Genomic DNA, 72,089 nt, shown 5'->3' with positions numbered 1-72,089 from the left:
AAATTAAAAAATTATATAAAAAAGTTCAGATTATATACGCCTTGTATGGTTTTAAGTCTAAAACGCTCAGTAGCAAAAAAGTGGGTTCCTATTAGTTTGTGAAATTTTAACAAATAAAATATAAGTTTGAATTAATAATTTTAGACCGAGACATATTTTGGATAGTGTTTATTCTCCACAATTACATTTAGAGACATTAAGTAATCATATGGTTATTATCCATTTAGTTATTAGATTACATCAACAATATTTATATATGATTTTTAATAACTCGTAAACAAATTGATGCTAGTAGACATAGCTTTGGAGGGGCTAGTCATTCGCCCTAATTGTGTACACCTGAATACTGATTTCTGAATTTTTATGTGAATTCCGAAGGTTACTGAACGAATTCCTTGATTTTTGTGATTACGATTATTTTAGGAGATTTTAATAATCGTTACACTGATTTCCCGTTATTGCCGCGGATTACTTGTGATTCTTGTTTGAGTTCCAATGAGTTCCGGTGATTTTTTGGTGAATGCCGTGATTACCACTGGATTCTTCGTGATTTACAATGAATGCACTGATTACGATTTAATTTTGGATTTTCGAAGGCCTCGATTGATTATGCGTGATTATTTCACGAAAGGTGTGATTTCCGAGGTGATTATAAAAGATTACTTAGTAAATCACGTGATTATTTCTGATTTTCTCAAGATTTCACGTGATTTCCAGTGATTATCGGAGATTTCTGATTACTGATGATTTTCAAAGAATTCTAGAAATGAAGTAATCGATTTCTGCGGTTTTGTACACCTGATTATTCAAGTGACTAACCCCTCGGACGAAATAGAGAGTCACGGCGAGTTAGAGAAAATATTTGTATTTCCAATATTATGAAGGTTTTCAATTGTTTTATTCCCTTCATGATACTCAGTTATTTTTTGCTATATTTTTAAATATACTTTAGTTTCTGGCAGCGACCTCTACTATATTATTTCGTTTACACTTGTTCCGGCACATAGTATTGTTAATTCTTAGTCAAGCTGATTGCTTTAGTAATGTCCCCTTTGTTTAGTTTTATAGTAATTCTCTAATTCGATGACCAATGCTTTGAAGGCGTGAAATCATGGTAGTGACATCACTTTTAACTTCACCATGCACTGTGAAACATGTCAGACGAACACTTATTTTGAGTAACCCAGTGTTACTCGTGAAACCAAATACGTCACTCACTCACTCTGATTTTGAACGCTGTGTCGTAGCACTGACATTTAACGCTCTATTTGAAGATCGGGTATAATTTAAAGAGAATTTCCCTAAGGCATTCAGTCATAACATTACAGATAGTAACAGGGATATATTTAATTTTAGAAGTAGGAATGGAGATAGAGTAATCTTGGCGCGCGTCAAAGTTCCGGACCCCCCTCCACGGGACGGAAGGATATGAAAGAAGAGGCTGGCCATATCGACAGAAATAAAAAGGAATTACGTCTTTTTCGTCGTCCCCATCAGTAGCGTCATCAAAACGTAGTTTAAGTGAGCCAATAAGATTATTTAAACTTTTCGTTACATGTTGGAGTGAGGGGCTCTATACTGGGCTACGAGTCGGACTGAAGTAAATAATAACCGTTTTTCATTCCTACTTCTAAAATTAAATCTATCCCTGTAGTAATAAAAATATACGATGCGCAACAAGAAGTTGTTTACGGTTATAATTGTGTAATATAAATATCAGAATCTCTTAATACTGATTTTACGCGTGTGTTCCACTTTAAAGCATCTGCTATATTTAATATTGTATCAGTGCTTTCCAGACGCTGGGTCGCTATACATTTTTAACATTTCGCGTCAAAAATACTTCTTAGGATTCGTGGTCAAAATGGAAATTAAAGGTGTAAGTCACGAGGATACTTTATGTCATCAGTGACCACAAATAATTTCACGATCTAGTTTCCACGTTTAACACAGGCCATAAAATGATTTTTTACAATACATTTTTATCAATAATACAAATTGTTCAAATATCTTCTATAAAGTGTAAGAATGCAAAATAGATTTGCTGAAGGACCAGATTTTAAAATTTTCAGTTTAAAGTCACGATTTTAAAATATCAAATATTTTTAAAAAATACTTATCGTAGTATAATAAAAAAATATCTTAGTTGATAAAGATAGAAAGAGTATAAGATAAGAGAACCAAATGGAAGGACTGAAGTACCAGATATTGAGACGTGATTATAAAAAAGGAAATAATTGAAAAAAATTCCTTATCTTCGTTTCGTCACTATAATTCCATTTGCCCAAAATATTTTACCATGAACTTTAACTTCGACATTGCACGTGAGAGCAGAGAGTTTTAATTTCACTTTCAAATTTTGGCAAGAAAATTGTTAGTATAAAAATATTACATCATAAAACCTTTGTGCAAGGTAAGACAGCGAGGCTTCCATTGTCGTTTTTTATGTCTCTGATTTTTCCTTTTTTAAGTCTCAATAGTTTAGGAAGCTGTTTTCCGGCGCTTTAAGAAACCATGTTTTAAAAGAAAGTGATTATTTTCCTTATAACTGCGCTATTTATTTTAAATTTTTAACTTGCGAACCACAATATTGCGCCATAAATTCAAGGAGGTCAGCTTCGTGTCTATATATATTTTTAGGTATTAATTACAATTTTCCTTATTAAGTTGAACATGAATTTTGGAGATCACAAAAATCTGAGAATTGTATTCTCATAGTAAGGTATAAACAGGAGCAGATGACAAAGGAGTCTCGGACGCTAGCTTCCATAATATAGAGGGCAATGGCACCCGCGTACCTCACAGCTGTAGCGATATTGTTTGCCATAGACGCTCTATCAGACATTATAGCAGACGATGCTTTTGGTGGATTATATCTGGCACCAAAGTCTACTGGGAATTTTTTTTTGTAATAACGGACTAACGGTGGCTACTGAGGTTCGTCTTATCCGATCGCGACATAAATATACACAATATAATTACTTTATTCAAACTGCTGTAACCGTTGGTATTTAGATAAAAGATAAAACTACATTTTGTGACTTTAAACCTACTAAATAGTAAATTAAGTCCAAACTAGCTGAGAAATCCAGGTAAGCCAAGGCTTAATTAACAATTTGTGCCCACTGGAATGATTGGGCTCGGGTTTTCAAATTATAAAAGCAAGGTTTTAAAAGATGCCGAAACACAATGTTATATATGTGTTTTAGGGCCAAAATATTCCGTATTTTTTTGAATTAATTGACTGCTACAAGAGGTTGGAAACGAAATCACTGTCTCTTACTTTTTTGGTATTAAAAGATCGTGAGTGATTTCTTTTCCCAACCTCTTGTAGCTGTCATTTAATTCAAGACGAAATTAAGAAAAGATTGGCACTGAAACACATTTTAGTTTTTTAATAGTGTACATACGTTACTCGCTGGGCTTTTCATTATCAATTTTAGTCTAAAAAAAGATTAAAAAGCCGTTGAAATCCATTTTTAAGTCTAATACTCGTTAAGCCTAGGCTAGTTATAAGCAGACGATACGTATTTTTAAAGATAGGCTCCAGACGCGATTTCCCAGATCTCCTTTCGAAACTTTGCAGCCTCGCTATTGGTTGGAAAGTAAAGCTCAAATTTTCTACGAGAGGTGGCACTGGCGTAATGATTTTGGTTATTAACCGTGACGTTCGCGGATCCCATTGCCCTCTACCTTATGGAAGCTAGCGTCCGAGACTCCTTTGTCATCTGCTCCTGGTATAAATATTCGCGAATACAATTTTTATCTCTAGTACTTTATCTACAGAAAGTTACTATAGGTTACTATTTTATACAACTATAACGATAACCTTACTTTATTAAGCAAAACAGACATATGCTTAAAATTTTACGAAATTTTGAATAAATATCGCTCGAGGGGTCGGACGTTTGTCAAACTCCCGTACAGTTTGTTTGAAGTCATCTATTTGGACTAGATTTCAAGATTCCAAAAATCTCAGTCAGAATCTCGAAATCCCGTACACTAAAATGGCAAACGTCCTACCCCTCGACATTGTCAATCATTAGCATCATACGCGTGACATTTTTTTGACATTATTAAATTCCGAATTTTCTACTGTGCTCATTACAGTGTATCTTTACGGAAAGGTTGCTATTTCACAAGATTTGAATTTAAAACTGCAATTAACCAAGTTAACTTGTTAGCACTGCGAAGGCTAGGCCCGTTTCTTTTTCAACCAGCACGACAATTCGAAAAAATAGCTTTGTTGTATTAGTAATAGTTGTAATAATGATGTAAGAGTTTTGTATTGAAAGTCTATTCTCTTATAAAAAACACTTAATCAACATAACCTGTTACTAAGGAAAACGTTCGACCACCTTGTTTTTCAACAAGCTTGAAAATGCCATCAAATAGCTTTGAACTTGCTAACGTTTTAAACTTACTTGTACAGTGTGAAATGTCACACTTTGAATAGAAACTTGTTAATTTAAAATTTTTCCGAATGGTAACTTCGCGGTAGATTTAAGAAATAGAATGGATTGGACCACCAACAACCCCATGCTTTTTCCAGGGGAAATCAAGCGGAAAGACCATTTCTTTTCGTTTAAAATTACTGGTCCTGAAGAATAGCCAAAAACATTAAACCCAGCATTAGCAAGCGCCACTAGCAAAATGCGATACCGATACTTCTTGTTAGTTAGGAGTTTTTTATACAAATAAGCTAAAATGAGAAGGAACATGGCGCTCGTATGCATTTTAACTCTGTTTTAGATTTTATCGTCAATGCCTAGAAATAGCTAAATAGTTATGACTAAACTTCGAATACCTAGCTGTTTTAGAAATCTTTTTGGATTTTAAAACCCTTTATTAACTGGTTACATTCTTATATTGTTCGCATCACCCTAAATACGCTCAGTGTTTAATGATACATGATCATTGCTAGTATCTCTATGGTGAAGACGAAAGAAGCGACTCCAAGCATTGCCGCCCACATTCCCAACTTGGCTTCGATCTCCTTGAACCTGAGGACATGTACTTCATTCTCAGCCGTTGAATGTTCGAATTCGATGTGGTAGTCTCTCTTGAGGGAGCGTAGCCACGGTGTTATTTGGCCAGTTTCCAAAAAAGCCCGCAATCTGTAATAATGAAAGGATCATAATTACAATTTTTTAATCAGTGGCGTAAATTTCATCTCTAGGTTTTTACATTAAGTACGACTTCATTAACACTCAAGGTAGCTCAACGGTGTCCTCCCATTGGATCGAATCTCATTCGACCGATTTCCCAATCGACCGATTTTATCTGAAATATGATTTTAAATCCCGCCGTTTGTGCGGTTTCTGCCTATTGGGATTTTTTATTAGGAATGTTATTTTTACTTATAAGGCCATAGAAGTTAATTTAGAGATAGGAACTTTCATCTCAACGTGGCGCAGTGGAAGAGTATCGGACTACCGTGTGACAGTCCTTGGATCGATTCCCCAAAATAAAAAAGTAAACTACGTAATAATAGTTTCATGCGATTGATTATAAATTTCACTTGAACTTAATTGCAGTTACGTTAGACAGTGTGGGAAACTATAAAGTAATAAAAAATACTATTGCAATAATGGCCTTTGAGTATTTGAAATATTTTACGTAAATTTTATTAAAATTACGGTAATATTTTAGAGGGTCAAGTTAGGTTTGGAAGTGGTAGGATAACCGATTTTCCAAAATATTTTTATTTTTATTGAGGTCCTTGCATAATAAAAGCGGGCCTTTTCCAACTAATTATTTTTATAAAGATTCTGGAACAATTAACGCTTGAACAATAAATATATGCCTTTTCCAAAATATTGATTGTTTTACGGGTAATTTCAGGTTGGCTTTGATTCAGCTCGGTAACAATAGAGGCATCCTTTTAAACTTGGGATTTGTCCATCACAGTATCATTATTTATGTAGGAAAGTGTATTGATAGACGCAAGCTTAAGGACAAGGGTATTTTCTTTAAAACAAAAGAGGTATTTTTTAATTCGGTTTTAAAATACGGCGTTAAAAATATATCGTTTAATAGCAATGAAAATTTTAAGATAATAAACCCGCATATTTTGGCTATATGCGGTGCAACGGGATTCGGTTCAATGGGACATGCGGTCTAATGGGATTCGGCCCAATGGGCCAGCAGCATTTCGACTGTCTTTACGACGAGCTTATGTGAATTCACTGGCCTCTAATATATTTTTTAAAGTAGTTTAAGTTAACTCGTATGTAATGTTAAGTTACTTGAGAGTTAATGTTAGCAGGAGCAGATGAAAAAGGAGTCTCGGACGCTAGCTTCCATAAGGTAGAGGGCAATGGGATCCGCGAACGTCACGGTTAATAACCAAAATCATTACGCCAGTGCCACCTCTCGTTGAAAATTTGAGATTTTCTTTCCAACCAATAGCGAGGCTGCAAAGTTTCGAAAGGAGATCTGGGAAATCGCGTCTGGAGCCTATCTTTAAAAATACGTATCGTCTGCTTATAACTAGCCTAGGCTTAACGAGTATTAGACTTAAAAATGGATTTCAACGGCTTTTTAATCTTTTTTTAGACTAAAATTGATAATGAAAAGCCCAGCGAGTAACGTATGTACACTATTAAAAAACTAAAATGTGTTTCAGTGCCAATCTTTTCTTAATTTCGTCTTGAATTAAATGACAGCTACAAGAGGTTGGGAAAAGAAATCACTCACGATCTTTTAAAACCAAAAAAGTAAGAGACAGTGATTTCGTTTCCAACCTCTTGTAGCAGTCAATTAATTCAAAAAAATACGGAATAATTTGGCCCTAAAACACATATATAACATTGTGTTTCGGCATCTTTTAAAACCTTGCTTTTATAATTTGAAAACCCGAGCCCAATCATTCCAGTGGGCTCAAATTGTTAATTAAGCCTTGGCTTACCTGGATTTCTCAGCTAGTTTGAACTTAATTTACTATTTAGTAGGTTTAAAGTCACAAAATGTAGTTTTATCTTTTATCTAAATACCAACGGTTACAGCAGTTTGAATAAAGTAATTATATTGTGTATATTTATGTCGCGATCGGATAAGACGAACCTCAGTAGCCACCGTTAGTCCGTTATTACAAAAAAAAATTCCCAGTAGACTTTGGTGCCAGATATAATCCACCAAAAGCATCGTCTGCTATAATGTCTGATAGAGCGTCTATGGCAAACGATATCGCTACAGCTGTGAGGTACGCGGGTGCCATTGCCCTCTATATTGTGGAAGCTAGCGTCCGAGACACCTTTGTCATCTGCTCCTGATGTTAGGTTTCTTCACGGGCAAAGATAGGGTTGGTTGTTTTGATAGGCAAAGTTGGATTTCTTTGTACTTGATAGATTATGATTTTTTATACTTAATAGTGTTGGAATTGAACTGAACTGAACAGTTATCTTCGCTATAATCACATGATAGAGATAAAGAACCTTTGCACCTAACCCGAGTTTAGGATTAGACTGAATTAGTGATAATGCAATACTTCCTCAATCGGTTCTCTACCAGTGAGTTTCCTTCAGGATGTGCCTCTCGTGTTTAACGCTAGGTAGACCTAGTATTGTAGTAGGACGTATTCAACTATTTGTAATTATAACCAGTATGTAATAACAGTAAGAGTGCTTTCCCGAAATGAAGAACTATGACTAACTTAACTTAAACTGAATAATAATAAACTAATATGGTTTTATATAATCCGGCGTCATTACTTGAATATTAATTTAACATGGTAGCAGAGCGTGGTTCGCGGTATTTAACGGTATTCAACAAATATTTCACGTGATTAATGGTAATGACGCGGTAATAAACGCGGACGGAGTCAACGTATATAGCCGAGGCTTAGCGACGAACGGGGCAATCAAAATCAGTAAGGTAATCCGGTACAACGTGGAAGTTAGGGTTAGAAAACCCAGACCAAGTGTGTCAACTAATCGAGGAATGGAACTGTCTTGGACAAGTTAAAACATGCTCACAACAAGCAACCAAGGAAGAGCGACTTAAGAAACAAGAAGCCATACAACAGAGGACAAGAACAGTACAAACAACGGCGGTGAGTTACACATAATAAGAAGAAACCTAAGACTGAACAGTACGCTATAATAATTATAATTTAAGTATAATAGTAATGGTGATCTAAGTATGAACTGATGAACATTTAATGGAACATTTTAACCATAATTTAATAATAATAATAAGACCATTAAGTAAGAATTATAGCTTGTAAACAGAAATAAGCCAATCATAAAACCATTTGAGGAGTTAAGGAGTACTAGGGAAGTTAAATAAGAAGGGAGTTAATAAGCATTTAAAGATTATTATTAGCGTATTATATGACATCATAAGCTGGCAAATTAAGTAAAGTAAAGTAGAGAATATTTATAATTACAATGGCCGATTACGTAGAGACTAACAACGCGGGCAATGCTCTATCATTTCGAAAATTAAATGATTGCAATTATGAGACCTGGAAGCGCGATATGCGAATGGCATTATAAGACTATGGTTTATGGGGATTCCTGGATGGAAAAGAAAAAGAACCAGATGCATCAGCTTCAGAAGACGCTAAAACAGCATATCTTAGAAGATCGCAGAAAGCGTTATCAAAATTATCATTAGCCTGTGATGACCCCCACAAGAGTATTATAGAGAAGTGCGATACAGCAAAGGAAGCGTGGGATATTTTAGCAGGAATATATGAACCCAAATCAAAAGCGCGTATGGCAGACTTACGATCAGAATTTATAAGCTGTCGATATAAGGGTGGCTCAATGGCAACACACTTAGCAAGTTTAATAGTGATAGCAGATAATTTGAAAGCAGCGGGATTACAAATATCGGACATGGAAATAGCCTTCCAAATGTTACATAAACTACCAGAAGCCTATAGGCAAATCAAGACTTTAGCGTATCATTGGCCTGATAAAGATTTTACTCCGAAGAACGTGAAACAGTTGCTAATATCAGAATATGATAGGCAAAGGAGAGAAGATTGTGAAGATGATTATGAACAAGCCGGTTATTCATCTCACTTGCAACAAAGAGGTAGAGTTAGGACCCCGAATAACTTTAATCAGCCTAGGCCCAATAGAAGTAATAGTCGAAAAAGAAGTCAATCAAGGAATAGGATTAATAAAACTATGATAATATGTTTTAATTGTGGTAAAGAAGGTCATTATGCAAGAGATTGTTGGTCAAATAAAACAAATAAACAGAAACATAAGCAGTCAAGCGACAATGAAAGTAGACGAGCTCATTTCGCATCAGCCTTACTAGCGATAAAGGATAAGGAAGCCTGGATATTTGACACAGGAGCTTCGCATCATTTTTGCCATAAGAGGGAATGGTTCTCAAACTATAAACCAATAGAATCATCAGTAGAAATAGCTGAAGGTGGAGCTAAAGCTGTAGGCATAGGGAATGTCGCTTTATCAATTAGAAATGGACAGGAAATAATTGATTTGATAGATGTCATACATGTACCAGGGTATAATAGAAATTTATTATCAGTGAGAAAATTCGATATGAACGGATACAAGACTATCGTGGAAAATGGAAAAGCAAAGGTATACGATGAGAAGAGGAAATTCTTCCTGAGCGCCAGGTTAACGGAGGAAAATTTATACGTCGCAGATGTCAAAGTACATATTGATGAGCCAGAACAAGATAGTATGCAGCACATAAGCACATTAACAAGTCAAACGCATGATATAATGAGATGGCACCAACGATTAGGGCACCCTAACGAAAGAAAATTGAAGGAATTACACGACAAGCATTTAGTCGAAGGCATACCTAAATTGGATGGGGAGTTAGGCGTTTGTCAACCTTGCCGATTATCAAAAGCTGCGAAATATCCGTCTCGAACAAGTGATAAAATTAAAACCACACAACCATTAGAGATAATACATAGTGATGAATGGGGACCCTCACCTATAACGTCAAAATGTGGTGGCAGATATTTTATTTCGTTTATCGATGACTATACAAGAAGAGCTACGATTTATATTATGCAAACGAAAGATCAAGCGTACGACAAATTTCAAGAGTTTAAACGCTTCGTAGAAAGGCAAACAGGCAAGGACATCAAGGTCTTACGAACAGACAATGGCTTAGAATACTGTAATAGGCAATTTGAGAATAATAGTAAGAAATTGGGAATAAAACTCGAAAGAACCAATACATACACTCCAGAAATGAATGGCATCGCGGAAAGATTCAATAGGACAATAACAGAAGGCATTCGTACGATGTTAGAAGATGCAAAATTACCTTTGAAATTATGGGGCGAAGCTGCAATGGCGTTTACATACCTGTACAATAGATAACCTCATGACAAACTTAAAAATCAAGTTCCTTTAGAACGATGGATGGGAAAGAAACCTAGTGTTCGACACCTTAAACGATATGGATGTACGGCATTTGCATTGATACCCAAACCAAGAAGAAACAAACTACAAAACAGATCAAGAATTGGTGTTTTCATTGGGTATGCAATTAAAACTAAAGGATATAGAATATGGTTTCCAGATCAAGACAAGATAATTGAACTGAAACATGTATCATTTGACGAAGATAAATTGGGGATACAGGAAGTTAACGCGAAGGTTGAAATAGTAGAACACTATGATGAAGAGTGTTTGGAACCAGCAAAGACCAAGAAAACAGTACGATTTGCTGATGAAGCCGAAGAAACATCTGATGATGAATTCGAGGACAGTATGGAACAATCTGTAGAAGACAATATGGAAGAAACTAGCCATGAATCTGATGATGATGAAGAAAGGGTCACATTCTGAAGACCCACACGTACCAACAAAGAACACGTGAAGCCCAAGGAGAAAGACGACATGGTCACATTTCATTTCCCAGACCATAAAGATAACATGGAACCTCAGAAGAAAGAAGATAGATTCCCAGATAAAGAGGAAGATTTAGAATTACCAAGAGGATGGCGAAGAAAAGAAGTACCGAGAACATTTGGGCCAAGAATAGATGTCTACTACATCACGGATGAAGAGGAAAGGTTGAGATCATATAATGAAGTGAAAGCTTGTTTACGCCAAAGAGGAATCCAGCATGACATGAGTAAATTTTCATTTAAGCCTAAGGCAAAACAGCAGGCAAGATATGCCAGAGATATGTTAGGAAATATTGAATTCCATTGTATGACGATTCCAAAGACGTATGAAGAAGCCATAAAGAGTGAAGACAAAGATAAATGGGAAGACGCCATGGATATGGAATTACAAACAATTGCAAAACGAAACGTATATGATCTAGTGAAGAAACCAGAAAACCAACATATTATTGGAACGAAATGGGTTTACGCCTTGAAACAGAATGCAAACGGCGAAACTATACGGCATAAAGCGCGACTAGTAGCCCAAGGATTTTCACAAGAATTTGGATCAGATTATACGACGACGTATGCGCCAGTTATCAATTTTGCTCTTGTAAGAATTTGCGTAATCATATTTATCCTATGTTTGGGATGGACTCATACACAACTAGATGTAAAGAATGCATACTTATATGGCGATTTAAAAGAAGATATATACTTAAGGCAACCAAAGGGTTTTGTTCAATCAGGAAAAGAACGGTATGTTTGGAAATTAAACAAGGCGTTATACGGGTTAAAACAAAGCGGTAGGCAGTGGTATGAACAGTTAGACAAAACATTACATGATTTGAACTTTAAGAAGTTACAAGGTTGTAATTGTATTTACCATTATGAAGATAAGGGGATACTACTAGTATACGTAGATGATATCATAATAATTGCTAAAAATAACCAAGTAATGAAGGAAATAACGACAAGACTTGAATCCGAATTCGAAATAAACAACCTTGGACCATTGCACTATTTTCTTGGGATAGAATTTGAATTTCACACGTATGGCACAGCATATATACATCAAAAGGGATATATTGCTAAAATAAAAGAAGCATGGGATATGGAACTAACCAGAATCTATGAAATACCGGTACCAGTTGGCGTTGTATTCTCAAAACGACAATGTCCACCTGATGGGCAAAGAGTAGACTTTCCATACCGACAACTAATAGGAATATTGCTATAACTAGCACAACGTACAAGACCAGATATAATGCATGCGGTAATTAGCTTATCAAGATACTCGGAAAATCCAGCCACAATACATTGTGATCATTTAACAAGAGTATTGAAATATGTATTTGATACTAATGCTTATGGATTGAATTATAACGCATTAAGCTATTTAACGGTCGACGCTTATACCGACGCATCCTATGGGATGGATTTAGATGATGGTAAATCAACCACAGGGTTCATACTAAATGTTGGCAATAATCCAGTTCAATGGAGAACTGTTAAACAAGACATAGTCGCATTATCAAGCACCGAAGCTGAATATATTGCATTAGCAGAGACAACGAAAGAAGTAATTTGGATATCAAGAATTATAAACGAATTAGTAGATATTTTTAGATTACGAACTAATGAATTAAAGCCAACCATATATTGTGATAATCAGGCAACCATAGCTTTATCTAAAAATAGTATAGAGAATAATAGAACGAAACATATAGATATCCGATATCATTTTATAAGAGATTGTATTAATAAAGGTCTTGTTAATGTTGAATTCATAAGAACAAATGATAATATTGCTGATATGTTTACCAAGGCAATACCAACTAGAAAATTTAAAGAATTTTGCAACACACTAAGGTTGCAGTATTAACAAACCAAAGTGATACTATAAATAGAAAATGTGATAAATAATTAATAGATTAATGTGATAATAAGACTAACGTGATATATAAATGGTAATAATAGACTAAAGTGCTATAATGTGACAAAAGAACATAACAATGTATTAATGAAGTAACATAATAATGTATGAAAAAATCAGAAACAAAACAAAGATGTATAAAGCATAATAGCTCAGACAACGAAAAAAAGAGGGGAGCATGTTGGAACTGAACTGAACTGAACAGTTATCTTCGCTATAATCACATGATAGAGATAAAGAACCTTTGCACCTAACCCGAGTTTAGGATTAGACTGAATTAGTGATAATGAAACACTCTCTCACTCTCTCTCTCGATCGGTTCTCTACCAGTGAGTCTCCCTCAGGATGTGCCTCTCGTGTTTTACGCTAAGTAGACCTAGTATTGTAGTAGGACGTATTCAACTATTTGTAATTATAACCAGTATGTAATAACAGTAAGAGTGCTTTACCGAAATGAAGAACGATGACTAACTTAACTTAAACAGATTAATAATAAACTAATATGGTTTTATATACTTACTTGAATATTAATTTAACAGAGTGATACTGAGGATGAAGATTTCATACCACACGCATCATTTCACGAATAGGACGAAGAAATTGAAAAGGTAAGGGAGACTATAGTAATGTTAAAAATTGTGTTAATTCTGAATTGTAACGGAAGAAGCTGGAATTACCAACAGAGCAGCCCAAAAAGAAAGCTGTTAGGAAAACGACTACAAAAAGAGGAAAGACAGGGAACAAGATTTTAAAGGAAGCAATGAGCGCCATTGATCTGAAATATATGGAAAATTTAACAACTAGCTTAGAGAGTCATCACGCGCGTTTGCAGGTAATTTAAAAAACATTATTTATTTTTCTTTTGGGAACAAGCAAATACTCATGGTTCTTATTTCTTGATAATGTTAATTCTAGTAGCTTATTGATCGAATGCCTTTATATGCTAAAGAGGCGCTATTGACTAAAGTCAGCAAAATACATCCCGAATTTGAAACATTGGCGAAAGAAGGTATATATGGACGTAATGTTTGCAACTAGGCTTCCTAATGCAGTTGTAAAATTTTATTTCAATGTTTCTAACCCAAAGTTTTAGGCGAAATCAATGCCCCAACTGAACCGGAAATAGAAGCTCAAGAGGAGGAGTAGAAAGAATGGAAGCGGGACAATCCTAATTATGAAAAAATTGATAATTTGGATTTAGAATCGGAAATCATGGAACCATTTGATGTAGTTCCAGAAATTTCTGATACATCAGATGTAGCGTCACCAACGCCAAAATTAAGCCACACTCGTCCTAAAAAATGCATTTGTGGGCAATGCCGGGAAATGCCCACGGTGATCGAAAAGAAGTGCTGCAGGGATCCCATGTGCATTACCACCACTCCTGAATTTAGGATGCTTTGCCTAGAGCCGTTTGTTTTAGTCTTGAACATGAGGATGAGAAATGAACTACTACTAGAGAGAGATATGTTGGACATTGCCAACAACAGACTTAGATTTGCTGCGTACTCAAATCTTTGCCTTTGGTTGTACGGTCACTTAGGCGTGGGAAATAGACTTGTTTTGCCAGCTTGCGCTGTGTTAAGAATTCGTGCTCGATTTCCCAGTGAGAACGGGGAATACAAATGTTTCGGAAGAGGCTATTACCCAGACTAACATATATCACCATTTTTTTTTCCACAATAAATACTGTTTCTAAACTTTGTCGAATAATTTTTGGGGAGATTGTCACTGTGACAAAGATGGGTATATAAAATTGAACGTTTCTACAGAGGGCCGTTTATTTTTGCCCGAGTGGTTGGAAATTGTGCATATTTACACTCCCGAGAATGGACCATTCATCTTAGAGGTTTATAATAGACTTTCCATTGTTGGTACAGTATTTCAGCAAAGGTTTTGGCCTGAAGCTAAATTTAAGAGAATACCTACAAGTAATTAAAAGACAGAAAACCAAAAAATGGCTTGAATAGAGATAGTCGCCCAGCCAGTTATCTCGGTGAACTTTGTTACAAAAACCAAAAACGGACGAGTTTACAATCGACAGGCGGGAAGTAACGGAATCAAAAATTGATACGGGCGAAAAGACTGTTAACCACACCTGAGGATGCCTTCGAAGTAAGGTGAACCTAGTCGTCACGCGTTGATACTAAAATTTTTTTTACTGTGTAATTAAAGTGGTTTTTAGAAGAGCCCACTTCATACATACACTTAGCTCATATTTGCTCGAAGCAATCATGTTTTGATGTACAAAACCAAATCACTGACACTGCTACATTTTTCAAAAAAATTTAAATCCCTGACTTTTTCCCTTATTCTCCATATACGGATTCCTTAGACAGATTCCGTAAGAACCCTGTAAAACCAATAAAAAGTCTTACTTGTTGTTGGTGTCCTTTTTGAAAAAGAGGATTCCAGCCGTTCTCATGAACATCCCTATTTTTCCATACATATTCTCGGATAATGGAATGCTAGCAGCGACAATTAAGTTTCCAGAATATAGTCCATCAATAACTGGCTGCGTTGCCCAATTACCCTAAATAAATAATAAGGTAAAAAATGGAGTAAAAAACTATTATTATAGTTTTGTTGTAGCAAGAGTAAAGATATAGTGAGAAGGAGCAGAGGAAACCTGTTATTACAGTTCCAAATTTTCTACTACACCTCTTTAGACTTACAGCGCCCCTAGTAAAAGGGCGCGTTTTTTTATAATTTGGCTACCAAAAAAAATTTGTGGCTTATAATTCAAACACTATTACACCCAGAGTGGCAATTCATTTTTCCTCGCGTGTAAGAAGGATTGTTCTATGATGTCTGAGTGTAATTAGAAAAAGTAAAACGAAACTTGCTGCTTGTTTGAAAGTCATTTTCAACGTCAATAACAAATAAGCCCTTTGTGCGTTTAAAATTGTACATGAAGATTCTGTAGTTTTAACAAATGCATGTTAGGAAAGGGGCCAATCATCGTGAAAAATAAATTAGCGAATGGCGAATGTTTTCTCAAAGCATCTTTTCGCTTCTGGCATCATGTTTCAAATTAAAAATAAACTAGAATAAAATAGATATCGCCTTTTAGATGCTAGGAAAGCCATTCTTAAAGACAAAACCAGATGAAAATACGATTTCTAGAACACCAGTAATGGACGCTTGAAAATTCTTCAATCTTTCGGGCAAGCAGAAAAACCGACCCTTGTGGTTAGGCAGTAGTAGACGGCGCCAGCGCCGGCATTTGTCTTGGAACCATCCGTGAACCAAATAGTTTCACCCCCAGTGCCAAGAGGTAGCAGGTTAGTCAACTCGGCCCGAATGTGAAAGTGGATGCTGAATGGCTTAGTGAAATCAAATCTGGTAACGGTTTTGTCAGAGCACATCGTTGACGACGGCTCAAGTGCGGCGTACTCCCGAAAGAGCTTCGTATGGCTGAAATCCCAGAGACTTGGAACCCAACAACCATTAATGTTGAGCCTGTAGGCCCCCATGACAGCCTCCTCCTCAATGAAGAGATGAAGAGGAAGTATGTCAAGGAGCACCTCCAGGGAAGCAGTTGGGGTCGATCTCATGGCCCCCGTAACTCCAATGCAGCCAAGCCTTTGAAGCTTGCGCAGGGCAACCTGCACCGTCTTGAGCCGGACCCTTGTCCACCAGACAAGTGCCCCGTAGGATAGTATGGGTCTGATGATCCCAGTATAGAGCCAGTGTACAGCCTTGGGGTTGAGGCCCCAAGTCTGGCAGACAGAGCTCCTGGTCCTCCAAAAAAGCATCTTGGCCTTCTTGATGCACCGATCAAGATGCGGCATCCATGTGAGTCAGCAATCAAAGGTCGCCCCCAGGTATTTCACCTCGGAGGACTTTGTCAGGACCTGGCCAAAGAAAGAGATATCATTAAACAGATCCTTAGTATTCTTCCTCGTAAACGGAACAAGGACAGTTTTATCAGGATTTACAGTGAGGTTAACCTCCTAAAACGTTTGCTCCACGCTAGAGAGAGCAGATCTCATAAGTGCGGTAACAGTATCCGGGAACTTCCCGGTAAAGGCTATCGCTACATCGTCCGCATACCCGAAGCAGCTACAGCCCCCAGCACCCCCGAGCCTCCCCAAGAGTTCGTCCACCACCAGGCACCACAACAGGGGGGAGAGCACTCCACCCTGAGGGCAGCCCCTGCTGGTAGTCACCCCTAGAGAGTCCCCAAGGAGGGACGCCGACACCTCGCGGTTGGTAAGTATGGACTTGATCCAGCGGCCGAGAGTGTCACTGATGCAAAATCTCTTAACTGCTTTAGTAATAACCGAGCTAGAGACCTTATCAAAGGCCCCCTCAATATCGAGGAAGACGGCCAGTGAAATTTCCTGAAACTCGAATGCCCTATCCAGGTTAATACAAAGAGCATGAACTTCGCTTAGCCAAGCTAAGGCTTAGAATTTTGATGCACGCCAACCGCCGCCCGGGTGAAGGGTTCTTCCCGTGACTCGGACTCGCACCGCCTAACTAAACCTCAGGCTCTGTTACCTATCTCTCTGACTGAGTCTGATACTCTGACTCTGACAATGACTCAGTCTCTGTCTCTGATTCTTACACTCCTCAATGCTATACTCAATACTCATTACTCAAACGAAAACAAGTCTACTCAATACTCATGCATTGCTTATACTTATGGTCTGAACTCTGAGTAACGCAAGGCTCGGCGTTAGCCGCCTTTATTTATTATTGTCTACTCGCGGTGGTGGCACTGTCTGGCCGGCCAGGCTGCCAGCCCACTGCCCCAGAGCGACGCTTAACGATAACGACTAAATGGGTAAAAATTACTCGATACCTGGAATATTTCGAAAGTACTCGAGTGTGGTATCCATCTATAATCACCTTGCAAGAAACCTGGTTAACACCAGAAAAGAAAGTTCATGATTTTGGAATGTACCGCGTTTTTAGACAGGATCGTCCTCCCGCTCAAGGAACTGCCCACCACCTTGGTGGGGGGTAGCAATCCTAGCCCGGAATCTCACCCCTAAGCAAACGAACAAGACGCTTCCTCCTTTGGTGGTGGGCATCGCCATAACCATTTCTTGGGATAACCGACAAGTAGAGATAATCTCGTCCTACGTGCCACAAGGACGCACGAGCCTACTAGATTTCCAGGCATTACATAAACAACTACATCCGCCTTTAATCTTATGTGGAGAATTTAATGGACCTCACCCTAGCTGGGGAGACACCACCACGAATACCCAAGGCCCTACCATTGCAAAATGTTTAGACACAACGCCGAATCTCGTACTTCAAAACAAGGGACAATACACTCGCTTCTCATCCTCGGCACCACTTTCGGTGCAGGACCTCTTCTTACCGACGCCACACTCGTAGCAGGTGTGACTTGGACGCCACTACACAAGGGGGCAGTGACCATCTCCCAATCCTTATTACCATCCCACACAACAGTCGTCGGGGGAGGTCACCTCCCATACAACGGCCTCCCTCAACCACATTTATGCCACTTAACTGGGAAAATTTCGTATCAAGGACATTAGACCACGCCACTACCAATGTTCGGGAACAATGGAGATATAAGAGGTCATTGAGGCACTTAAAACCTGCGCCGGTAACAGCACTCTAAAACGACCCAACCCAGGAGGACACAGCACCCCTACACTTCCCCCGTTTTAGTCCATTAAACTTTCCCAACTGCACACGAAGATGAATTGGCAAAGGAACCGCTACAGCAAACAGCATAACATCAATGATCTCATTGCTTACAAGAAATTCCGAGCCCACTTCCGCAAACAACTAAGGAGGCAACGCCGTTCGGGCTGGCAGAAGTACTGCACCCAACTAAATGCCCAAGCCCTGTTGCGCAAGTTTGGAAGGGGTGGAAATGGGCTACGGAGAACGCTGCCACAAGCCAACCGCGTACCCCTAACGCCGAGGACGCACAGATATCAGAAAAACTAGAAGACTACTATCACACTGTCTATTATAAAGCTACTACCATTCGGCAGATGGGCCCAGGAGGCGAGAACGATAGTTATAATGGGCCGATTACCCCACAGGAATACCGAGCAGGAGTAAAGGGCCTCAAGAACACAGCCGCAGGTGGGGACGGGGTGACGAACAAAATGGTTGGGTCCCTCCCCTGGGTGTTTCACCAGAAAATACTTAACCAGTTTAACCACCATTGGACCACGCAACAGTACCCGACCCACTGGAATGAAATGATGCAACCATCGTTCCTTTCCTGAAACCGAACAAAACGAAGGAGGACCCCTCTCATTATCGTCCAACAGCGGTCATATCTACCCTGAAAAAACTGATGGATAAAATTATCAACAGACGCTTGCAACACTTCCTGGAAGAAACCCAACGCCCTATAACCATTTAAAACGGGTTTCAGGAAGGGGCGCACCACTATCGACAACATCATACGCCTGACGGAAGCGACCAGGGACGCTTTGGAGCAGAGGAAGCACATGGGGATAGTCTTCCTAGATATAAAGGACGCATTCGGGAACATACCCCCTGGGAGACTTTTACAACGATTGGCAGAGCTAAACTGCCGCGGTAACTTATGAGCATGAATTAAAGACTTCCTCCTCGAGAGAAAGGTCCAGGTTCGCCTAAATGGGCAGTTTCCACTTCTCGACGGCTAAATTATGGAGTTCTCCAGGGGAGCCCCTAAGCCCTACCCTATTCCTGCTTGCGATCAACGATATTGGACGGGACTTCTCCCCAACTTGCGAATATGGCCTATATGCGGATGATGTTGCAATTTGGGCCTCCTCTTCCACACTGACCACGGTATCCAGGATCTTACAAGAAAATCTCAATATAGTTGCCGAGAAATGCCAATCATTACTGTGCACAAGACGAAAGGGCCCATCCATGGCGCTCCCTCTACACATAGACCGTAACCCCATCAGTGATACGGACAACTACAAATACCTCGGACTATGGCTAGACCGGCGGCTTAATTGGAAATGTCACATCCAATACGTTTTACAGAAATGCCAGAAAAGAATGAATATCCTTAAAGCAGTTATGGGCTTACGGTGGGGAGCGACACGGGCTATAGGAGAAATGATATACACCCAGATGATCAGGTCCACGATGGACTACGGTGCCTCGGTTAACGGGGCGGCAAGCAAGCCCCAACTCCTCAAGCTGGACAAGATACAGAATACTGCCTTTCGGATCATACTCGGTAGACCCAAATCTACCAGCATTTCATAGATGGAAACCGAGCTCGGGCTTCCTCCCCTATCGGAAAGACGACGACTCTTCGATTTACACCACTTAGCAAGGGAACTGGGGGAGGAGAAAAGCCAGGAATGGCTTTATGCCACCAGGACACAGCAGTTTCTCCCTTTGCCAGAAAGACGACCTTTGAAAGAGCGACTAAAATACCATCTTCACAATCTTCCCAAGGACCTCTCAACGCCCAGCCCGTTAACTCAGACGATTCCTCTCATTACCCGACCCCCTGCGCCGTGGCGAACCTTCACGCCAAAAATATTTAACACCACTCCTCAAACCTCAAAAAAAGAACTCCCTTCGGCCCATCTCCTACAGTACTACCGACAGGCTCATTTTCCCGCCATTACAAAAAAGCCACCTTGCAGATTTAAACTAACGCATTGTGCCTGCCCGCCAACAAGACAAGCGGCCTGGGGATAATAATCGAATCTTTCAACCTAACACTAACAATAACGGTCAATGGCCACCAAAACATTACTCAGTGCGAATTAATGGCATTACACCTAGCCATCTCGGAGGCGAGGGACTTCCCACATACGCACTTCCTCATAGCCACGGATTCCCAAGCGGCACTCAAACTCTTACATCAATTATTCCCTGACAACCCTTTGGTGCACACCGTACAGCACCAAATAGAAGAGAGCCCTCCGCATATTTCGTTTATATGGAGCCCTGGGCACATTGGTTTAGACGGCAACGAAAGAGCGGATCGTGCGGCGAAGCTAACGCTAGAAAAGGGACCTGCCAACCCGGATTACTGGCTCCCCTACACCACCCCTACGTTACAACGCCTCACTCAAATTTTTCTAACAGAATGGTGGAGAACCCGAAAAGGGGCAATCCAAAAGGAATGGCGATCAGATCCCTTCAAGGATAAAATTTCAAACTCACACGCACACAAGAAACCTGCATGTTCAGGCTCCATTGTCGAAGGATGATGACGGGAGAAACCCTTCATAAAATGGGAAAACTCGCTAGTCCATGCTGCTCAATTTGCGGGGTACTAGAGGACATAGTACATATCCTTTGTCACTGCCCACTCTTGGACACGCACAGACAACCCCTCCGACACTATTACCCAACCCAGCCGGTTACCCTAAAAAACATATTAACCAGCACCATGAACGGTGACATAAAAACTATAAAGACGGTCACGTGCCTCTGGGCAGAGTACGAGAGAAACGCCCACAGTTGGTGACGTAATCCCCAAAGAGGTATATAGCACCGCTAAAATCTCACTTCTATCACAAAGACGGCACCTATGGCGGATAAAGGTACCTCGGTGCCTCTCCCCTACAAACGTAGGGGAGAGGCACCGAGCAACTCTGCACAGCCCCAGAGAGTGGATACCTTAGCCACGGCGCATTGACCTTCTACAGCGCAGAAACAGTACGGATCGCCCCCATGACAGAGCTGCTGGGGACACAGCGCTAGCCTTTGCCATTCCGGACAACCATGTGGTCATAATAATGGGCCTGCAACATCTTCTGATACAGGGAATACATATCGGCGGTGGCATAATCGACGCTGACTACCGAGGCCCGGTAAAAGTGATCCTGTTCAACATATTAACGACGGAACTCCACATAGCACAAAGAGATGCTATTTCCCATATGGTAAGAACTTCATGCTCCACAGGACCAGTGGGAGAGGACGTCACACTACCGCAAACCGACCGAGAGGAATAGGGCTTTGGCTCCACCGGACGTTGAAATAAGGGACAATATCGGGACAACACTGCGCACGAGACCAATAAATAAAACACGCAAACTAACAAACTCGATGTTACGGAAACCAAAAAAAAATTTAGTTCCTACCTATTTTGTATCCTGTAAAGACGGGCCCGAGGCAGGCGCTTAGCCAAGCCCATCTGGCCTTTACACTTTAAAAAAAAATCCTCTCACTTTGAAAAATACACATAAAAGTAGTTTTCATACTATTTTGCACTTTCGAAAATTTAATAAATCAAATATAAATCAAAGTCCTCATAATCAACGCCCAGCCCAATCGCTTGCAAGCCAGCCTTAAAATGCGGTCGTAAGAAACTGACTATCCAAGTCTATACAAAATGTCCTAAACATCTCTAGATCAGGTCTTCGAATGAATCAATGATCTGAGAAAAATTGGTAAAGGCCTTTTTTTGCTTTGTTGCGTTTTGAGAACTGTTTTTCCGTCTATTGACTGACCTCTAATGCCTAAATGCTTGATTTCTTTTGTCGCCACTATTAAGGAATATCCGCTTTCGTACTTCAGAGTTTCTTGGTCAAAACTCATCATACATTTGAAACATAGTAGTGATAGCTATACAAATACGCATGAATCCAAGATGGCGGCCAGATCCTCATCCACCAGACTCAAACCAAACTTCCACCCAAAGATTAAGCTAAAATCTTACCTGACAAACCCTGCCTTCCACCATGCTATGCCTCTTCAGGGGGTTTTTTACCCATTTTTTCCCCCGGACTTTAAAAAGCTTACCTCTAGCCTTACCTTCCAGCGGCCTATTAATGGGAAATGACCTATTTAATAACCCTCAAACAAACCCGGACTACCAGCCCTACTGGTAAAGGATTCTTTCAACCTGGGCAACCATGACATCATCCTCCCAACTCAAACTAATATGAAATTATTGGCGCCATATTTAAAAAACTTCTCTCCATCCCCGCCTTCTAGCGGACTATTTTAGTAACCATTAGTAGCCGTAACCCGTTCAATGGACATAAACAAGTTCGGACCATCCCTACTAGTAAAGGATGTTTTTTCCCTGGCCAACTATGATGTCATCCTCTCAACTAATATTAAATTATTGGTACCATATTTATTGGCCTTCTAGTGGGCTATTTTAGTAACTATTAAGGTAATTCATCCATAGAATCAGTTAAAACAAGTCCGGACCAGACCAAGTCATAGAGGGTGCTTTCAACCTGGGCGACAATGACGTCATCCTCCATACTATGACTCAAACCAAAACTTAATTATACATGACCTCGAGCCCTGCCTTCTAGCGGGCTTTTTTAGTAACTATTAAGGGAATTTACCCATGGAACAAATCAAAACTAGCCCGGATCAGTCTAGGTTTGTCTATGTAGAGGTTGTTGCCCACGAAAAAAACCAAATTAAACAATCCCTGCCAGCTTGCTATTTTACGCCTTTGACTGTACTTTAATACGTGTCACCCATTGAAGGGTTTCCAAACAAGTCAAAACACGCCCAAACTTGTCCGGGCCAACCAAGTTTTGTCCAAACAAGTTAAAACTAGCCTAAACTAGGCTGGGCCAACCAAGTTTCGTCCAAGTATAGATTTACCCCCCTTTGATTGGTCTAATAATGGGTGGATTACTAATGGTTCTGCTACCGTTTGATTACTTACCCATGTAGATGTTCCAACGATGATGTTTTAACTAGGATGCCCCGTTGGCTTAGCGAAAATAAATGTTGTAAGAGGTTAGTTGGCAAAAAGCAAAGTTTTTTAATGCGATTAACGAAGAGGTAGCGGGTTCGAATCCCGGTGGAACAATAAATAAGGCCGGATTAACCTGGATTCGTATACAGGGTGTTACTGTTTTATTAATTGTACTTAGATTGGATTATTTACCCTGACTACGCCATAAATACGGGTAGCCAATTAACCAGTCTTAACTAACCGGGTTTACCTTGACTTGAACACGTACACAACGTCGCTGTTTAAATTTTCCCGCCATCAATTTAGTGTCTTTTATTTTTGACCGCCAAAAAAACTTGATTTTGAGACAAATCAAACTTTTTCCCTTCAAAGCCAAAAGTTAATGAAAAAACAGACACACATTTTAAAAAAAACAAAAGATATTTACTCTTGCGTCTTGTACAAAAATTAAATACAAAATAAACAAATAAATAGCCAAACAAAGGCGTTATTTATGTTCTTAAAGTGTCCTTATATTTATACAATAGAATTCATTTCTAATTACCTAGATTTTCCATTTAGCCGTTAAAAAATTTAAAGTGGCGCGAGTTTTATTCACCTCAATATAGCCAGGGGCAAAAAAAAGAGATTCTTAAAAAAAGGAGGTCATTCTTCGCGCCTTCAGTAAGAGATATTTCCGGAAGCGTTTTACCAATTTTAACGAGACTAGAATTTTTAAACTAGATACAGAATAAATCTTTATACATTTTTTAGCTTTAACAACGACAAATAAGACGAGGAAAGTAATATTTTCATCCCTTTGTCAGGCGAAAAAAAAACTCAAATATTAGCCAATTAGTACGATCTTTAAGGGAAAATCCTGCTCCACATTCCGAAAACTCAAAACATTTAATCTGCATCAAGAATGCGTAAGGCAGAGCAGGATTCCCCCGTAATTAGTAATTTTAGCATTCCCTAATTATTTTACGAGAGCCACGAAAGAACCCTCATCAGGCCCCTGGTTTATGAATCTCGACAAGTAAACAAGCGAGTTTTTTGTCACATATAAAAAGATTTCCTGTAAAGCTTTTACAGAAAAAACCCCATTATGTGGCAAGAAACTCGCTTCCTTGCCTATTGAAACTCATAGATTAAAGGTAATTCCCGGAGAAAAACTCCGAGCCACATCTCGACAAAATATTAATAATCCTCAAAAAGCGGGCTGCAACAAAAAGAAGAAATTAGCTAAAGTCTGGTACGTACCAAGTGGCTGTACATACCGAGTCACGCTTCGGAACTTAGCCATCAAATAATCCCTGTTTTTTTGAAAACTTTTAATATAGAAAACATTTGGCTGCGAATCCATAATTTTAGAAGTGACGAGCCCCTCTTTATCGCTTTTTACGGGTTAACGATGGCGTTAAAGTACCGCCAACAAGATCGTAATGCTCGGTCGTCGAATTCAACTTAAATATTCAAGAAAATTTTCTCACAAATATATATTGCTAAGCCTAAATATACTTCTTTAACTTACGCGCCCAAAATAAGAGATTCTACCCCGTTACTCACCGATTGTAAAGAGAGACCCATTCAGGGTTTCAAAGAGTTTAAATTGTTAACATTTTAAAAACCAGTATATATATACCGGCAAAAAAATTAGGTCACCCCACCCTTTTTTACGTCTAGTCTTGTACTCGCTTGATTTTCTTTTTTTCCCACTACAGAAAACTAGTTTTTTTCGGAGTAATTTACTTTCTCTCTCTTTAAGCGGCGAAAGACTCACAAATAACCCTGGAGGGAGGAGTGAAATATTTTCGTAAACGTTTACCTTACTACAAAATACCTAGGAATGGTTTAAAGTTACACGTTGGGTGGGTCAAAGAAATGGATAAAATAAGGGAAGGATGTGTCTCGATTTAAAAAAAAATCACCCATAGATTGCTTACCTGTCCAATTTTTTCTATTACAAGGAATCCCAGTTAGATATTATGCTAGAGGCAAACCTCTGAAATTGATGCCAATGATAATTACGTCAATCATAGAGGTGATTAAATTGAATATACTTTAGAGAGTGGAGGGGGGGGTTTAAAAACTGTTACTTAGTAACTCATTTTTTACCTCTCCGAGTGACGTATGTCACGGAGAGGTTCTAATTTCGACGTGTGTGTGTGTCTGTCTGTGTGTTTGTCTGTTGTTACACCCACGTGACCGCGTTCGCAGTTTCCAAATTGGAGCAAACGTGTTCGCCATTTCCGAACTGCTTTCACAGTCACGGAAATGGCTCCTTTACTTGAGTTCTCACACCACCATCTTCTCGTCTTTGTCCATCCCACACGGACACCAGTCTGTACTTACTGGCTTCTAATCACCACCATCTTTTGGTCTTCGTCCATCCCACATGGACACCAGTCTGTATTCATTGGCTTCTAATCACCACCATCTTCGGGTCTTCGTCCATTCCACTTGGACACCAGTCTGTACATACTGGCTTCTAATCTCCACTATCTTTTGGTCTTCGTCCATCCCACATGGACACCAGTCTGTACATACTGGCTTCTAATCACCACCATCTTCTGGTCTTCGTCCATCCCACTTGGACACCAGTCTGTACATACTGGCTTCTAAACACCACCATCTACCGGTCTTCCGTCTATTCCACATAGACACCAATCTGTCTTATTGGCTTCTAACTCCATAGTCATCGTTTGGTTTAAGACATTCGCGGCGATCAGCTAGGGTTACGAGAAACGTCTAGCCTCCCTAGGGTGGGTTGTCCACCAAAGGTTTTCGCAATTGCGGTTGTTCTTGCTTTTAGCTGTAGTTCGACACCCTTATATACTACCTATTTGAGTAAGGTAATGCAACCGGCGTATGCTTCATTTCAAACGCCAAAATTAGTCAAGTCTCTCAAGAATGTCTAATTGTTCTTTATCAATGCGATGTAACGCTCTATAAGGCGAACAACTAACGAAGAAAATATTTAATATTAATTATATTTATTTTAATATTTAAGATAATCTAGTTTCTCAACTCAAAATTAAAACGGAAAGAGTTAAAAAGCAGCCTATGTTTTAGTCTGTGTGTGTCCGTCCGTTAGTGCACCGCGTTAGCAGTTCGCTTTGTTTTGTGGAAAGAAATCCTACAAAACCTTAATATTTGGTTTTCTCATAATATATTATTAATATATGGAAATATTTTTCGTAATTTCGATGCCTTTAGTGGTTTTGTAGCTATAAAGCTCTGTTTCATTCTGATATCCCAAGAATATTTTTTATTATTATTATTTGAAATCGATGTTTATATATTACTTAAGCTATACTACATCTGTTTATAGCATAATTCTTTCTAAAGTGATTTCAAGAAGAACGCAACTATATTGGGCAAATGAACTTTTATTTGTCATTAGGCCTAGTGAACCAAAAAGTAAACGCTTGGGTTTGGTTTTCGTTTCTGTAATACAGAGACATTAACGGTTCAGAGTGAGCCGAAAGTTAAATACACTTTTAAATAATTAGGCTTAGACTTTATAATCATGGTGGAAATCTGGGCCGCGTTCAGCAGAGCTCAGCGCTGTCAGGCGCTGTTAGCAGTGTCATCCAGAACGGGATTTTGTTATTGAATTTTGACGTCACGGTGCTCAGTGAGCCAGCGCGGTCTTCAAGGAAAATAGTCGGGTTTTTGAATAACGTGACGTAAAACGCGTAGTTCTCAGCTTGGCGAAAAAGCATGGAGGAATTAATACAAATAGCTCTTGCTGATTCTGATGGGACTATAGCTATTTAATTGGCGTGAAACAAGTTGATCACGCGAGAGCGGCGAGAAGTTTAAGAGACATGTTAGTTTCTATGTTTAATTATAAAAGTTGTTCTTATCTATCTCCATAAATATGTTATCATACAATTTTTGTTAAGCCTTTGTACCTTGCACGCTTTATTGCGCTAGCTTCATTTTTAAAAGACCGATGACCGGAGAAAAGCTATGACGACAGATCTCACCAGAAAACGTTTTCCAAAATCCGCTGTCTTTTTTGGTGAGCTCTGCTGAACGCAGCCCAGATCAGTGAAAGGTCTGATCGTAATCGGATTATAGCTTCGTGTGCTCATGCTTTTTATGGTGCGCATTTACCTTCAGTGTGTGTAGCCACAAATTAGCTTTGGTGTTATGTAACTTTAATCGTCATGTTGACAAACTAAGAAAATTGTTGAGGTGAAAGGAGAGGATAGTGTTTACATGGCAACCCTGTTGTGAATATGGCTTTGAACATAGAGGGTATACAGTTGAGGAGTAGCAAATTGGGCCTTTACAAATACGTAAAGGTAATATCCCTCCAAAGTTTTATCTCTTCATTTCCCGTTTTTCCCCCATCGGATGATTTTAATGTGTACAAGTATATCCTTATTGGATGTAAAATGTCGTCTGATTTACAGTATATTTTCTATGCTTTGTATACTGCTTTAATATTTCATAAATTTTAACTTCAGTATTTGTTCATAAAAAAAAGAAACATTTCCATAACTGGGTAAATAAGTTTGTAGGTAGTCCTTCTCTTGACTCGGAGAGGTAATATTTTGGTTTTCCCAACTTGTTAAGCTGTAAAATTAACATGTTGAATAAATCTGTTTCCTTTTCTATTTTTTATACTAGATCTATCTTTGGAGTCTGTAATAAGTATACATGCCTCTAAGTAAAAAAATATAATAGGATAATTCATTTAATCTTTTGTGACTTAATTATAGTGCTTCTAGAGATAATTTTATAAATTTACCGAAATAAGCAACCGTTACTCTTCCAAACAAATAAGAAACATGACTAGAAGCGTAGATAAATATTAAAATAAGCTAGCCAATCATTTTTGACAAGTTATGTACTTTGAAATATTACTCTAAGGTAACGCAAAAGAAAAAATCCTAATGTATTTGTGGCTGAAAGGTAAAAAAAACAAAGCGACTATAATAGAGAAAATTCTTGACATGTCCTATATGACGAATTAATCGTAACACTGTTTCGTGTGTTTCTCAGGTTTTCTAGTATGAAATCACACATTTTGATTTATGGCAGGCGAAAACGCCCTGTATAATGGGGAGAGAAAATGTTAAACTTCCCTCTAACAAATTCATAATTGACTTTTACATATATATTAATAAAGTTAGAAATCTCTATTTAGCTCAAGGTCCTAGTTTTTTTTCGTATGCAAAAGTTGCTTGGACGTGTTTTTGAATAATTCAAATGAAGGCGCATTATATATGAAAAAATCCTTCAGTGAAGGTTAAAAAAGAGTTATTTTGGGAGAAACTATTATTTTCTTCAACCGGGTTTAAATACTAAGTAAATTAATATTAATTGTAGGTTATAGGGGGTATTTTTATACCATTTTTTATATAGGTAGATATTATAATATCCTTTATAATCCCTAGTATCAACTCCACGATAAATAAAATGTATTTTTGGGTGTATCTAATATCAATTTTTTGAGTATTTAAAGACCAGAGTCTCGGTACTTTCTTCATTCGAAAATTTTCTAGACGCTCTCTTTCGCTTTACAAGCTCTTAAACACTTGTAAGTAATGTCTAATTTAATTCCTTGCGGTCGCTCGATGACATGGAGGGTAAATAGAAAGCTCTATGACAATCCTGATTTAAAGGATTTTACTTGGGATGATTTTTTTAGAGATGTTTGGGATAAAAATACTTTAACGGACGCGCAGAAAAGGAACATTTGGCGTAAATTAACAGGAGCTTACAATGCTTCTTGTTTAGTTTTTACGATTCAGGATGTCTATAAACACCACTACCGACCTAACGCGGATTTACTCCATACTCTCGTTAGGGGTTGTTCCAATTACACGGACCATATGTTTTTTAAAGTCGAAAATGATGGTATCTTTACTAGATGGTGGTTTAGCCCCAACGCGGACACGTTTTGTTTTTCAAACTCATTTTGAGTACAGGAGCGAAAAGAACGCGATAGAATAGAAACATACGAAATACAATACGATATGGCCGTTGATTATACCTTCAATGCTTTGGAGGATTTATGTTGGCTGAGACTATTTCGCCAACATAGAATCCTGGAAAAACCCCATGTCCAGTTTGCATTGCGTTTAATTTCTAAACACCTTTATCACGGTCGCGTTTTTGTCAGCCTAACCCAATCTTTTACGACTATAAACAACCCCCAAAACGATAGCCCGGTCCGAATGAGTAGATTTACAGCGTGGATAGTTCCCCCGCAAACCTTTTCTAAAATAGAGTGTCCGTACGGGCCCATACATCACGCTTCGGTGAAATGTGCGGCGCGTTATTGGTATTACGGGGGATATCGTTTTCACGAAGAAACGTTCTATAGACGTGTCTTAGACATGTGTTTTAAACTATGCTTGCTGCAACTCACGAGGATAAATAGACCGTGCCCTAAAGAAAAGACTCACTTTCGACAGTCCTTAGCTAGATGGTATTTAAAGAAAGCCATGTATATAGCGGGCGTAGCTCGCCTATATTGCAATACCACCTGGTGTTTAACATTATCAGACATTATGCAAAGACTGATCGACAGCGACGCGTTACCCTTTTTAGTAACGTTGATTTAAAATAATTGAATGGTCAAGCGACGGTGAAGATTTAAAACGGCCGAAGGACAAAGACAAACAGTGAGCTCGAAAATTACAATATCAAACTGGTCCTTAGTTTTGCTAATTACCCGAATTATATGTTTTTTAATATTAAGGCTGTTAATCTATTCTGTAGTATATTAGAATAGGGTTATAATTAACTTTGCGTAATTATATACAAGTTCCAGTTTAAATAGTACATAGAATAGTTGCGATAATACAATTGTGGTGAAATTTTTTATTAGGAATTCTAATCCATCTTTGAAGCGCTTTAATTCAAAAAAATGTAAGTAATATATTTCTATGTATTTCTTTTCAAAACTTTGGTGATAATTTAGGGCCAGCATCGAGAGCTTTGTGGACGTTATTAAGAAGCAAGGTTCTGCCCCCGTGCCCCGTAACGGGCATCTTTATTGTCCACATTGCGAAGGGACATTAAAGGACACGCCCGATTATGGCCAATTAAATTACTATTAAACGACGCGCGACTGTAATTATTTTAGAAAATGCGTTTTAGTCCAGTGCAAACAATATATCAGTTTTGCCACGCGTAGCGACCAGCGGCATTTGCTTAGCACACGGAACTTTTGTTCACTTTGCTGTGAATTTAAGTACCGTGTAAAAGACATATGCCCCTGTTACGAGTGGTCCTGTGATTGACAGGTAATTCTCAATTGGTACTATTATTCGTTTTAAAAAGTGTAAATTTTTGACTGAATATTTCTTTGTAAAATTTAGGTTAAGTCTCAACACAAGGATGCTGTTGTTCTTATTTTTTGATTAATTTTATATTTTATTTTTTCTATGTTAATTTTTTTAGTTATTTAATATTCTATTTTTCTATGTTAATTTTTTTAGTTATTTAATATTTTATTTTTCTATGTTAATTTTTTTAGTTATTTAATATATTATTTTTTGTTAGTGATTAAAATATATTAGTTTTATAATAAATTATTTATAAAAATATGGTTTTATCATTTTAATTATTGTATTTTGACATGCAAATGTATACATTAAAAAAAGGTTCATATTGATTCAAGACGTATTATTTCTCATCTAAATTACCTTTATAACCTCAAAAAAAAATAATCGCACTAAAGTTTACTTTAAAATAAGACATATCTTAATGTCTGGAAGTTTTAAAAACCTTCAATAATCTCTGAATAGCGGGAGTAAGCGAGAGGTCTTTAAAAAACCTGTTCTCATTTTTTAAAGAAATGTCTGGAAATTAGTTTAGCCTAAAGTGTTTAAGAGAGTAGTAATGCGGTAGAATGTTGTCTCGTGTGATGATTTCATAAGCGAATAATATTACAGCCATTTATAAATAATGGACGACATAACACAGTGATGCATCAGCAATTTGACCCATCATATTAGAAGACGTTTAAAAAAATCTCCAGTTTAAGCAACAAAATAAGCAATTAAAACAAGCCTAATGATTCTCTTTCGGGGAGAAACAACTTGTAACTATTCTCTGTGACAAATTGCTTTCAATAATTTAAGCGAGGTCAACTTGGTCTAAATTATTTCGATGCTGGAAAAATTAAATATTAACATTGGATTTCATTTAGAAAGCTTTTCACGCTTCAAAATTTGAATTCAGTTCACAATTGGTCAGTTATCTAGGGTAAAAGTTAGGTAATACTTCAGGCCTTTTCACGCCAGCGAATGTTTGTAAATTTGTTCTAGTTTATACCGTGCTGCTGACTCGGGTGTAACAATTTTTTCAAATATATTAGTACTTCTTCCGACGCTTAGATGTACAAAAACAACTAAATTCAATTTGATAAAATACGTTCTATGTTAATGGAACATTTATATTCAACAGGGCTTGTTCGTTAAGGTGTTAAAAACTTAATAATAAATGCATGCATTTTTTTAAAAAAATTGAAAATCGGCATAGATTTTGCATGACTTTTTTTTCCTTCATAACATTTGCAAGTGTATTTGGAACTATCTTGAGACATAGAACAAAAAATATCCAGAACACAATGCGTGTTATTTTTGGCTCAAATTTCCTTCCCCTTTCGCTCGCAAACATCCTCGCATTTTTCCGTTTTCACTTAAGACCAATCCCGGGTAACACTCGCATTTATAAGTACTGTTATCGGAAGAATTGGGGTTGCAAACGGTTTTGATGTCGGAAAAATTATCATTTCCCTCGATTTCGCATATATCGACGCACTACAAATCGGAATCAGGGATCAAACCAATGGAACATTGGCAATAATACGTTGCGTTATTAGATTCATTACCGTGATATTCTGCATTAAGATTCTGACATTCAATATCCCCTTTTACTTCGCCAATGTCAACGCAGATGCCAGCCTGACTATCATAGTGACCAGCTGAGCATTCGCAGTAAAATGTAGTATTTTCCTGACTTGATACGACGCATTCGGCTTTAAGCTCTGAGCAGGCATTATCTCCCATAGTTTTACAAATATTTTCGCATGTTTGGGTATTATCCTCGAACAGTCCAGCATGACATTCGCAGTAATACTTTGAGTTATTAGTTTCATCAACACGGCATTCGGCTTTAAAATCCTGGCATTCACTGTCATTTTTCACTCGGTAAATATCACCGCAAATTTGGTGTTTCATCTTCGAATAGCCCGGCGGGCCATTCACAGTAATAGGTTGATGTATCAGTTTGATTAATACGGCATTCTGCTTTACGTTTTTGACACTCACTTTCTATTAAAAAAAATTAAAAATCCCCAGCGATTTTTAAAATGCATGAATTTTTTAACGTGACATTCGGCATTAAGATTCTGACATTCAAAAGCTGCTAAAATTTTATAACAAAGGCATGAATTTTTTTAAATAAAAATTTTAAAAATCCCCGGGGATTCAATCCGTAAGGGTTCGATTTAAAGTTTGTTTAAATATTTTGGTTTCTCACGACTGTTTAGGAAATCCGTTCGATATAATTAACCGCTAGTAAATTAAAGACACTCATTTTTTAGATAGTAAAAGTTTAATAATAGTTAAGATGATAAAGTTGGTACAAGTTACTCGTTGGAGTTCTGGTAAGGTTCAGATTTTTCGTTTGTAAAGGGAGGGGAGAAGCGAGAAGAGAGATTTTTGAACTGTTATAGCTAGGGGATTAGCCTCAGTATAGAGGTAGAAAGTTTCTTGGTGGCCTGACTCATGGGTTTGTCCATCCACGGCTTATTTGTTAAAGAAGTATATTTTCTTTAAAATATCTTCTCGCTCGTTCGAGTGGTCGTTCATAAAATCGAATTTACAAAGGGTGCATGCATAAAATAAATATACTACTTCAATTTATAACGGTGGCTCCCCATTTGTAACTTTTCAGATCTTGCATGAGTTCTTGCAGAAATACATATTTTCAAGTCTTCATTTACCCGGTCTTTTCACTTATTTCCAATCATGACTCGTTAAATTTGAGTAACTAAGGTAATTAACATTTTCTACCATAGTTTGTCCCGAATGATATCTTGCGGCATTAAGCAAAAGGTAACTGCACCTCCAACGTTTCTAACTGAAAACGAAAAGGAATCACAAAATATACTTTACATCGATATGGCGGATTTATATATGCTATTCGTTTCACTCATAATTATGCACTGTTTCAGTTGTTTCATTATATTCATGGAACTTTTATATTTTTACACATAAAATAGAAAGCGGAACGGCAAATACGAAGGGCACTATTTGGCTGACACATGAAAAAGAAAGGGAGGGGCAAATTCGAAGGGTACTTTGGCTGACACATGAAAAAGAAATTCGAAGGGGACTAGGGTAACAGACACATTAAAGGGAATTAAGGGGCCAAATATGGAGGGGACTTGGGTGCCTGACACATTTAAAAGAAAGAGAGGGGAAATTACAAAGTGCTTTACACTTAATGATACCTTTAAAGAGAATAAGAGGGTCAAATACCAAAGGAATTAGGGTTCACCAGAGATATATTCAATTTTAGAAGCAGAAACGGAGAAAAGAGTAATCTGGGCGCGACTCAAAGTCCCGGACCCCCTTCCAAGGAACGGAAGGGTATGAAAAAAGAGGCAGGGTCATAGCGACAGAGGTGAAAAGGAATTACGTATTTTTCGCTGTCCCCGTCAGAAACGTCATCAACACGTAGTTTAAGTGAGCCAATAAGGTAATTTTAACTTTTCGTTACGTGTTGGAGGGAAGGGCTCTATACTTGGCTACGAGTCGGACTGAAGTAAATACTAACCGTTCTTCATTCCTACTTCTTAAACTAAATCTATTCCTGGCTCCACTCAATGTGAGTGTCTTGACTTCTATGTAGCAAGCTATGCCAAGTTTTTTTTGGATTCGAGCCCTGAAATTTAGAATTCTACGTGATTATAAAATAACAATCGCACACTATTTTTACAAAAGTTACAATGCGTGTGCATACTTTTGATTCCAGTATATGTATTTTAGTTACTATTTATGTTTAGTAACTATTGCGTAATATAATCGCATTTCTGTATTTTTATTAATATTTCAAGTAGCGTTTTTAGTAATATTTGAATTAGAGTTTTTAGTAATATTTTGGTACTTTAACTAAGATCAGTATTTCTTCCTGTATAATTCGTATGAAGTGTGGCATTTTATTGATAATCGCATAAAAATTTTATTTTTAAAAATCTTGCCAATATTTGTTCATATTCACCAAATAGTATGGTAACCAGTATAATTCATAATTTTCACCTCTCGGAGTGACGTGTGAAGAAAAGAGAGAGCGAGGGAGAGGGAAATAACGCCATATCTTGGTAAATAAGTTTGTAAGTAGTCCTCTTCACTCGGAGAGGTAATTTCTTTGTTTTCCCAACTTGTTTATGTTAAAAAGTACTTAAGTAAGGTGTTTAATAAAAAGTCAATATTTGTGTTGATTAGGGTGTTACTTGATCACAGATCCCTTCGTACAAACATCTTAACAATAATAGTGTATATTTTTCAATTGACATTCTATTCCATGTAAAATTTTGTGTAACTCAATTAAATGTTCTTGAAAAACTGGTTCTTTTAGTATATTAATCTTGTAAACAGATTAATAATAATGAGCAATAAATAGCACTATATCCAAAATACTACACTAAAAATACCATCACCGTAAAGGGGGCGCTGTAGCTTACCAAAAATGTATATATGCCTTTAAGATGGAGGATTCGGGGAGGAGAAGAACTATAAATTAACAGATAACTCTATTGTGTGTATGATAATAATAATATAAAATGATAAGGTTATTGATTAGACTGATAATATACTGAAAGCAAAGCTGATCTAGAGTATTTTGGCATCTTTGGCTAAATTGTAGAACATTGATTGCACATTTTTCAAGAGAACACGTGGAGAGTCGAATTCTGTAACTTGATCTTGATCGAGAACCATCACCCTAGGAAAAGTTAAATGACAACAAATTCGTCAATAATTTTATGCTAATTTAATAGGTTGTTAAACTAACTTGTCGTAGTCCAAGATGGTGTTTATTCTGTGCGCGATAGTGATGATGGTGCAGTCGGCGAATTCTTTCTTGACGGTCTTTTGAATGAGATCGTCGGTATCCATGTCGACCGAGGCAGTCGCTTCGTCCAAGATCAAGATCTTGGTGTTCCTCAACAAGGCGCGAGCCAAGCAGACCAATTGACGCTGTCCGACGCTCAGGTTCTGTCCTCCTTCGGTCACGGGGTAATCCAGTCCCTGCTCGTGTGACGCCACGAAGGATTTCAGGTGCGAATGTTCCAGGGCGGCCCACAGTCGCTGGTCATCTTGTTGACCAAAGGGGTCCAGGTTGAGTCTGAGTGTTCCCGAGAAGAGAATGGGCTCTTGGGACCTCAAATAGGACAAGCCCAATTTCTCCACCACCACACCGTCTATGACGATCTGACCTCGTACCCCCTCGATGAGACGGAAGAGCGCCAGCGTCAGCGACGACTTTCCCGCGCCTGTCCGCCCAACCACGCCCACCTTCTCCCCGGCTTCAATCCTGACATTTATGTCCTTCAAAACCAAATTCATTCCTTCTCGGTATCTGGTGCTGTAGTTGTGGAATGTAATTTGTCCTCGTTGAGGCCAGTCAGCAGTCGGTTGACATTCTGGTTTCTCGCACTCGGCCTCAGACTCCAAACGGCAGTATTCGTCAACTCTTTCTATAGAGACTATATTTGATTCCAAAGCCGTAGCGGAAGTGACAAAGACTTTTAGATATGGCAGAAGCTGTTAATTCAAAATATTAAATTAGTATAGTGTATTAGTATTGCTAAACGTGACAAAAGCCTGCGCACTTTCCTTTCAAAATTCAGAGAAAATTCTTCTTAGTCAATTAGATTATTTAAAGAATATAATAACGTTCAAAGAGATAAGACGAAGATACTCTTTTTATTCTGTATAACTATTGGTACTTTTTGTATTATCCCACTATAGCCACGATACACTTTCACGCTAATAAAAACCTTCAGTATATAAAGGGTTAAATGAAAAACCAGCAGAGAATATGCTTTACTCGCTTCGAATTCACTAGCAGATTATATTGTTATTTCAGACTAATGACTTAAAAAAATTGGTATCGGTATTTCAGTTAAGCTTTGACATTGACATCGGTTAATTTACGATATCGGCTAACGATGCAAGTCTGTTTATAACATTAAATCGGTTCAAGTGTCACTAGACAGTATATAACTTCAAAATCTAGTCTTTCATAATAATAACATTCAAAATTAAATAGGCTCGAAGACTTTGCTTATTAAACAACACTTTTGTCAAAAACCTTAAATTTGTTCCTAGAAAAAGGTTTATATTTTGATATAAAACGGTTCCCAAATGTAACCAACGAATATTTCATTTCAAAACGGTGGCGACAAAATGGTTAAAACGGAGAAAAACTCCCATTCTACCGCTCTCTCAGAATATTGAAATAAAAATTGTAAAAAGTAACCCCGAGTGTATTTCCGCGTTATACACTCAGATAGACTTTATTACAGAGTCGCTTACCCCTCGTCAAATTTTCCGTATGGAGTATTATTTTTGCTAACGCCATCTATGATGTCGTGTGCAAAAATGAAAAGGATTTGTCAATGCCACGTCATGAAACGACTATTAAACGTTTTCTTGTAAACGTAGTAGAATGATGGCCAAACTAGCTACTATTCTAAAAAAAGGATCGCAGCCATAGGTGTATATCTAGCCTAATCTAAAATTACATCGTCCCTAAACTTGATTACAGTGATACATTTGTTCGCTTCACTATATCAGAAGTAAGATGAGACTAAAGAGCTCTAGCATTGGTAGTAGATCCTGGCACTAGTGAACAAATCTGAGGATTTTACGGCGCTTCCATCGCGCCTACACTAGACAGAAAAAAAATTGGTCGAGTTCCAAAAAACATTTTTTACCCCCATCCCCTCAACCTAAAGCCGCGAAACACGGACGCGGGTGCTTGAATCTAGTTCGGCCATCTACCGCCGCGAGCGTCACAGGTTTTGGAGGGAAAATTCAGAAACCGCTACCAGAGGGACAACCGTTGGTGTGTTATCAAGAATATTCACTTTCGCCAAGTGAAGAATTTGGTTAACTCGATACTTCCAGTCTCATCTTACTTCTGGCTATATCATTCTCCTACTGCATACAATTCCATCTCGAGACACTCTTTGTTAATTCAGTAACTATATGACCATTTTGTTACACCACACTTTAGCGACGTTTAAAGAGTTAAACGGAAAACCAGCAGAAATTTTAGCTTGTGGAAAAGATTTTGATTTACTCGCTTCGTCTTAATTTGTAGCGCTTACCCGATCGGCATTAGACAAGATCAATCCTACAAAATCAGCTGACAGAGTCCCTTTGTTCAAAATTATGAAAATTGCGGTACAAAACATCAAGCAATTGCCCAAAATATTGTAGCGTAATGTCAGCCATCTGTAAAGAAATTGCATTTTATTGAATAGGAGGAATGAGTAGCGACTTGCAATGCCTTCTTTTCATCGTCTCCACGAAAAGCAAAGTCCGGCTTAAATGACGCAATTCCAAAATTCAGTGAACAAGATACCTTTGCGCCATGTTCATCATGTAGTTAGCGCCAGTGCATTCGTCGATCAGTTTCAGGAAATGTTTTTCAAAATTCTTTACGGCGTCACACGCCCTGATGACAGTGCTGCCAGCCGCTGATTCACCCACATGTGAAAACAAAAAGGAATTTCTCAAGCTTGTTATCCGCTTGAATTGACGATTGCTAGACATCAAGAAACGCTGCAAAAACATTGCACATTCTTCAGTTTAAAAGCGATATTACCATGAATCCATACAACTATGAATATACAGCTGCGTTACGCTGTCTAACCTCTCGATAAGGTTTGGGCGTGGCTTAGCGAAAGGAGACATCAGTCACGTGTCTGCTAGTGTTAGGAGCGGGAGAAGGGAGGGGGAGTCCGGGGTGTGTAAATTCGAAACGTCACTTTCTCGTGTCTTGTGATTGGCTATTAGAGCTACGCAAAACGCGTCAAAGCTAGGAGGGTAACACCCAACCCAAATCGACATGGCATAAGGGGCATATGATAGAGCTGTATATTCATAGTTACATAGATTCATGATATTACGAAGTACTCCCCCACAAGAGTGGGAGTGAGAACGCCTCGAGTAAGACTTGAGTGCCTTCTACAACATTTTGCAGTAAAATATGTTAGTGCCAAAACACTTTAAGCAGTTCAATATTTCAAAGATTTGTAGCTATTATAATTTCGTGGGTGAAGTGATGGTTGACGAATTCTCAGTTAGGACTGTCTTTGCCCAACACCTCTTTCCCTTCGCCATCAGGGCTTTTCTACGCTTAATAAAACTTTCTTAAAAACAAAATCTCATACAATATCGGTTAACTTTAGGAAATGTCGATAATAATATTGACAATTTTTTATGTTTTATAATTTTCAATAAACTCAGTTGAATTGCTTCAAGTTTTGACCTGCTGTCAACTAGTAGATTATTGAAGATCAAAAGTGGCTATCCATCACTAGATACGAATTCCGCGTTTAACCACGACAATTAAAAGTTGAGAGTGATACTGAATAATAACTTATGAATGGAGACTGAAATTGTCGTATCCACAAAAAACTCGACTGCCGCTTTATTAAAAAACCCGACTTATCTACTATTTAGTTTTTTAGTCTAAGTTACATTGTATAAATACCGGGTATTCCTTTTGTACACCACGCGTTCACGGGTTAAAATTCTATTGTAAAGTTCTTAAAATGACTAGCTGTTATTCAGTAATAAAGTATATTTAGCTTAAATCTCACTCGCAATTATTTACACTCAACTACACAACAGAAATCAAATTCCTACCTGAAGTGAAAGGTATCCAACGGCAACAACAATGCAGGGAATTATGAATAATGGTAAATACATTGTAATTCCTAACGGGTAAATAAGTAAAAACATCAATCCAAAATGAGTAAGACTTAACATTCCGGGTAATTGCTGGTCGAGGGCGTCGATATCTTGAGAGAAACGATTGAGTATCCTTCCAGCGGGTGTCGTGTCGAAGAAGGACATAGGAGAACGCGATACGCTGTAGAGCATTTTCCCATGTAGCCAGTTTGCCGCTCTTAGACAGCGAAAGGCGTTGCTAATTACGTTAAGAAACCCCGCAAATGCTTGGCTAGCCCAAGAACAACTAAGACCGCTATACGAGTTGCCTTTAGGTTTGGGTTCGCTTTAAAATCTCCCTTGGAGTCCGCGCACCAAAGAGACAACCAGTACATTGTCGCGAAATTAAGTACAACAGTACTGGCAGCTGTTACTTCGGAAATTAATAACATTTTTCGCGCCATTTTTACTTTATAGCTCGACTTATAGCCGCACCTGCTACTGAACTAATGATAGATAGTAACGGTCCGGAAGTAAAGGGATGAAACCTCCGTTTTGAATTAATAGTTTCCTTTTCTTTGAAGGGAGTATGTTGGACGTAACCTTTCTTATAACGTGTCGATGTTTCTTCAACCGCTCCTTCTCCTCCACTGAAAGAGGGACATTGCCCCGTAGGATATTTATACAACACTCGACAATAGATTTAATCGCTTCTTTATTGGCAAATTTAATTGCGGCCTTTCTTTGACATGAGTTACAATTTGCAATATATTTAAAAAAATTTAAATTATCGTCGACTCGTTTTGACGGAGCCATTCCGCTAGTTTGGACGCCTTCACCAAGGTACAGTTGTTGCTGTCCCTATGAAAAGTGCCAGCCCTGGGGGTATCGCACTCGATACTTGATAATCTCGGGCAACCGTAGTCTTCGGCGTTGATAACTTCGCACCCTAAGAACCTTGATAGGGTTTCGGCCTTCTCCGCTCCTTTCGTCACGTATGACGATGCTCTAGCTCGAATATAGTCGGCGGCCTCCTGCGTCGTCTCGTATGGGTAGTCTCCCTCCTCGAATGCTAGATCGAAAGTGTTCATTGAGAGCCACCTGCATTGCCTTTTATCCTTGACGGATAACTCTGAGAACTTGCATGGGGATTGGAAGATCCAGACTTCGTGGACGTCGGTCTCCTTCACGTACATCGTCAGCTCCTTGATTATCCATTGCCCCTTAATCCGGAAAAAATTCGCTTCAAGGATGGCCGTCATTTCGGTATGAACAGTGCTGCTTGTTGACCTGGAAGTATACCTGTTCTTAGACGGTGGATATCTAGGGTGTTAGCCTTAAGGTCTACAAATAGACATCCGTAAGGTTCCAAAGTCGCCTGTCTAAAAGAGTCTACCACGTATTTACTATTTCCCAGCGAAATTTGTTTCGCAAGATGGATAATGGCCGACTGATCACGTGGTGTTTTAAATATAACCAAGTAATGGGCATTTAAGTTTAAGGTACGAATTTCCTTCCCGGGATAATAAAGATTCTGCATTAAAATTAAAACTGAGGTATTCCTATGGTGCGAACCCCTAATGAAAAGATTCGTCACGTCCTTATTATTCGCTATTTCACATAGTAGGTCGTCTAATATAACGAAGTTCCTCACACTAGCATCTAGGGTGTTAACATCTAATAAACCCTCGTGAAATTCTACACTCGGAGTATGGGATAGTATAGCACCGTATAGTTTCGACTGATACTCCGTGTAACACCAAATTATTCTTTCGGGGGTGGGCGAAATACATATATCCTTATGCTTAATTAATTCTCCTACGAAAACACTTTTCCCACAGCCGGTGACTCCAGCCACTAGTCCGGTAAAGGGGTGCTGCATACTGAAATCCATATCGATAAATGCGGGAGGAATTAACTACCGTAAACTTATATTTAAAGAAATTTATACTTACATTTTTCGGATCTTGATCGGTACTTCAAGGATGGATGTAGAATGCCTTATCTTTAAACCGTCCTCGTCTTTTATACTTTAATGTCACGTGACTTTCTGACCATGTAAACATGGCGCTCTTTTTAGACCAATCATGTTCTTATAGTGAACATGGCGTTTAAACCACGTGTATGACAAAGGCTATTTACCACGTTGTCGAATATGACGCTTAAGCCTAACATTGACGCCATGATTGATTCACTGATTGTGAGAAAAAATATTTGATTCGCTGGCGCCATAAGAGGAAAAAATGCGGTGGACGCCATGTCTGATTCATTGACGCCATATTTATCGGTACCAGATCATGTGCTATCTGGCACTGGCTGACGCCATGTCCCCAAACCAATACTTTCTATCTACTTGACTCACTCAATAAACGCTTCAGGATGCCCTCATTCTTCATTCCTTGTACGACCTTGTCGCGTAAGTTGTTTTCCAACTGTGCTCCAAAATCACAGTGCATCGCCAAGCGCTTCAGCTCCGTCAAGTATTCGCTGACAGTCTCCGATCCTGTCTGGTTACGTAGACTGAAACGGTAACGCTCCACCGTGGGGTTCGGAGCAGGGTTGAGATGTTCCTTTACCAATTTAACAATGACGGCATACGTCTTCGTGGTGGGCTTGTCCGGTGCTGTTAAGTTTCTTACCAGCCCGTAAGTATCTCTTCCGATCAACGCAAGCAACGTGCGACCCTTCTTCGCTTCCGGAATGTCGTCGATCTCGAAGAACAGCTCCAACCGTTCTACGTATGAGTCCCAAGTCTCCAATTTACCATCAAATGGTCCAACATTTCCAATGGTCGCCGCCATTCCAACTGGCGAACTAGCGTTTGTGACAGAAAACTTCCTTTCCTCTGTCATCACACGGAACTGCAGCCCGAAACTAACGCGAATACGCGGCAAAAAGCTCCGTCGCCACTGTAATGTCTTTTTTAGAGAGAAACTACATCCACGAATCCGGGTACGAAAGTGATACTTTATTACAATTTGAACACATTTATATACAGTAACCGTCCACACCAAGCTTCTCCTTCCCGGGGAAAAACCGCGTCGTCTGCTTTACTCATTTTTATTTTTTATACAAAATTTTGTATAATGTTAAATTGTCCCGAAGTGGCGCCTTAAGCGCCACTGCTGTCAAACTGATTAAAAAAAACATTTTTCGCGGGGATAAGAACCCCCGCCCACAATCTGTAAAAGGGCAGTCTAGTCAGTAAATGTAACGCGCTCGAGTCAGACGTGTTCTATTTTTGGTACAATAAATTCAAGTTCATATTATTAAACTACCACTGCGTTTTCCTTGCAACAATGGACTATCTGGTAAATATAGATAGTCATGGACAAATAAGTCCTTTAAACGGGAACCTGGGAACTTCTTCGATTGCTAGTTTTATTTAATTTCTTTGTGAGCCGTGAAATTAGGCCCCCTTTCCTACTTTCAAATTTTACGGTTACATAAAGTGGCGAGCTTGCCAGGACTCGTTACGACTGACATTACCAATTGTACTTAACGCGTACTTGTGAACATTAATTGTGCCATTGCTTAACTGTCGCTTCATAAATCCCGCCGACCCTCATGCTTTAATCGCCGCGATTAACGCGCAGTTACCGGGATCTTATACTCCCCCGAGGAGGTACACTCCTCCTCCAAGCCTTGGTACTAGTCCTATGCATGGTCAAGGACAAGCGGCAGGAGGAATCCCACCTCCGCCGCCGCTACCGCAAGGTGCAGCGTCCAATGTTCTGATTCAAACTATTCAAACACTTGCGACTACGTTAGCAAACATCGGAACTAGACCAGCCGCCAAAAATAGGCCAAAACCACCCCCTCACTTAATATTTAGTGGTGTTGAAGGTGAAAGCGCGCCGGAATTCCTTCGGACTTTAACGGAATTCGCTGAATATCACAGCATGACAGACAATGACATTATCGCGCTTCTCCCCCAAATATTAAAGGGCCGTGCATTAATCTGGTTTAGGCCTAATCAAGTACTAACGTGGCGTACAGTGAAAGGCGCGTTTAGAGACTATTTCTTTTCGGTAGGAGCGGAGGAATCCCTCCGCCTAGAAATACCTCAGTTTAAACAACCCGCCGATGTATCTTTTGACGCGTACATCGCGAGTATTACCGCGATGAATCAGAACCTACGCGTTCCGTACACTGACTCCGAACTTGTTGGTATTTGCAAGAGAAATATCCTCCCCGAAATACGCATCCATGTCTTCAACGACAACATAAGGACAATGCGCAGCTTCATAGAAAAGGGCCGCGTAACAGAAGAAATTTTACGAGCGACCCCTTCTAGCTCATTGTATCCTACCGAAAGGGCAAAGTCTACCTCGCGTGAATCTAGTGGGAGAAGAAATTCTCCCACAGCCGCGGTTTTAACTAAACCGCCGGGGGGAGGTGCGATATCAAAGGTTGCGAAACCAAACGCAAGCAATGCCAATAGATCAAAGACTCCTACGCCGGTGAAGACAGAGCAAAACGATTTAAGTCAAATCGAATGCTATAAGGGCGGACTCTTCGCGCATTATGCCACAACCTGTCCGGACAAACAAGAAGTCGCGCAAAGACAAGCTTCGGAAAACGCGAAAGCGGGAAGACCAAAAGGGGATCGTCTTCCCGCCGCGCGAAGAAAGTAAAGCCCCTTATGGAAATTGGCTCTATGGATGTGCGTCGCTGTGAGGTTGATCCTCCCGTGGCCATAGAAGCCGTGTATTCGCATGGGACTTTCGCGACCAGACTAGATTCAGGCGCTGATGCATTATTTATCAGCTTACATCAGTGGCGAAATTTAGTCAGAAATTTAAAACCAGACTTAGTACTTCCGGAAGAGGAAGAGACTTAATGCATAGTGTTAGGCGATGGACGTTATACCTTCACAAAGGGACGCGCGCGAATAGACTTCCGCTTAGGACAGTTGAAACAAAAACTCCCAGTAGTTCCCTCACTACCGAACGACTTTATTCTGGGAAAGAATTTCCTGTATAAACATCGTGCCGTTTTGGATTTTGGTACAAAAACTTGTGAGATTGACGGAACAACGTTTCCATTCGTGCTTAATCTCCCGGGGTTAAAGACTCCAACCCCTCAGATTATAGAGAACATTGAACAAGCTGTCGCGTCGCCTACACTGAGTCCGAAACAGAAGAAAGACTTAAAAACTCTATTATTACGATTTCCAAAATTATTTTCGGAAAAAGCAGGTCGTACTAACTTAGTCTATCACGAGATTAACACTACCACCGTTGTTCCCGTTAGTCAACGCGGGTATCGTGTTAGCGACGAGAAAAAACGGATAATTGAAGATCATTTTCACGAAATGATCCGCGACGGAATCGTGAAACCATCCGTTAGTCCTTACGCGTCGCCAGTGGTACTTGTCCACCAGAAATGCGGAAAGATACGTTTCTGCGTCGACTATCGCGCTCTAAACAAAGTGACCGTAAAAGATCCGTATCCGCTTCCGAGAATAGAGGAACTACTAAGAAAAATGGGTGCCCCAAAGTTCATCACAGCACTGGACTTAAAGAGCGGCTATTGGCAGATAGATCTCCATCCGCAAGCGAAAGCGAAGACTGCTTTCATAACGCACGCGGGGAAGTACGAGTTCGAGGTACTTCCGTTCGGTCTATGCAATGCGCCGTCGTCATTTCAACGACTCATCGATGAAGTCTTCAGGGATGGACATCACTTTTCCATCTGTGTCTATCTGGATGACATCGTCATTCCATCCAGTACGTGGGCCGACCATCTTCAAGCCTTGGAATACGTCTTTCACCGACTGTCTGAAGCAGGACTTACGCTTCAGACCAAGAAATGTCGCTTTGCGCAAAGCGAAGCGACCGTGTTAGGGCATATTGTTAATGAACGAGGGATTCATATTGATCCCTCCAAGACTAAGGCTATAGTGGACTTTCCCGTCCCCAAGAACGTGAAAGCAATCCAAAGATTTCTGGGCATGGCGGGATGGCATTCACGATTCATTCCGCAGTATTCCAAGATCGTTGCCCCGTTAAATCATCTTAAGAAGAAAGACGTTCCATTCCAGTGGAAAGAAGAACAGCAGAAAGCGTTCCAGGCCATCAAGGATGCGATCTGTATGGCGCCTCCTTTAGCGGCTTACGACCCAAAGTTGCCGTGTATCCTAACAACGGATGCTAGCGACACCGGCCTTGGAGTTTTCCTGTCGCAAATTCAAGAGGACGTCGAGGTACCTATTGCCTATGCCAGTAAACAGCTGACCGACGTCCAGAGAAGATATACCACCACTGAAAAGGAATGTCTTGCCATCTATTGGGGAGTTGGAAAGTTCAGGCCATACTTGGAGAACATACCGTTCACTGTGATCACCGATCACAAAGCTCTCCAGTGGTTGTTCACACTGAAAGAACCAAACTCTCGACTTGTTCGTTGGGCGATGTACTTGCAGACGTATGACTTCAAGATCATACACAAGAATGGAGTTCAGAACAAGGTTGCGGACGCATTATCAAGAGCGCCTGTCTCGCTATTAGCCATGTCATTGGAAGACATGACTTCACCGTCCTCGTCAGAAGATTCCAGTCCAGCGGAATCCTCTTCAATGACGTCGACTTCGTCCACAACCAGTAGCGGATTAGCTCCTCCCGCCAATCATGCATTGTATCACTCTTTCACGCTGGAAGAAGTGCGAAAAGCCCAACAAGATGAACAAGCCACAAATGACATCATAGTCCAGTTATCAGGAGATAATCCTCAAAGACATCGGTATTACGAACTGAAGAACGATGTCTTGTATCGAAAGGCCTATGGTAGACAACCAGCGAAAATCTATTTGCCACAGCGGTTCCGGCGGGACACCATCCGCTTATTCCATGACCACCCTCTATCTGGACATCGAGGTCGAGATCGTACCTTCGATAAGGTTCTGGCCAGATATTGGTGGTCATCATTAAGGGAGGACGTTACCGAGTACGTCCGCGGATGTCCTTTGTGCCAGATGCACAAGGCCCGCAATAGAAAACGTCCAGGTCTCATGCAGCCTACGGCCATTACTGAGCCATTTGATTTGTGGACATAATGGGACCTCTACCAAGAAGCCGTCACCATCACAAATACCTCCTGGTTTTTACGGACTATGCTACCAAATTTGTCGAACTATACCCGATGAAGAACATCACCGCCAGACGTGCGCGAAGAAACTCGTTTCCATGATAGTTCGCTATGGATGTCCGAAAGCCATCGTAAGCGACAATGGGACACAATTCGTTTCCCAACTTTGGAAGGACATTCTCAAGATGTTCAAAGTCAAACCACGATACATCACTCAGTATCATCCACAGAGTAACATCGTGGAACGCACAAACAGAGTTCTGGGAGAAATTATTTCGATGTTCGTTGGTCGAGATCAATGAAGATGGGACGAGAACTTGCCATTTATCCAGTTTGCCATCAACTCGACTACACATACCACAACAGGAAGAACTCCTTTCTACCTTAACATGGGTAGGTAACCGAGATTTCCCTGGGACTTGGACGTGGGTATGCCAGTAGCGGACTTTGTTGAAAGGTCCGCATCGTTCTCAGCTTTAGCGAAGCAGCTTGCTTTGTCTAAGGAACTTGCCAAGAAAGCGCAAGCACACCAGAAGCGCTACTACGATCAAAGGCGGGAAGGAATTGAATTTCCCGTTGGTGCGCTTGTCTGGAAGGAGACGCATCCCTTGTCTCAAGCGGCACGTGATGTTGCCGCTAAGTTATGTCCCAAATGGGATGGTCCCTACAAAATCGCAAAGAAGATAGACCGATTGCGATATCAACTAGAAGACCCAGAGACTGGAGAAAAGAAAGGAATCGAGAATATCGCTCATCTAAAGCTATATTGGTCGAATAAAGATGTCTGCCAACCGGACGGAAGCCAGTCATCCTCAACTTCAAGCAGTTCCGCTTCTAGTTCTACAACGTCACAGTCGCAGCAATCACGCTCAAGTTAAGACGTGTTTATGTTTTTGGTTAAATAAAAGTATTATTTCGATTACCACGGCGTTTTTCTTCAAAATGGGTTATTTGGTAAATATGTTTTAGTCATGGACAATAAGTCTTTTAAACGGGTAACCTGGGAACTTCTTAATTGCTAGTTTTACATTTAATTTCTTTTTGAGCCGTGAAATTAGGCCCCCTTTCCTAGTTTTAAATTTTAAGGTTACACCCTTAAACTTAATTAAGAAACTGAAATACAATGCTATTATAATTAAGGGGTCATCCCTAAAATACTCCAATGATCATAACTCGAAAACAGTGTCCCCTATGTGGCAAAATGGAGATAGATATTACATTTTCGACTCAAAATCGCCCAAAGAACATCCCCCTTAATTTATAACAGACTTATCAGAAACACCCTGAATATTTATTCTGCTTTGTCAAACTTAAGAAAGACATAATAAAATCATACACCTTAAACTGAAATTTCTTTTAGGCGAAAAATTTAGTGACCCATGCACTTTAAATAAAAGCTCAATTTAATCTTAACTTTCGGAGAATTGTTTAAAATATTTTTATCTTACCAAACGCTAGTAAAATGCCTGGCGCAGTCTCCTCTTCCCATTCAATATCAGTTGTTAAATTTTCAAATTTTGAAAAATCTGACGCACAAGCTAATTCAATTGCAAGTTCCTTGTTCGCAATTTTTCTTATAGGGTAGTTGTCCCATTTCTCTTCTTCGCACCACTTAACCAAAACATGCAAACGACTAGATGATTTAGCTGTCGCTCTTGGCATAGTTTGAAATTGGTCGTGATTCAGGATTATAACTAATATCGAACGCCCGAAATTTTAAATACCGAAATCAAATTATTTAGGTATTATATTTTTAATCTAATAATCCGAAATTAGAGAAACTTCCCCAAGCGTCCAAAGGCTCTGAAGTTCCGAGAATGAATTCGCTTGCGCTTGGTAAGGGTCAAGGGACAGAGGGGATAGAGTGTACAGACCTGATTCTTGATCTGTACTATTTTCAAGATTTTCTAAAACCACGTAAATTTTAGAATATTTTCAACCAAAGTTACTTCTTTGAGGATCTTAAATCAAGGTGTGGTTCCTCATTTCTTTCCCTCCATAGCGAGCTAAAAGCATTTTTGAAAAAAAATTCCATGATCCCAAGCTTAAACCAAATAGGGCTTGTCGTCAGGCAACGCCGGAGGATTAGTACGTTCATTCCCACTCCCATTTCGGTTCTTTTCAATACAATAGGAATGATCTAGTCCTCTGATAAACACCGAAAACTCTACGGGCCACCTGCAATAGTATTCTAAAGGTCCATTTTCAAACATGCCATGATTGGTCCAAAACGATGACAACGGTGAGCTTAAGCTTTCAGCGTGTTTTTTTCTTCTAGTTTTGCACGTTTGAAAAGACAACTTTAGAAGGATTTTCTTGTATAGACCAAGAGCCAGTGGCCTGGATCTTACCTCATAAAGTACAAAAGGTCTGACCATTGGAATGAGTTCAGTTTTGATGCTCATTAATAGATTTAGCCGTCTTACGTGTCACAGCTGGGGCATTTGAGGGGGGCGGGGTCATGTTTGACCCTAATGAGGTATGATTTCTTACCTCTTGAGGTACATGAGTAAAAAGGTGGCAAATGATAGAACTGGAAATCATGATTCCAAATATATGTAATCTGACGTCATCAAAGGGGGCCATCAATAAATTAGACGGGGGTTAAAATGGTCGAATGAGGTATGAATTCTTACCTCATGAGGTACATGTATGAATCCGGTATTGTTTGATAGATCTGGTCGTGCTAAATAACAGAATATAAAATCTGACATGAAAATGCGCGGCTAAGGTTTAATCTGACGGCCTGATTCTTGCGTCAGACCATGACAACTTCGTTGCCTTATAAAGCCAGATTCCCAAGCGACCGAAAAAAAACCGGCGCAAATCACGCAGCATACAGTAGAAATTTTACCTTACGCGGTCGCCCGGCTGTAGACTGTTCACACCACGACTGAATTTTGAGTTTGGCGGTAGATATTATTGGGTCACGTGACAGATTAGAGTGGTTTCCAAATCATTTATTTCGCACTCTGAATTGGTATCTCTGTCCCATTGTCGTTTAGATCGTACAAGAAAGTATATTTTCTAACCTCCTCAATAAGGACTTCCTTATTAACATCCCCCAGTAGCACAAGCCTTCCGCATAACAGTCGGTTAAAGGTCGAATAGTCGGTTTACGGTCCAGTCAGCTGTACCATGCTTATTTCGATACTTTTCCGACTCATGAAGCCGACTACTTCTTTTAGTTGGCAATGCCGACATCTATCTGACAGTTGGAACAGAGATGGTTTAAAGTAGGCTTGCCTACCGTCTAGAAAATTTCAACTTATTTTTTGCCAATTGATTACCGACTCTCTCGCGCTAGTCGGTATTGTGACGTTTAAGAAGAGTAAAATTAAAAGCAAAGTTATGCTTAGGCCGTTTAGTAATCGACATTTATCCGACAGTTGGAACTGAGATGGTTTAAAGTAGGCTTGCCTACCGTCTAAAGAATTCCAACACATTTTTTGCCAATTGATTACCGACTCTCTCGCGCTAGTCGTTATTGTGACGTTTAAGAAGAGTAAAATTAAAAGCAAAGTTATTCTTAGGCCGTTTAGTAACCGACATTTATCCGACTGTTGGAACTGTGGTGGTTTGAAGTAGGCTTGCCTACCGTCCTAAACATGTAACCCACTTTTGCCAATTGATTACCGACTCCTTCCCGCTAGTCGGTATGGTCACGTTATAAAAGAGTTAAATGAAAAAAGAAGTTGTTGTAGAGGCCTTCTTTTTCCGTGGGACGGTTTTTTTGACTTTTACTATTCCGCATATACCACCAAATTTTTTTTGTTATACATTTAACTTATACTATATTTCGACCCACAAACAGAAGTTGATAATACTATATTTTTGGAAACACTAGAAACATAACGTTACAAAAAAACTGCAAAGCAAGAAAACACATCTGATTTTCTAGTTTGAATTTTCCAACCTGTAATTTCTTGGGTCAGGTGACACGCCTCTGTTCTATTGGCGTAACTAAGATAACGCCATGCACGTCATCATCGAAGAGGGCGCTGCTAGTGCGAAAGCAAGTTAGCCTTTCCAGTATCTCTGACGCGGCTGGGTCGTTAGAATGTTTAAACGAGATTTTTGTGGTCGAAAATGATTAGTTCTAGGCTTGCTAACTTTTAATTTCATCGCTAAGGTTCTTTGTCACACTATATAAACTAGAAACGTCTTCGTTTGTCACGTAAGGTTTGAATTTTGTTATTGAATTATCAATTTATCTACTTTTTAGAGCCAGTTTTATGCATAAGCCTTTGCTTTTTTACCTAGCTTCTCATCTGCTGGGAACCACACCCCTATAAAGTGAAACCAAAACTTAAACGTTTATGTATACCTTCAGTTTCTTTGTTTCAATATAAAAGAAGCAAGTGCTTTGGGGCGCTTGGAAATCAAAAACCTTATATATTAAAGAGTTTTGGTTGTGAAAATAATACTGAATTCCAAAATAGATCTCAATTTGTTTCAGTTACAGAATTTTTTTGCGGTTTCAAGCATTTTAAGAGAAAAATGTGTCAAGTAATACCCTTTAGAATTGTATGTTTTTCTTTTTCCTTAAAAATCTGTAAGTGTATATTTTTCATTAAGATTTTTGTAATTTAAGAGATAGTAATTGGCCAAATCGAAGATATTAACAATGAATATTAATAAATGCTTTAATTGATGAAAATATTATACTCGCCCTGAAAAATTTTACTTTTTGTTAAAACCAATTAGCTAGGCGCCTAATATTTTCATTCGACTAGTCGTGTCATATAGAATACATTGTTTAATATTTGAAATTGTTATAATTGACCTGCATGTTACTTGAAATATAAAAAGTACAAATTCTTAAGTGTTGTTCATTGAAATGTATTAAAGATATTTCAATACTAGGTATCAGTATCCTTTACTATAAGCGAATGAAGCCTCGAGTTAAGGCTTGATCGTCGCAAAACCATCGGGCCTCGAGTTAAGGTTTGATCGTCGCAAAAGCGTCGGACCTCTTGCTGACAGGCGGTTAAGTCGACTCTCAAACGTGTTGGATGAGGGTCGAATTTCATTCGTGTCGTAACAGTCGGTAAACCAGTGGGCCGTAGTCCCACCGGGCGGACATTTCGATTCTCAAACCCTTACTCTACCAGCCCTTTACCGACGATTTACCGTTCCTATACTAAAAAGCCGCGAAATAGTCGGATTGAGCGCGGCTTTAGGTAGACATAATGACGCCGACATATAGTCGGCCAACAGTCGTTTTATAGTAGCCTCAAAACAGTAGGAAAACCGGCGGGCCGTCGTCCCTCCAGGCGGACATTTCGACTTTCAAACTATTACTCTCCCGACTTATTAGTGACTTTTTACCAACTCGTCGGTAACACACAAAGCCGACCATGTAGGCCCTACGTCGGCAGTGCTACTGGGGTCTTACCTATATATACTTCCATTAGATACGTTTCTCTTTCTTCGTGGCATGTTTCCGACCAAAAAAAATACATGGCGGCTATCAATCTACCTAGCGTATGCGTGCACTCTTGAAATTTATGACGTAGTCAGTGGGATAATTTTATTGGCTGAGACACCGGCGTAACGCCGAACACGACCGAAAAATAGAACACAACTTGCGCCCGGCCGAGCGGAAATTCCGTCGGGCTCGGCCTAAAGATTTTTCGGCCGAACCCCTTTCTGCCTGGTCTCCGTCGTGATTTCCGTCGAGTGCGAGTCTAGCTTAAATGTAGCTGGTGATATATTGTAAAACCAGCCCCACTGATGTCGAGTACATTAATCTTAACTTGTTTGAGCGAGTTGCCTCTTTTTCTATCGAGGTAATGTGGTGAAATATTTTTGACTGTGATAAATGAGATGAACTTAAATTGGCATCATTAAATATTAGAGCTATTTCAATTAGGGGGTAAGGAGAGTTTTTGAGGCGGGGTTTCGTCAGTCCCCGCCCAGGTGCCTTATTGTGCGCGAAATTTAGCATAGATTTTTCCAGTGGACCACACGGAGGGAGGGTGACTATGACGATGATACCGTATATATTGATTTTCAGACTGATTCGGATGATGAACCAGATGACGTTTAAAATGTAACATTTTTGTATCTTTATTTGCATTAAATAATAATTTAACGTTAGAAGGTCTCATTGAATGAGTTTGAAATAAAATGTGCCTGCATAAAGCTATATCAGTTGAAGGGGGAAACAGTTGGGCCTGCCAATAAACGGAGCAGGTTTTCACCCTCCCTCCGTGAGTGCCACTGTAGAACTCTAAGCTAAGTTTCAAGCACAATAAGGCACCTATGCGGGGACTGGCGAAACCCCGCCTCAAAAACTATCCTTACCCCCGAATTGAAATAGCTCTATTATTAAATGATGCCATCTCATTTATCACAGTCAAAAATATTTCACCACATTACCTTGATAGAAACAGAGGCAACTCGCTCAAACAAGTTAAGTTTACAATATATCACCTGCTACATTTAAGCTAGACTCGCACTCGACGGAAATCACGACGGAGACCCGGCGGAAAGGGGTTCGACCGAAAAATCTTTACACCGAGCCCGACGGAATTTCCGCTCGGCCGGGCGCAAGTTGTGTTCTATTTTTCGGTCGTGTTCGGCGTTACGCCGGTGTCTCAGCCAATGAAATTATCCCACTGACTACGTCATAAATTTCAAGAGTGCACGCATACGCTAGATAGATTGATAGCCGCCATGTATTTTTTTTGGTCGGAAACATGCCACGAAGAAAGAAAAATGTATCTAATGGAAGTATATAGACGTAAGATGTTAATAAGGAAGTCTTTATTGAGGAGATACCAATTCAGAGTGCGAAATAAATGTTATGGAAACCACTCTAATCTGTCACGTGACCAAAAAATATCTACCGCCAAGCTCAAAATTCAGTCGTAGTGTGTTTAGTCTACAGCCGGACGACGGCGTAAGGTAAAATTTCTACCGTATGCTGCGTGATTTGCGCCGGTTTTTTTCGGTCTAGTGGGAACCTAGCTTTATGAGGCACGAAGTTGTCATAGTCTGACGCAAGAATCAGGCCGTCAGATTAAACCTAAGCCGCGTATTTTGCAGTCAGATTTTATATTCTGTTATTTAGCACGACCAGATCTATCAAACAACACCGGATTCATACATGTACCTCATGAGGTAAGAATTCATTCTTCATTCGACCATTTTAACCCCCGTCTGATTTATTGATGGCCCCCTTTGATGACGTCAGATTTCATATATTTGGAATCGCCATTTCCAGTTCTATCATTTGCCACCTTCTTTATTTATGTACCTCATAAGGTAAGAAATCATACCTCATTAGGGTCAAACATGACCCCGCCCCCCTCAAATGCCCCAGCTGTGACGCGTAAGACGGCCAAATCTATTTATGAGCATCAAAACTGAACTCATTCCAATGGTCAGACCTTTTGTACTTTATGAGGTAAGATCCAGGCTACTGGCTCTTGGTCTAAGTGTTGGTTGGTCAGTTCAGCACTATAGCACTATCTCAAATGATCTCTTATTGGCTGTCCTTGTGGAGCGAAGACCGGAAAGAAGGGCAACCAGCGGATGCCCATTTAAGAACCACGCGTATAACGGTGTACGCCTTGTTGGGACTTACCCAAATAACGATTAGTTGCTTGTTCGTTTTTGTTTCTAACCTAGCTACTCTTCGTGACATTCGCGTCTTACACTCGGATATGCTGAGGGCTGTTTTGCGTTCGCCTTTGTGCTTCTTCGACAGTACACCGACTGGACGTGTACTTAATCGCTTCTCATAAGACATTGATATTTTGGACAAGCAACTGCCCACTTCTCTGAGAATGGTTTCTTTCAATACCTTGCAACTAGCAGTAATTACCATTTCTATTATTATCGGTATACCGTTTCTCATCGTTCCACTGATGGTTATCGCAACTGGATTCGTGTTTCTTCAGGTAAGAGTGTAGCCTGTGGCTAACTTAAGACAATTAAAAACAGATGTACATGAATGGAGGTATGGTGCGTGACTCTTCTAGGGCAGCACCTCTATAGCGCCACGCCGCGACCAATATTGAAACTTTTTCGAATCAAATCATACCCTTAACATGGTGTACGAGTAGCAAAGTTCAGGGACTTTCCCGCTGGGGGCGACGACTGGCGACGCCATTAGAAGAACAGGGGTTTTAGCCTATCATTCCAGAACATTGTGTTTAATGGTCTTAGGCCTAACAAATGCACTAAAAAGTCGTGCGATGCGCGAATGGCCGAGCGTGCGTCATGTCAGCGAAATGTATCTCAGTTTTCAAATTCAATGTAGCGCTTTTACGCGGCGAGCAACGTGCAGTTGAGAAGAATTTACACGACGAGGTACTCGTTCCTCTACTCACACGAATCCGACTCGGTGGCTGGAACGACGCTGATCTGAGCCTGTCATGCCACCAACAAATTCCAAGAGCAGTTCCTTGACTTAATTGACCAAAGTATGGCCGTGTATTACGCCATGAATATGTGTGAAAGGTTTTTGCTTTGTAAGAGACAGGAGACAATTTCAACTTTGAAAAATCTCACAATTTCAGATGGCTGACTGTCAGGTGCAATATTTTGAGTAACGTCTTAATCAGGGTTCGTACGAAATTTTTACATTGAAAATCCCTGACTTTTCCAGGTTATCCCTGACCAAATTTTGCCAATATCCCTGACCATTTTAAGCCCACTTCATAATTACACCTGTTTCATATTTAGCATTGCTCGAAGCTTGGTTTGATATACCAAACGAAATCCCTGACATATCCCTGACTTTTTAGGAAAAACTTTTAAATCCCTGACTTATCCCTGACTTTTTCCCCTATTTTCCATATCCCTGACTTATCCAGGTTTTCCAGGTTATCCAGGTTCCGTACGAACCCTGTTAATGTTCTGCGTCTCCCTCTTTTCAGTTTTCAGCAAAGGCCGGGCATTATCACCGGGAACTGTGAAATTTGTCATGACGAGCGCAAACTTGGTACGTCAATGTTTATTTCACTTAAATCTGAAATTAATGACAAGTTTGTGGGTTTCTCTCGAAACGAACATCGTGGCTGTTGAACGAATTGCCGAGTATTGTCAATTAGAGACCGAAGGCAACTTAACGATGATGATGAGATAGAAGCCAGTATGTACAGGCTGGTGTCCATGTGGGATGAAAACGACATAGAGATGGTGGTGTGTTGAAGCCAGGAAATAAAGATTGGTGTTCGTGTGGAATGGACAAAAGACCAGAAGATGGTGGTGTATAGAAGCTAGTAAGTACAGTTTGGTGTCCATGTGAGCTGGACTAAAGAACGGATGGTGGTGGTGTTCAGAAGCCAGTAGGTGCAGACTGGTGTCCATGTGGGATTGACAAAATATCGGATGATGGTCGGTTTAGAAGCCAGTCGGTACAGACTGGTAACCAAGTGGGATGGACATACGTTACTCGGAGAGGTAAAAAATCTGATTTTTATAAGAATGCTTACCTTCCAAAGATTGAATTCTAATAGTTTAACTCTTATTACACAGTAGTTAAAACCATTACGCCAGTTTTTATTAAACATTACTTGAACATATCTGCTCCTGCTTAAGGTAATATTTCCTGTAGTATATTTTTGAGCAAAAATCTAAGTTCCTAATATTTAATAACCCTTGTGAAGAAAATTCGATATCAGAAACCAACACTTCGTGTGTTTCAAGAGTAAAATATCATTTCATATTTTAATTTCCTCTTCGAGTTCCACCCCATAAAACTGTCGATATTCATTAAGAGGCTAGGATTGTTTCGTTAAAGATGTTCAGAATGGACAAATCTTTTCACCCTATACTTTCTTAGCTTGCGGAATTAATTAAAAGCCTTTTTCTAAGCTACATGGCTATAGTTTTTTGTGCAATCCACGCTCTTCATTTGACAATTGTCGAGTAATTGCACGCGAATATTCAGAAAGTTACAAGGCTTTTTTGATAAAGTGCACTCAAGATACGTTTCTCGTATTTTAAACTTACGAACCAGGTGTTTTAGAATGCAGAATTTGAATGATGCCTAACCCCGTGATCGCGTTCACTCTAACACACTAAAACTGTTTCGACTGTTAAAATCGATATGTTGAGTAACTTCGAGAACTCTTGGAGCTTAATAGGAATTATTGGATTTCCATGATTACTTTTTTGTGACAATTTGGTAAATATTATTAAAATAAAAATAAAACAAATCAAAATTAGAATTGTAGGACGAGTAAAGTTCATTATGGTGAAAGGGGTTTCCAGCGGGAATATTAACAATTGTTAGGTTGGATTAGCATAACAGACTATTCAACCATGAAGATGAAACATAACGCTTGACAGCTTTTTAGCCACTTCGTAGAAAACGGTAGACTCTTAGTTTGATCCGAGACGTAATAGTAGTGGCCGGAGTTTTCGCTTCATTATTGTCAAATTTTAGCTTAGAAGAACTATATAGTACTTTAACCCACCGATAGGGGAACCAAAGCTCGGTTAGAGATTTTATTTAGTTCAAGTTTTTTCACATCGCAGCCGGGAATCGGACCCGGGTTGCTCGAGCAGCAGTAAGACACGAGCTGCCACTGTGCCATGCGGTCTTGACAAAAATAGCGAGTTTTCTTCCTTTATCTCTAAAGGGTCGGAAATGAGGGAGGACCCTGTAACCGTAAAGTTAAAACGTAGGAAAAGGGGCCTAATTTCACGGCTCAAAAAGATAATTAAATAAAAACTAGCAATATAGAAATTCCCAGGTTACCCGCCTAAAGGACTTATTGTCCATAACTAACTGTATATTTACCAAATAATCCATTTTGAGAAAAACACCGGAGTAATCGAATTAATACTTTTTATTGAGCAAAACAAAACACGTTGCAACTTGAACGTGGTTGCGAGACTGACTACGTCTCTTACAGCGGCGGCGGGGCTTTTTATCCCCGCCAAACTATATTTTTTAAACTAACAAGAGCCAGTGGCGCTTAAGGCGCCACTCGTGTGAAAAATTGTAATTTAAACAAAAAGAGATGAAGCAGACGACGTTGGAGGGGTGGCTTCTTCGTTACATCCTCCCCCCAAAAAAAGTCGTCTGCTTTAGGGGGAGTTTGACTCGTGGGAGTCTTGCGGCTCCGGGGACCTCCTGGTGGCCGAGGCCACGCTGTCCATCTTGGCTCGCTGGCGGCGGCGGGCCTTGTAGGCCTCGCTCCGTTTGGGCCGTGGTTTGAAACAGTTCCTTTCGTGGTGACGCCCCACTTGGCAACGGCGACAGAGGGTGTACTGCTCGTCCGGTACTATGTTTGGAGGCGCGGCGCTGGATGGACGACCCGTGGAAGCCGCGGGTGGCGGTGGTGTCGCCGCTGAAGTCAATGGGCGTCTCGTATCGTTTCCCACGGTTCTCGCGATATTGCTTGCCGCGCAAAGGTAAATTCACACGAAGTCACATCGGTGATGTCATACACGCGTAAATAGTTCGCAACGTCCGGGCGAGACCGGAGAGTCTTATGCGGATATTGTTCTGGAGGATGATAGTAAATGTCCATTTCACGACCTCCAGGCTTTGGGTTCTTCCTCAGCACTATCTCACGTCTCCATCCTTTGCGAAAAGGGTTGACGAATCTCATGGGATTGACGGGAACTGGGTTGGACAATTCCATTTCGTCTTCCTCAGATTCAGAGGAAGAACTGGAATCGTCAGGGTGAGATAGAGGAGAGGGTGGAGGGAGAGATTTCTCCCTCGAGCTCCTATCAGGAGAGGAAGATGGAGAGGTTGGAGGGAGAGACTTCTCCCTCGAGCTCCTATCAGGAGAGGAAAGTGGAGAAAGGTCTGGCGGCATCCGATTCACTCGGAAGACCGCGGGAGGATCTGAGAATAAGGCGAATGCGTCTGGCTCAGATTCCTCAGGTAGATCAGAGACTTCTGGGAAAGGCTCTGGAACTTCTTCGGATGGGGAAGAAGAGGATCCATTGGAGGATGAAGAGGAGGGTTGATTGTTCCTCGTATCTTCACCAGACGACTCGGTCTGCGCTTCTTGATCTCTCAACAGTCGTTGTCTTCGTTCTCGCCGAGTCTCACGACGTTCGTCACCAGTACTGACTCCAGCGTCCTGAAGTATAGGTACGGATTGCGACGAGGTAGAACTTGAAGATGAGCTCCGTGACGTTGAGGATGACTGACTTCCGTCCGGTTGGCAGACATCTTTATTCGACCAATATAGCTTTAAGTGCGCGATATTCTCGATTCCTTTGCTTTCTCCGGTTTCTGGGTCTTCTAATTGATATCGCAAGCGGTCTAGCTTCTTCGCGATCTTGTAGGGACCATCCCATTTGGGACATAACTTAGCGGCGACATCACGTGCCGCTTGAGACAAAGGATGCGTCTCTTTCCAGACAAGCGCACCAACGGGAAATTCAATTTCTTCCCGCCTTTGATCGTAATAGCGCTTCTGGTGTGCTTGCGCTTTCTTGGCAAGCTCCTTAGACAAAGCAAGTTGCTTCGCTAAAGCTGAGAGTGAGGCGGACCTTTCAACAAAGTCCGCTACTGGCATACCCACGTCTAAGTCCCAGAGAAATCTCGGTTCCCTACCCATGTTAAGGTAGAACGGAGTTCTTCCTGTTGTGGTGTGAGTAGTCGAGTTGATGGCGAACTGAATGAACGGTAAGTTCGCATCCCATCTTCGGTGATCTCGACCAACGAACATTGAAATGATTTCGCCCAGAACTTTGTTTGTGCGCTCCACGATGTTACTCTGAGGATGATACGGAGTGATGTATCGTGGCTTGACTTTGAACATCTTAAGAATGTCCTTCCAAAGTTGAGAAACGAATTGAGTTCCATTGTCGCTTACGATGGCCTTCGGACATCCGTAGCGAACTATCATGGAGACGAGTTTCTTCGCACACGTTCTGGCGGTGATGTTCTTCATCGGGTAAAGTTCGACAAATTTGGTGGCCTAGTCCGTGAATACCAGGAGGTATTTGTGATGGTGACGGCTTCTTGGTAGAGGTCCCATTATGTCCACTCCCAGCAAATCAAATGGCTCAGAAATGGCCGTAGGCTGCATGAGACCTGGACGTTTTCTATTGCGGGCCTTGTGCATTTGACACAAAGGACATCCGCGGACGTACACGGTAACGTCCTGCCGGAACGATGGCCACCAGTATCTGGCCCGTACTTTGTCGAAGGTACGATCTCGACCTCGATGTCCAGATAGAGGGTGGTCATGAAATAAGCGGATGGCGTCCCGCCGGAACCGCTGTGGCAAATAGAGTTTTGCTGGTTGTCTACCATAGGCCTTTCGATACAAGACATCGTTCTTCAGTTCGTAGTACCGATGTCTTTGAGGATTATCTCCTGATAACTGGACTATGATGTCATTTGTGGCTTGTTCATCTTGTTGGGCTCTTCGCACTTCTTCCAGCGTGAAAGAGTGATACAATGCGTGATTGGCGGGAGGAGCTAATCCGATACTGGTTGAGGACGAGGTCGACGTCATTGAAGAGGACTCCGCTGGACTGGAATCTTCTGACGAGGACGGTGAAGTCATGTCTTCCAATGACATGGCTAATAGCGAGACAGGCGCTCTTGATAATGCGTCCGCAACCTTGTTCTGAACTCCCTTCTTGTGTATGATCTTGAAGTCATACGTCTGCAAGTACATCGCCCAACGAACAAGTCGAGAGTTTGGTTCTTTCAGTGTGAACAACCACTGGAGAGCTTTGTGATCGGTGATCACAGTGAACGGTATGTTCTCCAAGTATGGCCTGAACTTTCCAACTCCCCAATAGATGGCAAGACATTCCTTTTCAGTGGTGGTATATCTTCTCTGGACGTCGGTCAGCTGTTTACTGGCATAGGCAATAGGTACATCGACGTCCTCTTGAATTTGCGACAGGAAAACTCCAAGGCCGGTGTCGCTAGCATCCGTTGTTAGGATACACGGCAACTTTGGGTCGTAAGCCGCTAAAGGAGGCGCCATACAGATCGCATCCTTGATGGCCTGGATCGCTTTCTGCTGTTCTTCTTTCCACTGGAATGGAACGTCTTTCTTCTTAAGATGATTTAACGGGGCAACGATCTTGGAATACTGCGGAATGAATCGTGAATGCCATCCCGCCATGCCCAGAAATCTTTGGATTGCTTTCACGTTCTTGGGGACGGGAAAGTCCACTATAGCCTTAGTCTTGGAGGGATCAATATGAATCCCTCGTTCATTAACAATATGCCCTAACACGGTCGCTTCGCTTTGCGCAAAGCGACATTTCTTGGTCTGAAGCGTAAGTCCTGCTTCAGACAGTCGGTGAAAGACGTATTCCAAGGCTTGAAGATGGTCGGCCCACGTACTGGATGGAATGACGATGTCATCCAGATAGACACAGATGGAAAAGTGATGTCCATCCCTGAAGACTTCATCGATGAGTCGTTGAAATGACGACGGCGCATTGCATAGACCGAACGGAAGTACCTCGAACTCGTACTTTCCCGCATGCGTGATAAAGGCGGTCTTCGCTTTCGCTTGCGGATGGAGATCTATCTGCCAATAGCCGCTCTTCAAGTCCAGTGCTGTAATGAACTTTGGGGCTCCCATTTTTCCTAACAGTTCCTCTATTCTCGGAAGCGGATAAGGGTCCTTCACGGTTATTTTGTTTAGAGCGCGATAGTCGACGCAGAAACGTATCTTTCCGCACTTCTGGTGGACAAGTACCACCGGCGACGCGTAAGGACTGATGGATGGTTTCACGATTCCGTCGCGGATCATTTCGTGAAGATGATCTTCAATAATCCGTTTTTTCTCGTCACTAACACGATACGCGCGTTGACTAACGGGAACATCCGTGGTAGTGTGAATCTCGTGGTAAACTAAGTTCGTGCGTCCCGCTTTTTCCGAAAATAGTTTAGGAAATCGTAACAATAAAGTTTTTAAGTCTTCCTTCTGTTTAGGACTCAGTGTAGGCGACGCGACAGCTTGTTCAACATCCTCGATAATCTGAGGTGTTGGAGTCTTTAACCCCGGGAGATTAAGCACGAAGGGAAAAGTTGTTCCGTCAATCTGACAAGTCTTTGTGCCGAAGTCCGAAATGGCACGATGTTTATAGAGGAAGTTTTTTCCCAAAATAAAATCGTTTGGCAAGGACGGAACGACGTGAAACTCTTGCGTTAGTTTCAACTGTCCTAAGCGGAAGTCTATTCGCGCGCGTCCCTTCGTGAAGGTATAACGTCCATCGCCTAATACTATACACTGAGTCTCTTCTTCTTCCGGAAGTACTAAGTCTGGTTTCAAAGTTTTGACTAAACTACGCCACTGATATAAGCTGATAAAACAAGCATCAGCGCCTGAATCTAGTCTAGTCGCGAAAGTCCCATGCGAATATACGGCATCTATGGCCACGGGAGGATCAACCTCACAACGGTGCACATCCATAGAGCCAATTTCCATAGGGGGCTTTACTTTCGTCGCGCGGCGGGAAGACGTTCCCCTTTTGGTCTTCCCGCTTTCGCGTTTCCCGAAGCTTGCTTTTGCGCGACCTCTTGTTTGTCCGGACATGTTGTGGCATAATGCCCTAAGTGTCCGCACTTATAACATTGGATTTGACTTAAATCGTTTTGCTCTGTTTGAGCCGGTGTAGGTCTATTGGAAAGTCTCGCGTTTGGCGTCGCAACCTTTGATGTCGCACCTCCCCCCGGCGGTTTTGTTAAAACCGCGGCGGTGGGAGAATTTCTTCTCCCACTGGATTTACGTGGGGTAGACTTTGCACTGTCTCTAGGATACAATGTGCTAGAAGGGGTCGCTCGTAAAATTTCTTCTGTTACGTGGTCCTTTTCTATGAAGCTGCGCATTGTCCTTATGCTGTCGTGAAAGACATGGATGCGTATTTCGGGGAGGATATTTCGCTTGCAAATCCCGACCAGTTCAGAGTCAGTATACGGAACGCGTAGGTTCTGATTCATCGCGGTAATACTCGCGATGTACGCGTCAAAAGACACACCGTCGGATTGCTTAAATTGCGCTATTTCTAGGCGGAGGGATTCCTCCGCTCTACCCGAAAAGAAATAGTCTCTAAACGCGCCTTTTACTGTACGCCACGTTAATGCTTGATTTGGCCTATTCAAGTCTCTAAACCAAATTAATGCACGGCCCCTTAATATTTGGGGTAGAAGCGCGATAATGTCATTGCCAGTCATGCTATGATATTCAGCGAATTCCGTCAAAGTCCGAAGGAATTCCGGCGCGCTTTCACCTTCAACACCACTAAATATTAAGTGAGGGGGTGGTTTTGGCCTATTTTTGGCAGCTGGTCTAGTGCCTATGTTCGCTAACGTAGCTGCAAGTGTTTGAATAGTTTGAACCAAAACATTTGGCGCTGCACCTTGCGGTGGCGGCGGCGGAGGTGGGAGTCCTCCAGCCGCTGGTCCTTGCGAAGGACTAGTACCGAGGCTTGGAGGGGGAGTGATCCCCCTCGGGGGAGTATGGGATCCCGGTAACTGCGCGTTAATCGCGGCGATCAAAGCATGCGGATCGGTGGATTCATGACGCGACAGTTAATGAGTTCAAGCAATGGCACAAGTAATGTTCACAAGTACGCGTTTAAGTACAAATGGTAATGTTTAGTCTTAACGAGTCCTGGCAAGCTCGCCACTTTATGTAACCGTAAAATTTAAAAGAAGGAAAGGGGCTTATTGCACGGTTCACAAAGATAATTAATTAAAAACTATATAACCAAAAGTTCCCAGGTTCCCGTTTAAAGGACTTATTGTCCATGACTAATATTTACCAGATGGTCCATTGTTGTAGGAAGAATAACGCAGAGAGATAGAACTTATTGAAATATTTAATTCTCGAAAACAAAAACACGTCCGTACTGGTTCGCGTTACATCACAAAACTGACTGCCCCTAGTCGGTGGCAGCGCGGGCTTTTATTCCCGCGACAAGTTGTTTTTTTCTAGTTTGAACTGCAGTGGCGCTTAAGGCGCCACTTCGGGACTATTTGACATTATACATAAAATTAGTATAAAAAATAGAATATGGGTTAAGCAGACGACGCGGTTTTCCCCAGGCAAGGAGGTGCTTGGTGTGGACGGTTACAACTGTCATTATAATTTTTAAAGCCATCTTGATTACAATTATGAAACATTATTATCAGTTCTGGGCTTGCCAACAATTAGAACTTTTAGTACCATGTCTGATTTCAAGTTCATTTTTAAATTAATTAATTGCACACTACCACTACCAGTATTGTTAGCTAAACTAAACTTTTTAATTCCGAGACGAAATAATCCTTGTACATTTTACGTAGTCGGTAAGAAATTAATACCAATTAATAGGATGCAACATTAGTGCAACCTACTTGCGCACAAATTTGATGTTTCTTCGTCTCGCATTGAGCAACTACGATAGCATATATATGTTAGAATATTTAAATTTTAAACACAAGCCTTAATTGAAAGGAGAGTTTTTATGTCTTTTTTCTGTAAATATTATTTTGTAGATATTTTTCTCGATACTAATGTGTACATTCTCGTGAGTTCCTGTCACTTTTTATGTACACAATAAACTTCTATTTCATTCATTCATAAAAGTACGCTTTTTGTGTAGGAATTTGAATCTATTTATCATTATAGTCAAATAGTATAAAACCTAGTATTGTATTTATTGTTTTCCTATCAAAACCACTGTAATTCTTATTTTTTGATGATAACAATAGTAACGTTTTTTTAGTAATATTTTTTTAGTAATATTTCTTAATTGTATGTGTAATCGTATATCAGTATTTAATCGTGTACGAAAAAATATATTTCTCCGTCAATCCTATGAACATTTTAATTTTATAACCAGCGTAATATTTGTACCGAAACGTGTAGAAACCAGTGTAGTTTTTTACGAGTATTGTTTATGTCAATACATTTGCTTAATCCTCGTGAAATGTAGTATTGCTCTATTTTCTATGAAGGTTCATGGGTATGTAAATATATGCGCTTAAAGGCCGGATTTTCTGCTAGAGGGTTCTCCTGGTACAGAAAATGACTCGCAACCGAATAACAAAAGAGAAGCGAGTCGTCTCAAAAATTCGGTTCTACTGGTACAGAAAATCGAGGGTTAGGGGTTCTCCCGGTACAGAAAATCGAGAAACGGTAGTAACGTTAAAAGTTTTTCCCCCATTTTCGCCCAAACTTCGGAGCCCGACATTTCCGAAAGTACGGTACAGAAGCGCGAGCAATAAACATACTTTCACTTTACATTTTAAATGTATTCTGTTCAACAGTCCTACGTTTGTAACACCTTTGCGAAGAACAACAAAGTCAGTGAAAATTTTACCCGCGTCGAAGGTCTAAGTACGGAAAACCAGTAGAGTGCTACTAGGAATATTGTCGTAACGTCACACCCTCTTATCTCTTACCTTTCTTCTAGCAGCCATATTGGAAGTCGCGAGCTTTGGCAATGCAATTTAAAACCCCAGAAATGACGTCACGTCACATGGTTTTTCTTTCGAGCTGTAGCTCACTATAGTCTACGTTCATTACAAAAGATCCTCTTACGGGGAAAAGTTGTCGAGGCAAAAAAAGAGGGTGACAATAATGGGTCCAAACAATACCCGTACCGCCAGAGGGGTTGAAAGTTTAAAGGCACGGTCACCAATGGATTTCAACAATTGTTCGTAGCAGGGACCCCAGAAATTTTGGGGGATGCTCTTTCGAAGTAATGACCAAAAAAAAACTTCTTGAATACCGCTGTGGTCCCGAGCTTGGCGCAGTCCTTGTTATAGAGAGATTTCAGTTGGCCGAGTAGTACGTTACACCCTCCTAAGTCTTACCACGGTTTTGGCAGCCATATTGATGGGTTTCAGTTTTCCTTCTGCATTGAACCCACCAATATGGCAGTGTGAATTATCTCACAAGTCTTAGTTCCTTCACCAAACGAAAACTGTCCAGAGATACATTCTTAAAATTTACAATATCGCTTTTACTGCTTCTTCAAACTGGATATTTTTGGACGGTAGATTTTTAACAGAAGTGAAACCGCGTGACGTGAAGAAGTTTTTTAGTTTTTCTGTGATCGGGAGTATAGAGATGAATTTTACTTTTACTAATACAACCCCCTCCCTTCGGGTTAGGGAGTTTTAAGAACGTATAGACACCAGAAAATTTGCTTACCCCTAGTCACATAATGGACTTCTTCTTTGCAATGCCAAATGTTTTTAGGAACTATACAGGGTGCTACAAAAAGATGTGTCACAAATTCAGGGGCGCATTCTACGTGTCAAAAGAATAATAAGTCATCAAAGAACTACGGTCCAAAACTGAACACCCGAGGAGATACGGGCCATCAAAGTATCACGTAAAATGCGATGAATTTTCCCTTCAAGGTAAGCGACGAATATGGCTTGACCATATTGTTTTCAATTAATTGGTCTTAATTGAAAAAGATTCGATATTTAAGAAACGATCGATTCTGGGGGCAGAGCTAAAAGCATTTTAGACCAAAAAATTAAACATTTAATTTGGTAAAGCGTTTTAATTTGGCCTAAAGTTACAACGGCGTTTTCAGATCGCTGTAGTTGCATTCATTAAAATGATGGCCCATTCAACTTTTTTGTCAAGCCAACAAGTAAAGCGCTTTTACGTGTAAGCAAGAGCGCCTAGTTATTGGAAAGATGTCGTGACAACGGCATGAACCTAGTGAAACCGGCGTTTTTAACCAGACCGTGGTATTATTACCCAATCTCACATGTCTGTTATCGAACCCCTGTGGAAGTTACGTTTGCCATCGAACATTCGTGGATATCTGTGTCGTGGGACATTCATCTAAGACAGATTCACTATCGGCCACGTATGCAATAAATGACGCATACGGCGACAAACGACCAATGCTATTTCACACGTGATTGTAATACTGTATGACGCGTAATCCTTCGAAAAGTAGTCGCTTAAGTACATTGCTGCTAGTAATGTTTGATAACTACACCTGCTAGATCAAATGTCAACTAGTACATTACAATGTTTATTAAAGGGTGCAATGAGCATCCAGATAGTATTTTAATAATTAAATTTTACCAAAAATTTGTTCAAAATGTTGTCCTTGAGCTCTTACGCAAGCTTCGGCCCTCTTAACGGAAGACCCACGAACTCGTTCAAAGATTCCTGGTGTATTGCTGATGGTTTCGCATGCCTCAATGATCCGTCGACGTAACTCTTTGATGTTTGGAACTTCCGTTTGGTAAACCATGTCCTTCAAATGGCCCCAAAGAAAGAAATCCAAAGGGTTGAGGTCGGGCGAACGAGCTGGCCAAGCAACTGGTCCTCCACGACCTATCCACCTTCCAGGATAGGTGGCGTCCAAATGTGCCCGAACGTCGCGCCTGAAATGAGCGGGAGCGCCATCGTGCATAAACCACATGTCGCGCCACTGAGCCACTGTCCCACGAAACAGATATCCACGAATGTTCGATGGCAAACGTAACTTCCACAGGGGTTCGATAACAGACATGCGAGATTGGGTAATAATACCACGGTCTGGTTAAAAACGCCGGTTTTACTAGGTTCATGCCGTTTTCACGACATCTTTACAATAACTAGACGCTCTTGCTTACACGTAAAATCGCTTTACTCGTTGGCTTGACAAAGAATTTGAATGGGCCATCGTTTTAATGAATGAAAAACCAAGCCACTCAGCAACTACAGCGATCTGAAAACGCCGTTTTAACTTTAGGCCAAATTAAATATTTAATTTTTTGGTCTAAAATGCTTTTAGCTCTGCCCCCAGAATCGATCGTTTCTTAAATATCGAATCTTGTTCAATTATGACCAATTAATTGAAAACAATATGGTCAAGCCATATTCGTCGCTTCAATTGAAGGGAAAATTCATCGCATTTTACGTCATACTTTGATGGCCCGTATCTCCGCGGGTGTTCAGTTTTGGACCATAGTTCATGGGTGACTTAGTCTTGTTTTGACCCGTAGAATGCGCCCCTGAATTTGTGACACATCTTTTTGTAACACCCTGTATAGCTCTCTGGGGACCGAGGAAGATTTTTAACAGTAAAGCGCGGAAGTTTTACCCAACTTTGGTCACGGGCTTTTTTAACGATATAAGTTCGAAATATTTCAGTATGAGCTCCATAGTTTCAATAGTAACTGTTTCGTATAAGACTGTGCTATGGAATGCCTTACTCGAAATAACGTCTATCGGATGGTTCGGAAAAGAACTACATGTGCGAATGTGCTTCGGATGTTACTAAACTCTTTCCCTATGTAAAATACTCCGCGGAATCCAAATCCAGCCGATTGATTAAAACATTTCTTCCATTTTTTTTACTTTGAAATATAATCCTTTGAACGTGTAGAAATAATTTTCTCACTCCTGTAGAAAAAAATTCTTAGATTTACCATATGGGCTGCATGTGCCTACAATTATTTTAAAAATTTTCACAACATAGTGATATAGCCATAGCCCTCACTCGTTTTTTTTTTCAGATTTTCAAAGAAATAGTTATATTGAATACTGATTCTCTACCTCAATAGTACCCTTCGCCACTGATTCTATGAAAGTTTTGTGTTGCGTTGGCTAACAATTGATGAGACTAACCCCCATGGTATTCAACAAAACCCATTTATGGTTCAGAAGATTGCTAAATTAGCTATTGCTTGAGCTTCAATGCTATAGTTTGCTTTTGCTGTATGATAATTGCTCGGGCTTATGTACCCGGAGAACCGAATTTTCGAAAATATCGGGCGCCGAAGTTTAGGGCGAAAATGGGGGTCAAAAATTTTAACCTGACTACCGTATCTCAATTTTCTGTACCGGGAGAACCCCTAACCCTCTATTTTCTGTACCAGTAGAACCAAATTTTTGAGACGACTCGCTTCTCTATTGTTATTCGGTCGCCAGTCATTTCCTGTACCAGGAGAACCCTCTAGCAGAAAATCCGGCCTTTAATAATCTCGCATGTAGTAATATAGTATTGCTATACTTTCTATGAACGTACATGAGTTATAACCATGCTTAATCGTCTCGTAATATACGTATAAAAGTACGCTTTTTTACCTCTCCGAGTGACGTATGTCACGGAGAGGTTCTGTAACGATCGTGTGTGTGTGTCTGTGCGTCTGTGTGTCTGTTGTTACACCCACGTGAACGCATTCGCAGTTTCCAAATCGGAGCAAACGTGTTCGCCATTTCCGAACTGCTTTTACAGTCACGGAAATAGCTCCTCTACTTGAGTTCTCACACCACCATCTTCTGGTCTTTGTCCATCCCACAAGGACACCAGTCTGTACTTACTGGCTTCTAATCACCAACATCTTTTAGTCTTCGTCCATCCGACATGGACACCAGTCTGTACATACTGGCTTCTAATCACAACCATCTTCTGGTCTTCGTCCATCCCACTTGGACACCAGTCTGTACATACTGGCTTCTAAACACCACCATCTTCTGGTCTTCGTCCATTCTACTTGGACACCAGTCTGTACATACTGGATTCTAATCACCACCATCTTCTGGTCTTTGTTTTTGTCCATCCCAAATGGACACCAGTCTGTACACCTGGCTTCTACACCACCAACTTCTGGTCTTTGTTTTTGTCCATCCCACATGGACAACAGTCTGCAAACCTGGCTTCTACTCCATCGTCATCGTTGAGTTTAAGACATTCGCGGCGATCAGCTAGGGTTACGAGAAACGTCTAGCCTCCCTAGGGTGGGTTGTCCACGATAGGTTTTCGCAATTGCGGTTGTTCTTGCTTTTAGCTGTAGTTCGACACCCTTATATACTACATATTTGAGTATGGCGAAGCAAGCGGCGTATGCTTCATTTCAAACGCCAATATTAGTCAAGTCTCTCAAGAATGTTCAATTGTTCTTTTTTAAAACGATGTAACGTTCAATAAGGCGAATAACTAACGAAGAAAATATTAAATATTAATTATATTTATTTTAAAATTTAAGATAATCTTGTTTCTCAATTCAAAATTAATACGGAAAGAGTTAAAAAGCAGTCTATGTTTTTGTCTGTGTGTGTCCGTCCGTTGTTACAGTAGTGCGCTGCGTTAGACGTTCGTTTTGTTTTGATGTGTATAGAAATCCTACTGAACCATAATATTCCCTTTATCCTTAATATAAAGTGAATATGTTGAAATATTTTTCGTAATTATGATGCATTTAGTACTTTTGTAGCTTTAAAGCTCTATTTCATTTTGATATTCCAAAGATTTTTTTAATATTATTATTTAAAATGGATATTTATATATTACTTAAGCTATACTACATCTGTTTATAGCATAATCCTTTCTAAAGTGAATGCAAGCACAACGCTTCTATGTTGGTCAAATGATTTTTATTTCTCAATAGGCCTAGTGAACCAAAAAGTAAACGCTTCAGTTTGGTTTTCGTTTCTGTAATGCAGAGACATTAACGGTTCAGAGTGAGCCGAAAATTAAATACACTTTTAAATAATTAGGCTTAGATTTTATGGTCATGGTGGAAATCTGGGCCGCGTTCAGCAGAGCTCAGCGCTGTTAGCAGTGTCCTACATAACGGGATTTTATTTTTGAATTTTGACGTCACAGTGCATAGCGCTGAGCTAGCGCGGTCTTCAAAGAAAATAGTCGGCTTTTTGGATAACGTGACGCAAAACGCGTAGTTCTCAGCTTGGCGAAAAGACCATGGAGGAATTAATACAAATAGCTCTATGGGACTATAGCTATTTAATTGGCGTGAAACCAGTTGATCACGCGAGAATTTTAAGAGATATGTTAGTTTTATTATAAAAGTTGTTATCTATCTCTATAAATATGTTATCGCACAATTTTTGTTAAGCCTTGGTACCTTGCACGCTTTATTGCGCTAGCGTCATTAATAAAACGCTGATGACCGGAGAAAAGTATGACGACAGACCTCACCGGTAAACATTTCCAAAATCCGCTGTCTTTTTTGTTGAGCTCTGCTGAACGCAGCCCAGACCAGTGAAAGGTCTGATCGTAATCGGATAATAGCTTCGTGTTTTCATGCTTTTTTGGTACGCATTTACTTTCAGTGTGTGTAGCCACAAATAAGCTTTGGTGTTATGTAACGTTAACAGTCATGTTGACAAACTAAGAAAATCGTTGAGATGAAACGAGAGGATAGTGTTTACATGTCAACCCTGTTGTGAATATGGCTTTGAACATAGAGGGCATACAGTTTAGGAGTAGAAAATTGGGCCTTTACAAACACGTAAAGGTAATATCCCTTTTATCTCTTCATTTACCGTTTTTACCCCATCGGATGATTTTAATGTGTACAAGTATATCATTATTGGATGTAAAATGTCGTCTGATATACAGTATATTTGCTATGCTTTGTATACTGCTTTAATATTTCATAAATTTTAACTTAAGAAACATTTCCATATCTGGGTAAATAAGTTTGTAAGTAGTCGTCTTGACTCGGAGAGGTATTATTTTGGTTTTCCCAACTTGTTTGTATATATTTTGCATTTTAGTCTATAAGTATTGTATTTGCTATCATTAACAGTGTAATTCTTAGTTTTTGATGTTTTTTCAGCAATATTTTGATATTTTACCCATAATCTTATACCAGTATTTTACCGCTTATGAAATAATATATTTTTACTTCAATCCTACGCTAATTTGTAACTTAATATCTACCACAATAATTGTACTTATTCGCCAAATCGAATCAAAACTCGTGTAATTCGCATTTTCTGATGTTTTCAGTGTGGATTGCGCGTTTTAACTATTTATCGGCTACCAAATAATGTATAAACTACCTTAATTCCCCTTTTATGATATTAAAATGTACTATTTTTTTAACATAGGAACTTGATAATCAATACACAAAAGGAGTACACCCTACTGTAAACCGCGTCGTATTTGTACCCTTTTCAATAAACTACGTAAACCTTATCTCAATTAAAACTGGTTCTTTTATGCAAGAGAAACCTAAGCATACATGGTGAACACAAAATCATACAAACAACAACATTACGGGAAGGGTGTGTGTAGAAAGGGTCTACTAAACCTATAGAATTACCACTAAATCATACCCTAAATGTACACAATATCCTAAAGATACACCAAAGTAATAACAATACAAAACACGAGTACACCTAGAACCGCGTCGTAGCTTAATTTGTAACTGTAATTGACAATGTAAACCTTATCTCAATTAAATCTAGTTCTTGTAATATACGAATAACATAAGCATACATACAGATACCTTAAAATCATACACAGAATAACATTACGGGAAGGGTGGGTGTAGAAAGGGCCTACAGAACCTATAGAATTACCAATAAATCATCCCCTAAATGTACACAGTATCCTACAATACCACTAGAGTTAAGTGACACTGAATTTAGTCACCATCGACAAGTTACGTGACGTCATACCAATACACGAAAAAAATCCCCTATAAATTCAAATTTCCCGCCAACAACATCACGTGATACGTGTCGTCAATACCCCCAACCATGTTTTCCCCATTCTGGCACGGTACCATCTAGAGAGAAGAACGAAAAGGGGAAGAAATGAGCCCCCTCTTCCCAGCTACACGAAGTACCACCGTATACGGACAATCATGTCCGTATACGGTGGTCTATACTCTCTAGCGTTACACATAACCAGCCGTATCTGGAACCCTCCCTCAAAATGGCTGCGTTTATAGATCATTTAGTTCAATAGAGAAATAAAACTTGGAGGACT

At 40.0% G+C, this 72,089-nt stretch overlaps 1 protein-coding gene across 1 annotated transcript; it reads right to left on the bottom strand.

Annotated features, from left to right (window-relative positions):
- Positions 1-35,270: 35,270 nt before the first annotated feature.
- On the bottom strand, positions 35,271-40,606 carry LOC149696411 (ATP-binding cassette sub-family C member 2-like). Its single transcript, XM_089867345.1, has 7 exons — positions 40,143-40,606; positions 39,815-39,994; positions 39,321-39,603; positions 38,032-38,231; positions 37,775-37,901; positions 35,452-36,203; positions 35,271-35,382 (listed from the first exon to the last, which is right to left on the bottom strand). The coding sequence occupies exons 1-7, from the start codon at positions 40,604-40,606 to the stop codon at positions 35,271-35,273; spliced, it is 2,118 nt and encodes a 705-aa protein (XP_089723471.1).
- Positions 40,607-72,089: the final 31,483 nt, after the last annotated feature.

Source organism: Phalangium opilio, unplaced genomic scaffold (assembly GCF_054372755.1).
Source record: "Phalangium opilio isolate 3A_F unplaced genomic scaffold, DU_Popi_V2 ptg000021l_1, whole genome shotgun sequence".
Classification (NCBI taxonomy): Eukaryota; Metazoa; Arthropoda; class Arachnida; order Opiliones; family Phalangiidae; genus Phalangium; species Phalangium opilio.
Note: the sequence above shows the minus strand (reverse complement) of the source record. Positions and strands in the feature narration are given on the sequence as shown.

Excerpts from the sequence above, each read along its gene's own strand:
- LOC149696411 (XM_089867345.1), bottom strand. The coding sequence starts at position 40,606 with ATGACGGCCATCCTTGAAGCGAATTTTTTCCGGATTAAGGGGCAATGG. Across the intron at positions 39,995-40,142 it reads GAATGGCTCCGTCAAAACGA|TGGAGGAGAAGGAGCGGTTG; the intron begins GTCGACGATAAT and ends TCCCTCTTTCAG. Across the intron at positions 37,902-38,031 it reads ATGATGAACATGGCGCAAAG|ATGGCTGACATTACGCTACA; the intron begins GTATCTTGTTCA and ends ATTTCTTTACAG.